At 39.4% G+C, this 72,089-nt stretch overlaps 1 protein-coding gene across 1 annotated transcript; it reads left to right on the forward strand.

Annotated features, from left to right (window-relative positions):
- The first annotated feature begins 14,774 nt into the window (after positions 1-14,774).
- Positions 14,775-51,497, forward strand: tshz2 (teashirt zinc finger homeobox 2). Its single transcript, XM_072367089.1, has 2 exons — positions 14,775-15,272; positions 47,759-51,497. The coding sequence occupies exons 1-2, from the start codon at positions 15,233-15,235 to the stop codon at positions 50,785-50,787; spliced, it is 3,069 nt and encodes a 1,022-aa protein (XP_072223190.1). The 5' UTR covers positions 14,775-15,232; the 3' UTR covers positions 50,788-51,497.
- The last annotated feature ends 20,592 nt before the right edge of the window (positions 51,498-72,089 follow it).

Genomic DNA, 72,089 nt, shown 5'->3' on the forward strand with positions numbered 1-72,089 from the left:
ACTCAAACTAAAGAAAACATCTTGTGTATTCAAGTGTAACTTATCACAAAAAGATCTCTTTCTGTTCTACATACGCTGCAAATTCTCCACATTACAGTGCAACTTTGTTATTGTGTTTACGACCATTATATGATTTTTGTAATGAAATTACGGTATTTTCCGGACCAGTGAGTGCTTTTAATAGCCTTGGCCACCTTTTTTTTCCAATTCAAGGTGTCCTTTAATATAGTATGTATATCCACAGCAGCTGCATTGACTAGAACCAGCACTTTTGAAACGAAAATGCTTATTAGTCAAACAGTCCCCATTGGAATAATGCCACGGTCAGCCAGTGGTGAGGGATAACTCTGCATGGATGACACTCTGGAGCTTATTCTGTAGAGGATCTGCCTTAGTACAGCATGCACAAACATGATATATGGACACACAGGCAGAGAAGCATCATGGGACCTCACAATGAAAGAGCTGTGGATGAGTTACTGTTGCAAGAATATGCTTGCATAGAATATGCTCTTCAAAACAATGACATTGTGTTCTACTTTCTGTTTAATGATCCATTTGCCCCTGCAACCTTGATCAGAATCGGTTGGCAAAAATAAAACCATTATGAATTAAAACAGACTGATAATATTAAAACCTATATCTTTAAAGGATTTTATTAAATCCATGGGAAAAAACACCAACACACATCCGAAACATCCAATATTTTTTTATGCTACGTAATGACTGAAAGACTGGTGGTAAATTAAATGGAAAAATTGAAATCCATCCCTTAATCTTAGGGTCATAGGTATTGGTGTAAACTTGGTGACATGGAGAATACTTGTAACCCTAACACTGAACAAATGTAGCTGGTGAACTAATAGCTAATTCACCTCAGTACCAGCCCAGTAATCCATTTGTGCTGGTTTGTCACTGGGGTGCCTTTTCCAACCATGTTTTCAATTGTATTTTTTTTCTGGACTTCGGTAAAGAAAAAAAACAAACAAAAAAACCCCTCCACAAACCAATTTCACCATCTAAAACCAGGCATGCTGGATTAATTGAGGATTCTAAATTGACCTAAGGATTGAGGGTTGCATGATAGTTCCTCAATGTGTGTGTTAGCTCTTTGATGTGCTGGTGACCTGTACATAGCATATATTGTCTCTCGCCCTATGACAACAGAGATAGTCTCCAGGTCCCTGTGACTCCAAACAGGATAGAGTAGGTATAGAAAATTAATCAGGAATTTTACAGTTTTTTCACAGTCAGCTGTTGATAATGGACACTGACCACTGTTTACTTACATTCCCAAAAAGAAGCAACTCCAAAATTAAAGGGAGCAATGTCTATCTGGTGGCAAAATTACAGATGGTAGTCAACTGAATATCACCTCCTCACTCTCTTATCATGCTTGTAGATGAAATGACGTTGGCCAGTCATAATATAAATGTGAATTGTGTTCTTTAGCATAATTCATGAGCTGTGTTTACTTGCACAGCAAAATTCTGATTATCGACCATATTGTAATAAAAACAATACTGTTATTACAATGTTTGCATAAGTTTCATAAAGGACATTCATGTTACGGAGCATAACCTGATTGATAATGCATTGTGATGTTGTGCCTATCCAAACTGTTAGGTGAGTTCATACCCCTCAAAACATGTAGCATTACTTGGGTTTTTTTCCTCAACCAAAAAGTGTCTTCCTTTTATCTGCAGCCATTCTGATTATCTGATCTGATCAGCACGCATGCTGTGTTCCATTTGAACTCAGTTGTTGGAATTTCCAACCTCCCAGTATGAAAATTCAACCCAGGTTATATCACACAGCACACAATACTGTTAAACTTCCATCGGTGATCACATTGCTACAATGTCTGTATGCCTAAAATATTAGCTTAAATTGCTAATAGTAGCTAGCCTGGTCAGCGCAACAATCAGGTTTTTCTTACTTGCATCTATAGTCAATTCCGATCTGATATCTAAGGCAAATGGAATGCAGAATAACTCTGTTTCGAGAGTATGGGCATGCCTGTTAAAGGATCAGTTTTTGTCAAGACTAGATGTGGCGAAAATTTTGATAGGACATGATAGTGTGATTAAGGTGTATTTATGTCTACATGGTGTATGTAATACATGATACAGAAAATATTGTCCTAGAACTCTGAATATTACCTTATCCAAGTCCAGGCTATCAGAAAATGCTGTTTACATTGCAATGTTTCATGCAGAATAAGGTATTAATTGGTTCATTGGAATATTGCGCTGTATGTTAACACGCCCTATGAAAATCAACATTACTTGTCATTTGTTAAACTTATTCAATTGGTACAAAGTTACACATTAAAGGTCACCCATAAGATAAATTGAGCGGCTTTGATCAACCTTTTGAGTGGATTTACTTATTGTATTGATTGGAGTGGTCCCAACAATATTTTGCTGTTATTAGCGTGGTGCAGAGAGTGGGCCTTAACAGAGTTACATTTTTCTGACTTTCATTGCCAGGGCCCTTCAAGTTCAATACAAAGAGGTTTGTCAAAGCATCATATATTTATGAGGAACATTTGCTGCTATGGGGAAGGGGAAAATCAATGTCCCACCTCTTTTGATAATATATCTATTTTTTTCAGAGTATACTGAAAAAAAATGACTTATCTATCTATCTATCTATCTATCTATCTATCTATCTATCTATCTATCTATCTATCTATCTATCTATCTATCTATCTATCTATCTATCTATCTATCTATCTATCTATCTATCTATCTATCTATCTATCTATCTATCTATCTATCTATTTCTGTTCCACAGCTGCATGTCATCACCAATCACCTCCCCACAGTATATAGTTTCCTGGTTACCATCAAGCATGGTAAAATCCTCACTAACCTTCCATGATCACGCCACAAAATGCTAAGTCTGGTTTTGCCTCATAGTCTTGTTTATTTATTTATTTACAGTTGTGTTAAATCATAGTCTTGGTTTGTTTTTCGTAGTCTTGCTTTGTTTTTTCATAGTTAAGTATTATTGATTATTCGGCTCAGCCGCGCTTTTTGTTCGTGCCTTAATTTTGGAAATAAACCTCAGTTAGCTTTTTATGAAGTCTGCATCTGGGTCCTCCCTTCCTGCACCACGTACTGACTCTATCTATCTATCTATTGTAAACAACTGATAATATTAAACATGGACAAGGTTGTATTCTTTACTGATTTAATTCCTCCTCTCTTCTAAACAGTGCCAGATACCTCGTCTTTAGCCAGTAAACCTTCTCAAAATAAACCCAATCTCATAAATCTACCTCTGAAGGAATCTGATACTTTTAAAAAGTGACAGCGACTGACCTTGAGATTTATTTTTGTCACTCCAGAAACTGTTTCCCTCAGCAACGAGAGATGTGCCTGTCCAGATGGTTTTGTGTGGCATCATCTTGCTAATTGTCAGTGATGCCATCAAAGGGATGAAGCAGACCTGACAACTTAGCTGATGAGCAATAAGAAGAGTATGAGAGAGAAAATTAGAGCTAAAAACTATGTGACAGTTATTTTGTGCAGCCTACCTATGCTTTTAGGCATGTTAAATCATTTGGCTTCTTTTGTTTTCTGCATTTTTTGCTAATGCAAATTTTTCTTATTATTGTTATCATCATTATTATTATTGATATTATTAACACACTGGATAAACATATAATTTACCTGAAAGAAAAAGGCCATACCAGCATGCTTTATTAAATAGACCTCCCTAATTTGATACTTTCTTTTACCAGCCATCACCTGTCAAAGTTCTCTTTAAAGTTAAATAGGCTGCAGCACAGAAGCAAAGAAAAATGTCCCTAGTGACTGTAAAACATGCAAGACAAAACATACGACACAGGGGGTGATCCTGACCTGAGACTGACATGTGCTAAAGTACATTATAGTCATTGCTGGATAAAGGTCACATTGACTCCTGTTATAAATTGGACAGGACAGCTCCAGCATACATGGAGTGTCAAGTGTGAGGAGATCTGAAAGAAAATCCCTCGGATGTTTCAGGACACACACACACGCAGGCGGAAGGATAAAAGTGTCTACGTCCTGCTCTCACTTGTGATTAGTACAGTTAATCATCACGTTAAAGGAGAAGTCCAGGCTAAGTTCATCACGTAATGGAGATGCACAAAGTGAAATGTAGGCATGGATTCTTCTTTCTTGACTGTAAAACCTGCTAGTGCTCATCAAAACAATGCATAAAGGTGAGACAACAGTATTAGTTTTTATAGTTAATGAGTTCATCTGCCATTTCAGATGTTGTGAGGCAAAAAGAAAATATTTACGTATTCATTAGGGGCATGAGAATCTTTTGACTAAGAATACCCTCCTTGGAACGAGCAGACTTTTGCTCTGAGATACAAAGGGAAATGACTTGAAAGGAAATAAGCAAATGAATGCAATGCCTCATTAGACGGGTTTTATTTGACCGTGGCCAATTAGAGAGCATCTGTAATTTAAAACAGTCAACCTAAAAAAAGACTCAATGAAGAACAATCTCTCTCGTGGGACTGAATGTTTTGCCTTGTTTTCATTCAAATTATTTTTCACCAGTGACATTTTCAATTTGAGTAAATATAAATAATACTCAGAGGACACTGAAGTTCAAAAACATGCAGATAGGAAGCCAAAAGTAGGAGTTTGTAAACTGAGATGAAAACGCAGGGTCTGGGGAGTTTCATGGAGGTCAAGGATGCCTGCTGAGGTGTTTGACCTCATTCTCAGCTGGCGGTGCTGACATGTTTTGCCATTGCTTTTTGTGATCAATATCTCTCCCTCTGTCTTAATCAGTGACCTGCTGAGATTTTTGCAGGCTGTTACCTTAACGACATGAAGGTGCACGTTAAAAAACAGAGCTGCAGTCAAGGCAAGACTGACAGCTGGTTTAGCCGTGAATCACACCTGAGTGCAGATTAATGTGGTGCTCCTCACAAACACAGACGGCAATGAAATATTGATGGGACGAAGTACTTTCTGAAGCTTGCACGAGTGATCCGCATCAAAAGATATGAGCAAAACAAGATCACAACTGCTTACTTTGCAGAGGGGGATTCTTGAGATAAAAATACTAACACCTGTATTGCTTATACTGATTGTTAAGCATTGTAAAAAAAAAATGTGTGCAATATGCATAAGCAAATGCTGGCATAATGAGCCATCTGTATGTGTGGTCCCTTCCTTGGAGATGCCAAGATCGGCACCATCTGTGATGCAGCTACCAGCTGTTTTCCTTCTTATTACATGTTTATTAAAAGCTATAGTTGTCCTCTTCAAGCAGAGGAAAAGAGAGCATGGGTGGCAGTGTTGGTTATCTGATTGCCTCCGTCTCCATTAGAAATAGACTTGAGCAACATTCCTGGTACCATAAAAAATACACAGTCAATTTCAAAGGAACAGAGGGAATGCTAATTAAACAGTCCTTCTTTTTCATCAACGAGTTGCAGGAAATTAAGAGAACAAACACAAGATTGACTGGCAGCAAAGCAACAAACATGAAAGAGGATGAATGAATCTAATCCACCAGGACTGGAAATAAATAAATATATGATGTCACTTACCCCACCTTCACTTAGCCCTTTGGGTTTGTATTTCAAAATCCCTCAGCAGGGTTTACGCATCTTTTCTATTTGCATTGTTTTCAATTTTCAAAACCTATTAGCAAGATATCGATCGACCACAATTGAGCATTTATGCACAGCAGGCAACCTACATCCCTCGAGTCAGAATCAGATCACATCTCCCATAATTGAGGGTGACAGAACTGCAGACCACCCTCTGCAACTGTCAACAAATTTCAGGAGCTCAAACTAAGATGCGTCAAGAACGCATCCTACATCGAGTGATGGACACTGAGAAGGAGAACTGGAAATGTCCATCAGTATCCTCTGCCATGTGCTGAACAAGACAGGTCAAGTCTGAATAGACACTGACAAACCCAGAGTGGACACACTGTCGACGCAAACTAAAGCATTACCAAGGGACAAGTGACAGGCTGCTCTGATGCCTTACCTAACTGCAGCACACGCACCCAAGGAGGCAAGAATATTCTGTGGCTGTTCGGACATATGGACAAATAGGACTCTCCCTTAAAAAAGGGCAGTAAAATATCTTCAGAGGTAGTATGTATGTTAATATGTGCGATGAGAATTACAGTGTAATCTAAAACAGCAAATTGATATTTCTGACAGAGTGTCCATTTCTGGGGTTTCTGTGTTCACTCTGCTCAATGCTCAATAAAACAAACAAATGCCCTCTATTTCTCTGCAAACAATTACCTGCCATAGATTGTAACCTTATCGGATCAAGTGAAATGTTTGAAATAAATCATTAAAGGCGCTGACAGCGCATTTATCTTCTCTTTTGCTTTAATGCTCTGTGCACAACACAGTGGACGAAGTCAGTCAAGGATGTGTGGGTTGTTTTCTTTTTTCTTTTTTTTTCGAGTAAGTCGGGCCCCAATGTGCCTCAGTGTGTGTGCCTGTAAGAGCACTGTTGCGTGTGTCAATCCTCCTGTGGAGCCATGTTCTCAAAGCTCTTCATTTTGAAATCAAGCATGAATAATTAAGCCATTTCACAAGGCTGCTTTAACGATATATTACATGAGAGGAAATAGGTCAAGCAGCAACGTAAGAATGATTGTTTGCATGGGTGTTACTAGGCTACAAAAGCTGGTGAACAATACTCTCCTCCATACATGCCCCATATGCTGTTCTTACGGTGCAGAATGATTGACGGATTGAGCCTCAGACTCATTTTACTACAGAAAAAAGGCTTTTCTGATAAGCATGTTACACATGGGTCATAGTGTCACTCCACAGTAGATAATACTTTAAGTTTAACCCTGAAACTTGGATCTTTGTCCATCAGCGTACATGAGGCATGAATAGCAAAGCGTGTTGAGACATATTTGAATGTGTTTAACCACTTTGTTCAAAATATAATGTTGAAAATAAAATGAGTGCAATAAGTTTTAATTTGTAATTGTTGGTAAGAAATGTCTAATGGGCTTAAGATAGAGAACTTAATGTAATGGTAAATGGACTTGTACTTGTATAGCGCTTTTCTAGTCTAACTGACCACTCAAACCACATGCCGCATTCACCCCACTCATACAGCACGTCTTAAGATTCATAACTACATGCTTTCTAAGCATTCACACACATTCATTCCCCCAGTGATACACTGGGGGGGCAACGTGGGGTTCAGTGTCTTGCCCAAGGACGCTTCGACATGTAGCCTGGGGAAGCCAGAGTCGAACCACCGACCTTCCGATTGGTGGGTGACTGCTCTTCCTCCTGAGCTACAGCCGTCCTTTTGATATTAAACGATCTACCGGAAGAAAATCATACAAATATATATATTTTTTTGGGGGGGTTTTGAGTGAACTTCTTTCCATGAGTTCCAGTTCCAGAATGCTTGATGGTGTTTACCAGCTTATTGGCAGCTTTGTGTACCTGCTGTGCTGAGCAGGTTGTGGGTTTATCAGAGTGGGTTTATCTCACTTTAAAATGGTTGCATTTGGTCAAAGGAACCAAAACAAAGAGCTGAAAGATCCCCAACTGCTCCATGAAGCTAATGGAGACTGCAAAATTCAGTTGTTATTTTCTGTATTTTTTTGTCGCTTAAACATGAAAAATCAATCTCTCGCTAGATATTTCATCCCAAAGCCCACAGCAAAAATGTTATATTCTGAGTTTTTGCTGCCAAATACCGTATGTTGTAAAACTGTTCAGTTTGCTGTGTTTGGCAAGATTTGATGACAAGCCTCTGCTTGCTCTTACTATTTCATCTACTTTAGAACACTACCATTCTCTGGGTATTCATTGTAGAATCTGATATGCCTCAAATTGTATATGATTCAGTCTGACACTGACTGCAACAAAATTTTTATTGCAGTCATTTTGTCCAGTGTGATACACAAATAAGCTGCAATAAGCTGCAAGTCTGACCAGGAACTACACTGTGTTCATAGCTGGTTTACACATACATATCAACTTATTCCTATGCTTGTCCATTTTATGATGCCTGAAGCAGTACAGAATCAAAAGTAGTCACCAAAATAATAAAAGGAGTGCAACATATTGACATCTGCACCAAAATGGGCAATGAGCAGCTGCTTCTCAACTACCAACGTTAGTTACAAATGGTGCAGCAAAATCACAACAGTCTGTCTCTCTACAATACATTTTACTATTGTGAAAAGGACTAAGTTTTGACTTATGTGAACAAAGCTCCAATGATCTCTGTCATCTGTTACATTCAGCCCTGAGGACAAACATGCTCATGTCCCACAAAGCTCCTTCACAACAGAGCTTTCAACAACAACAACACTCACGCTATCTTGTTCACCCTCACCTACTTTCAGCTAAACTGTATTTTTTTTTAACAGGATGGGACCATATAGTACTCTTTGGATAACTAGAAATACCCTTTAATTCTTTGTCTAGTCGGACAAATTGTTATGTTGCATGCATACCCCATAACAAGTGAAATTTCATTCAGTCATTCAATCTTTTTCAAAAACATCTAAGTGCCACCATCACAAATCAAAAAACATGCCATTTTTTGCAAAATGTTAAATGTTTTTTTTATGTGATCACTCATTACTCTGAACCTGTCTCATGTATTCCCCAGCCTTTAAATACGTTCTTATTAAGCTTGCATTTTTAAATTGCTGCAACGTAGTTCAGCTCACGGAAATTTTATTTTTAACCATCTGTCAATCACAGAACTGGAAACCATTTTTTTTGTATGTTTTGTTGTTCTTTTTAAATACATCCACTAGTACTACCTTGTAATAGCTCTTTGTTTTTAACTGTTGGAGGTTTTCACACGCTTTACAATTTAAAAAACAAGCAGCTGCTTTTGAATGTAAGCATATGCCGTCGCACTTCTCAGAATATTATAAAACCAAGACTTCAATCATCAACCCTATACTCTACATGAAATCTCATCTTTGAAGTTCAGACAGGCTTCAGTTTCCAAGACCACCCTCCTTTTATCATGAGCAGAGCATTATCATTAGACTCCCTATTGTGGTAAGAGTGTAACTAAATAGTTCAACCACATAATATGAATGAGGCCACAGTTGGGACATTTGAAACTGTCTCAGGTTGAGTACGGATTTCACTCAAACAGATAATTGACCAGTGAGGATCCACAAAAGGCTTAATGGTTTTTCAATATTCTGGGCTCACAGACAGCTACATCTCATAGTGGGAGTAGAACTGTGAAGTCTTTGAGATTCTGCTTGTTTGCATTCACTTTGAACTCACTCTGCTCTTACACATTACTGTCTGTCAGATATTTGCAAGAGTCTGATGCACTGTCTGCAAAATAGTAAGCAATTTGAAAGATTCCCCAGGATAATGTTTTATTGTGTAACTATGTGGACACACCAAAATTACACTAAAAATACTGACCTGAGATAAAGTACCCATGTATAATGCCTGAGTAAATGCTTGCCAGACCACAAGTCTTTGTTAAAAGAAAATGCAACCATTTCATAATTCGTGTTAGAGTAAGATACACTGAAAGATAGTGACACATTTCACATTAAGATTTTCTAGAATACAATTGGAAATGCTTGTGAACTGTGAGAGCCCATCCCCAACCAATTAGATATGTTTGAAATGCTTGAGTGGGAGAAGACAGACATAAATGTCAGAGATGAGCAAAAGAAATAAAATAGCTTAATTGCTGCATTGCCCATCTTTTTTTTTTGCAGTGGCTGAAACTACAGTCAAGGTTCATTTTCAGTGAAGGCAACAAGATACATAAAGACACAAATTAATTTTCCTATGTCAAAAATGTGGCAACAAAAGAGGAACTTTGGGGCCTTACATCAAACTACAAAGACAAATAGGCATCTGTATACTGTAAGGCACTTTACAATACTGTTAAGAAAAGTGCTTTATAAATAATACTCTATTATTCTGATTACTTATTGTATACGTCTTAAAGGTGCTATCGTTAACATGACAGCAAACAATTGTATCTGTACACGTCTGTTCTTGATTACTTGATGCCACTATTCAGTCTCTTTTCAGATCTGGGCTGGACTCTACCAACTCCTGAGGGAAATATGTGGCTCAGCTGCTAAAGGTTTTACTATGTTTTCTGACAAGTTGCTAACTCTGTCTACAGTTTGGTCCTGAACAGAAAGATTGACTTTTTTAAGAGCTCATTTAAGCCTTTTTTAAGCCTTTTTCTAAACTATATGTAACATTAGTAAGATCATAAAAATACAACAAACATAGAGATGTTTGCAATACCTATTAAATGGAAATAATGTTTTTAATCCAGTTAAAATAACTATAAGATGTCTTCTATGTGGTACAAGACATATCTTGAGCAAAAAAGACCATCAATGCTGAGAGTTTTTTGCTTTGAATTTACAATCTAAATTTTAAAAACAAGTTGTGACATTGCATGAAATGTAAATTAAAAACAGAATGCAATGATTTGCAAAACTCCTAAATGATATCGAATCCACTTAAGAACATAAAAAACATCAGATGTTGAAAGGGACACAGTTACTATGTCATGAAAAATGTTCATAAAATGACTACATAAAAAATGTTTGGTTCTAATTTTATCAAAAATACCTCTTTGTTGGCCAGTAAGCAGTGTATTTCTAACATTATTAAAACCAGTAGAAAATAATAGACATTAGCGACCTAATACTTCCACTTGCAAGCAATCTTGTGCAATTTAGATTTTTTTTCTTGAGAATGGTTCTCCAGTTGTACATCTAAATTACCCCAGTGTTAGAAGTGGCCATAGCATATTGTAGAGGAGACAAGGTAGGCAAATGTTATTTGTTGGTGTGTGGCGATATTGCTGGTTCAGAATGATATGTTCATACGATGTGTTCAGCATATTCATGATTAGATCCCCATTAATTGAATGAAGAAAAAGGTCTAGAGTTAAACCTCAAACCAGTTTAATGTCATGTGACATTTTCAAAAACTTTGAAATTAACAGTTCTCAAGAACACACATTAGTTTTTAATAACTGCTGCAGTTGGACTTTAAAGACTCCATAGGGCTGAATAAAACTACAAACTTTATGTCTCTGTTTTATTTGGATATATTTTGGTTATATCTCCACATGTGTGAATTTGATTTTTGTGAATGTTGAAGGTCTGCAAGATTAAAAAGCCTCAATTCCATATCAGTGGGTGTTGTGTCCGGCAGAAAACACTGCTGCAAAACAGGTTTGTAGTCAGGGTTTTCATCTTTTACTTACTCATCACTTCATCACGCTGCAATACATTTCGTTTCGTCATCTAAAAAGCTGTCGGGAACCTTCATACAATGTCAAGCAGTTAGTTTAACATAAATCAAACAACAAATACATTTGCAATTGCATTTTTGAGCAAGAAGTTGACCAGTCGAAGAAAACAGGGCCTTCAAGGAGAAAGGCCATGTCTTTTAGACAGGAACTAAAATGGTCTTTCCCAAACTTGAGATGCTGTAGCAAAGTAAGTATGAGAAGAGTTATGTTCTTCGTATAGTAGAGCATGCCAGCCTGTAGATCCCAAAAATGAAATTATGAGTATGCAAATGAGTGAATTATAGTCTCTTTAAATGTAATCCAGCCTGAAGGCCCATATCCTCAACCATGGTTCCATTACATTGTACATGTGGGAAAACTGGACTGCCAGACACTGACATCAAACATCTTAAATGTCTTCAAAGCAGTTTTATCTCTGATTACAAGACTGACATTCAAGGGTAACCTTAAACTGCATTCCAAAAACAGTCTGTCAACCTGTACGTAGTCCCACATCGAATGTGAAGATGATCAAACTCACTTAAAGTAAAAAAAAAATAGTTTTAGAAACAATAATAGGTTAAAAGTCTGCTGTCAATAGTCACTTTCCAGATCTGCGTTGACAATAAATAAATAAAGGTCTGCTTTTGTTGCTTGTTCAGAAGTGCCATGGGTGACTTCCAAGGAATGTGGACAAACGTTCTGTTTGAGTGCTGCCTGGACATCAGGTTTACATGGATGTAAAATCTCTATCAAGTATTCAGAAAATGTTCACACTGTGATCTGTGTTCTGTGACAGGGAAGCAGCCTCACTTCCTGGTGAGTGTAAGAGTACCACAGGTGGCTCTAAAAAAGCACTAACAAGAGACATATTTGTCACATATGTTACAGTGGCAGAACACATTTAAGTGAAATCTGTTAAAGTTGTATCCTGGAAAATCCTCAAGCAGCCAGGTATGAGAGTTGCAACCACGTGAGTGAGAAAAAGCTCATCAAGACTTTGGGGATGACAGATTGCACCATCTGCAGATGGATCTCATGCATGAACAGTATGCAGAAAGTTTTAGATACAAGTTCTGATGAGAAACTTTTACTTAACACTTTGGTGCATAAAGGTGGGGAGAGGCTGATGTTGCTAGGATATAGCGTAGGCGTGAGCGCCAGTGGAGCGAGGCCATTCCGGGAGAGATAAGGTGAGGCGGTGGTGGGCACTGGTGTAACGGCTGTCACTATGCGCAGTTGCTTTGTGTACACACAGGGTGTTAAGAGCTGTCAGACAGGTAAGACTCAAGCTTGATCCAAGCAGTGATTGATCGCACAGGTTCAGGTGGAGTTCACAGGAGGTCTCTGGTATCATTTGCAAAATGAGTGACAGACATAAAATAGGGTGATGGAATATTATCAGGAAGCCATTTGTAATGCGGGCGAGCATGGATCTCTAAGGGGTGGTGTCTCTCTGAAATGAAGTCATCCATCACTTCAGTTTCATATTTGATTAGCTCATGAGAAGCTTTTAAAGAGAACCAGAAGCTTTAGTCTGCCCAGTGTGACAACCAACATACATGTTGTTGTTTGAAATTTGTTCTATAAAAGTGTAATTTTGAAAGTAGAACATGTTAAAAACATACATTGAGTTCAAAAGTAAGAGATATTTTCTCTGAAAAGTGTGTTAAGTATTGCAGTACAGATACTTCCTGTAAGACCGGAAATAAAATGCTGTATTTATCTTTCTCTATTGTCTCTGTCTGTGCCTCTTTTAGGCAATGAGATTAAATCAGAATTTGAATAAACAATCGATAATGTAATCTTCACAGCCATAATGATCTCCTGCTTTTCTTTCTAAAATGGAAAACTGAATTATTTATTGCAACTTTTTAAGTTTTTGTCAAAGTAAACAGGCAATTTGAAGACATTAACATGGGAATTTTTTTTAACCCTTTTTGTACATTTTACTGATTTATAACATGTAATGTATTCTAGAATGGTGCCAACACTAGTGGTAATCTTTTGCAGTATCTTTGCTCATATTGTGTCTTTGCTTTCTGAAGATCTTTTTTCTGTTAAAACATCTATTTTGGAAAAGAAAATGTTATGTTTGTTTGAATGCTGGATTTCTTCAAGTGAATGTAACACTTTTTCACATCTGTTGTGATGTATAACCATGCCAATTGGTATTTACATGTCTGAGATGCAGATTGACTTTTCTAAAGCCCAAGTAATGTCCAGAAAGAGATCCAAATTTGGACAAATTGAAGAGGAGACGTCTAGAATGAAGGGCAGGAGGAGCACGGAAAAAAAATGAGGAAGAAGTTTACCCCATTTCTTCCCTTGATCATCATGATGAATGTGAGATCACTGCCAAATAAAACAAACCAAATGATGAAGACGAAGTTGGGAATTAAGGAATGCATTATTGCATGTTACACTGAGATATGGCTTTAGGAACATATTAGTTACCCAATCCTGGACATGTTATTGGGAAAGAATGGCTTCGTACCCCAGATACTGAAATGTAACTTTTAAGTTTCAGTCCATGCTGTCTTTTGAGAGAGTTCATCTGCATTAACCCTCTGACACTGCAAGTGACATTACCAGCTCAGCTGTTGCCAGGCTACAAACAAAAAAGCCCAATGCATTCATGGAGAGCTTTATATATATATTTGATGAATCTATATTACAACAACATAACTTCCCTTATGGTATTACGGTAATTAATTATTATTCAGTGGTTGAAAGCAACCAAGTACAGAACATAAGCAAAATCGTTGGTAATTTTCCTGTACATTCCCATTTTATGTTACTGATGAAATGTATGTTTCCTGTATGGAGTCTTAAAATTGAGCTCAAGTAAACAAGAACCCCAAACCAAAGAGATGTGATCTGAAAATTAATATTTGATTGTATAGTTTCCTGAAAGGTTTGCGAAAGTATGCTAAATGTTTTTACTGTAATTATTTCTGATCCTAATTTGTCATTTTAATATATTTGAAGGACCACACGTGATATGTTTCTACAGATTGCTTAAAAGTGAGACAACATATCTGTAATCATGCTCATATAATCTGAAAGAAGTTCCAGGCCTCCGAAATTCAGCGAGTCAACAGTGAAAACTTTATCTCCCTATCCTGATGCTCCAGAAAATGAAAGGACAGATTTTCAACAGTTAACATGTTGGAGTAAGTTGGTTTATCCCTACATAAGGCATTGCATTACATTTTAGGCAAACAAAGCTTGTGGCAGCAGTAGTTCATTCATATCTGTTGAAAATCTTATGAACTTGTCTTTAATCCAGCAAGTAAATCAGAAGTTGTTGGGGGGAACAACAAAAGCTGCCTGAAAAGGCAGCAAGCAGAAAGTGATAGAAAGCAGCGGTCTCCGCTCCTGTGTCTTTTCTCTGGCCTCTGTGCCTTTAATAAACTCATGGTTATCTGGTGTAACAAATGTCTCGCTGCCATCATCAAGTCCAGGCGAGGAGGGAGGAGTTTTTAATGTTCAGTTTGTTCTATGAATCGATGTCTGCTGGCATCGCCTCTCCCCTCTCCTGCACTGTGCGTAATATACCGTACCACTACCAAACGCTTTTTACGCGCATTCCCCGCACATTTTATCCATCAAAAACTGCCCGCGGGACTGACTGACACACGTCGATCAACATATGTGGCGCTGATGGACGAAAACGGATGGTGAAAAGAGACGATTCGCAGCCCGGAGGAGGAAGAAGAAGAAGGTGAAAGAAGAAGCCAGATTGAACATCTGTTTGTCGCTTTGAAAACGATTCCTCATTGGATTCTTTTTAATACAGTGAGAGAGACGTAACAACTCGGACAGGCAAAATAAAGACTCACACACACTCTCGCTGTATGCATGGACTATCGTAGACCGCATTCAGATTTCACCTGGGCACAGTTGTGAACTGCGACTCCAAAAAGAAAGAAAGAAAAATGCCACGGAGGAAACAGCAAGCACCCAAACGGGCTGCGGGTAAGCGACAGAGAACCTTTTTATTACCGGTGTGGCAATTTAGGGTTATTTTAGTTGGGATTCAGTGAATAGTTTGGTTGTAACACGGCGTTTCTGTTTTCAAACTTTTATCCTTTGGGACCCTCGAGGAGATACGAATTAGACCCCGGTGTCCCGAGGAGCTCCATTTGAGCAGATTTTTTTATAGTAGCTTTAGAACAGAGTTATATAACTGTAAACCTACTAAATTATGGATATGGATGCATATAGCCATTGTACTGAATTACAAGAAATTCTGATTTCTCGCGGGACCTGCTAAAGTCCATCAAAGAAATCCAGCGGGGTCCTCATGTCCCAATTTTGGGTGCCATTGCTTGTAAAAGTCTAATTCTAAAACAGCAGAGGGAGAGTTGCAGCATCATTAGCTGCACTTGTGGGGAAATGAATGAGTGAATGACTAATAATGCAAAGAAAAACGAACGGCAACAGAGCTCTGTAGTTCACCCTCAATAATCCTCTGACCTGTCACAAGACATTTATTCTTTCACTGATCAGAAAGTTTCTTTCCTCACAGTTTAAAGAAAAGAAGAAAAAAACTCCCTTGTTGCATTTGATTTGACCCGCATGAAGTGCAGAGAGGGGCTGAAAGATGTGGTTCCGCTGTATCGTAGCAGATGAACTCTGTATGAACTCTTCATAATCTTATGGACAAATGGAGAATGGGTTCCACTCACTCACACACACTTACACACACACACACACACACACACACACTCCAACCATGCTGTTGGCAGAGAAAGGGAGGCACCACTAACACACCTCCACAACACACACATTTTACTTTTCTCAGGACAGTGTAGTCTACGTCCTGCTTGTCTGCAGTCTGCTGTTTGTGTGTTGTACCACTTGAAGCAAAAGATGAATCATATGATCTTAAAGGAGCCCTATATCCATTACAGTGTGTTGGTTTTATAGCTGTTTTGTGAGCGTTTTTTTTTTTTGTCTTGTTAGAGTTTGCTGCTGAATCTGAGCGTTTCTCAACAAAAACCCACTAACTTGATTGTCTGTTTATTGTTCATCTTCCGCTCATGAAATCGCAACCACACAAAGGTAACATGGGCTTAGTTTCTGTCATATTAAATTACAATGTTTCTGAACAACTGAAGAAACTGCAGGATTAAAACTATAGTGATCAAGGTTTTTTCAGCATTTGAGGATGCAATCACTTGGTTGTGGTGTGTTGAGAAGTTATCAGTCTTTATTACGGTTGCGGATGTAGCAACCAGATGGCGATTGTTCTCTGCCAATAATAGCGTCTCTTTATACCCGCTTAAGATACTGAGACCCTTATCTGCCCGGCACACTCTCAGTTTACACACACACATATGCAGGCGCTCATTGCCATACAGTCTCGCAATAAATATTTTTTCCCACATTTCAGCCTACAAAAGCACCCTTTTTCTTAGAAACAATGCCCCCCGTTTTATTCAGAGAACTTTTGAGGAGATGCCTAAGTGATCCCTTTACACGCTCTCAGCTGCCTCGCCTGTACTCTGGTAAATGTGTCAGCACTATAGAGAAATAAGCCTTCCAGAAGAGTTTCTTCATTGTTGAGGTAATTGTCTCCTCTTTGACAGGCACATTCATCAGTGGCTTAATGGTCAATCAAAAGTTGGCAGGCAGAGTGTTTTCATTCTTTCCTATCCACTACATTAGGAATACTTAATCAAAATGTCTCCCGGTAATGGCTGTGAAGAGTTCATGACTGACTGATCCGTTGTCTGTGCCGATAGAAAATTAACAGCTCGGCACTGGAGAGATGTGGGCCTGCAGATAAACAAATTGTGCATTAATATTTCATCTTCAAGACCTGGGATGTGCTATGAAGCGGTGGAATATTCCTGGTCTGTGTTGTCATTTTTCTTGCGTTCTTTTTTTCTTTTTTCCTCCTGTATTTTTGAAGGCTCTTTGCAGCTGTAACTCATTTCACTTGATGACTTTACTGGGGTTACAGAGAGTGACGACAAATTGATTACCTGGCAGAGCAAGAATGGAGGGAAGAGAGGCGCAGGCTGACAGTCATGTTATAATAATATGTTTAATGATGTGTGGAGGGGGAACAAGGAGAGAGGAGTATTGAAATAAGAGCATGGAAGATGCAAAGGAATAGGTTTCATTTTTGTGGCGCTCTTAAAGATGCAGTATCCCTCTTGGTGGAAATTGTGTTTTGCAAGGTGTTGTATTAAAAAAAAAGGAAAGCAATTCCCAGCTCAAGCATTTATTCACCAGATTCTGCATTCAGTTTTCTTACATTTCCTTTAGGAATTGTATTATTAACAGGCACATTTGTTAACATGAGACGCACTAGTAAAGGCCAGTTGTCTCTGATTTACTTCCTCTCCAAACATGCTCTGTATGGTAATTTAAAATGCCAATTACTCACCGGTCCAGAATAGGATGCACTAAACCTTTGCTTTATTACTGAGAAGGCATCACAAAGCCAGAGGCTATCAGGATACAGATTCCTGGATTGAATTTGTGTATCAGGTTTATATATGGTGTAAACATGAAGCCCTATAAGTGCAGGAGATGCATTTTTGAGTGAAGGGAGCCATATGTTATTCGGTGGCCATGGGAGTATTTCTCTCACTGTTTTTTTCCTCTTTTTTTCTTTTTTTACAATAGCTCTGTGCTTCAAACCGTTAGCCCAATTTGCTGTTAACAAGATAAATTGGAGAACAGACAAAGGCATTAAGTGTTGCAGTGCCAGCTAGTGACTGACAGCAGCTTGTGGGAATTGGCTAGCAGAAATTCCTCCTAAGTGGTTTGTTCAGAAAACATCCTACGATCAAGGCAGATGTTGTTTATCCAGTCGAGGTAGAAAAAGGAAGTCGCTTTTGAATGACAAAAACTTTAAGGAAAACGGCAGAAAATGCAAGAGCTTCTAATTATATTTTTTAAAATGCCAGATTAGCTCTGTCTTCATCTTCACTCCATTTTTGTCTAAAGCTTTTGCAACATCATTTATTATTTCTGTGATTTGCTTACATTTATTTGACCACTGTTATGAGCTCAGATCAAATGGAGATTACATTATTACATTTTTAGGTCCACATTTAAAGAAAACAAACTCTCTATATCTGCTTTTTTGTAAGGATGATCACACCGATGTTGATTATTTTTACAGTTTTAATTTTAGCCTTTCTAAACATTAGCACTGCTACCTCACCTTCGATGATTATTTCACACTTTTTCAGGCCTTTGAAAATTTCTGTTGTAAGACAGTCATGTAGCGCTCCAGACAAAAGAAAAAATGCATAAAGACAATCAGGCATATCTTCTTCTTGGCCTTGGAAAATGTGATTGTAGTGATTTGAATAGTTTCAGTATACAGTTTAGTTTTTTTGTAACTTTCAGGACTTTATTCATTTTCTGTAACTCAAATGGGAAAAGCTACATTTCCGAACAATATGGCTTTAAGTGTGTTAGAGCATCACCTTACAACTTTTGTGGCTCATCCTGCGCTGAAAAATGAACAATTGTTATCATTAGTGATCATGTGCATTTTGTCTATTTTGGCATTTTTGAATTCATGTTAGTTTAGTTAGTTCTGTTTCAAAGCTAGCATTTGAAAAAGTGTTCCTATAACTCCCATAGAACACCACAGAGATTTATAAATCTCCTCATCTGCTAGTTTTTTTTCTTTTACAAAGAAAGATTACTGTCAAGTCAGATGGTTTTTAGTGTGATCTCATTGCATTTTATCAGACACGGTAGTTACAGTAGAGAAGTGACAGGTTTAGATAGGTAGTAGTTTATGAAAGCTTTTGTTTGCATGTGAGGCAGACAGGGTGGTGCGCTGTCTAGGTGATAAGAACCAAGACTCCTGTGCCCTCCAGCGCAGTGATCTCGTTCCTTAGTGCTATGCTCTCCTGTGTAGAAAAAAACTGCCTGTTATGATGGGTCTCAAGGCAAGTGCCTGTGCAGCGTTGCACCTCTCTACAGCGACTGCTCATTCACCTTGCCTTCCCTCTGAGACCTGTACTAGTTTCCAGGCAAATGACACAATTTGATATGCCGTTGGGGTGATTCATGTGGATAATGTTTCCATGTGATCATCACTGCAGAAAAGAGACTATTTCATGTTATGCTTTCTTTTCCTTTCTTTTTTTTCCCTCATTAAGTCTGACAATAACTAGAATATTGGGAGAGTTTATTGCAAGGAGGCTAAAACTCATTATTTCTGCCAGACATTCCGAGTACAAAAGAAATTATATTATGGTGTTTTGTCCAGGTCCCTACAGATATAACGATTTACAGAGGAAAACAGGGAGGAGACTTTATAGCTTAGATTGTTCATTTATGTGGATTTAGAGGATAAGAATGCAAGGCAAGCTTAAAGTTTATACAGTAGCTCTGTGGGCCTGCTATCGATTTCACAGAGCAGGTATGGTACGTCCTGGTTTATGGAAAATTCACCGCAACCCATGTGCTTTGCATTATTGTAATGATAAACATTCTTACTATTGTTTATATCTTTGTAATTTATATACTAAGCAGTTTTGTCAACACATAATTTGTGTCCATTTAAAGGCAAGATGATTTAAGAGAAGACATCCATCTTGTAGTAGTTGACCTACATGTGTAGTCAGTCAGAGGGCATACGTGTTGGCCATATGGTTTTGAAGTTCTCAAAAACAATCGCAGCCAGATCAGGTTAACCTAACTGGAGATGCTTTTGAAATAGTTTGCCATATCATGTTTTTTTTTTTTTTTTTAAAAGAGGTTCTTTGCATCTTTAAAAGTCAGTCATCTCTGATTTCAAAGGTGGAGAGCAGCTGAGGCTCCTGTTCTGATTTCATTAGAAAGCAACGTGGCGGAAAATTAAAGCATTTGTACAAAACTGTAAATAGAAAGTTAATGATTTAAAGTTAGAATTCAGTATATATCTCATACCGTAACAATGATGTTGAACGTCGAGTAATGAAAGAGGTGACATTTTCCTTCAATATATGAGCACTCGAAGATAGAGAAAACATTAATCTTAAGTTATCCGCGGTGTACCTGATTTGCTTCTTATCAAACCCTTAATGAGCTTCAATTAAGATTTATTATGCAAATTAACTCTCAGCTGCTACTGACTGCAGGAGCAGGAGCTATGACAATATTGTGCTAATGTCGTGATCTGTAACAATTACAAAGGTAAACTGCCTTCACACTGCATGCTCTGAGTCTCTCGGAGGTCAGTCCACTGGATCTGCAATCAGGTGTTCTGGAGATTTAGAAAATTATTTATTAGGTCCCCTTTGAGGCATATTTTAGAGGAGATAAGCCATATATATAAGCACTGCTTCACCTTATAGCTGGTGTTTTTATATGCTAAATATTACCTAAGCAAATCCAGGAAATGCATGTACTTATTTCAAGAAATACTTGGATTGCTTGAACAAAGGAAGAAGGTGGGTGCAGTAACAGTAGGACCAAACTTTTATGATAACTGCATTAAAAATAAAACTCAGATTATTTGCTGCCAACCAGTCTCAATTTTTTGATCACCATGGTTACCAAAGACGATGAGGTTATGACCAGAGGAAGTGCTGCTGGACACTTTACTCCAGCACTGTATGAAGTTGTGAACCTTGCACCCTTTGGAACTTCATTTAGCACAAGGCTGATGGCGTCCTGACAGCTTTATAGTCTACATGTTTTATGAGTCATCACGCTGCACAATTACATAGAACCTAATTTGATGAATCAAGTCAATGTTCTACGGGCTCCCCCACACCTTGGTGGCCTGTGGTCGTCTGTCTTCCTTCAGGGGTCAAACAGAGGCTTTCACACTTTGTGCAATTCAGTCACACTCAGGTAGTAAAAAAAAGCAAAAAAAAAAAAAAACACATCTCCAACGTGCACCTCTTATTACTGCCTGTCAAGATTGTAGTGATTTGCAATGGGCACCTGTTTGTCTTCAGTAAACACTGAATTGTGAATAAATGAGTTAATCAGCCAGTCAAAGCAAAATAATGCATTTGAAATTACATCATATTTCAGTGCAAAATTATTATATCATTACATTATCATAATAATATTTGAACATGATGTCAGAAAATGAGCTGAAATCATACTAAAAGACATTTTTAATGTTGTCCTATTATTAAATCCATGTAAACACATGGAATGAGCCAGTTTGTAGGACATTGCAAGCTACTCAATACCACCCAACACTCTTAAAATAAGTTGGCCCTAAAAAATAAGAAAGTACCTTTTGTACCTTTAAGGTTACTTTGGTAATATAGTACAATATGGTGAAAGGGCATAGTGACAAGTGACAATTTTTATTTTCATGCAATTGTACACCAATGGAAATGTAGTTTTGATTTTAATATTGCACAGTAGGACTTGTATGCACTGCATGCCATAAGAAAAATAAGAATAAAAAAAACATTAATTTAATTAAAAGAATGTGTCAGACTCTTTGATGAGTGTTTTTTTTCCTTTTCATGGACATCTTACACCTAGCTTTAAACACATGTTGTTCAACAGTGATGTTGTAATGTGCATTAGTGGCACTGATTTAGAATCCCACCACTGTTAGCTGGCTAGTTGTTCTGTTTTGTTGTTAATACTTCTTGCGCTGTTATCTAACGAACTTGTAGCTAACTCCTCTCCAAAGGAACACTGATTTCAGGGGTAGAAAACTCCAGCTTTCTAGTTAGGAGAGCTTTCGAATACTGAATGGCTCATTTGATTATTTTTGTTATTCGCAAACTCGTTTTAATGTCAAATTGAATGTTAAGTGACAGGAATAAAGAGTTAGTTTTTTCCCATAGCAGGGTGTCCAGTGAATTGTGCACTCTATTAAATGCATTACTATTCAGCACCATGACACTCTGAGGTGCAGTTTTGATGAAGCTAAAATATAGACTTGAAGGACGAGTGATATTAGAGCTCCAACTAATAGATTATTTTTATGATCAGGCAAGCTCTGCTTGTGCAGTACTGCATGTTTTATTTTTTCACCTGTTTTGATGCGTTGATGAGTGACACACTGGAATACTGTATTTAAATTTACCAAAAATACTCTAGATTTACATATAAAATGATCCTTTAATTTTCAAATGAATGACTAGTGAAATAACTACAGAATATGATAACTATGCTATCTGCGTTTTTTTTTCTTTAGAAGAGGCAAAAATATCTGAGCGAATTCCCACTTGATAAGTTATCCCGTTGTTTTAGTCAGGTTAGATTTAGATAATGTATATTTCTTTTCTATGAACTGAAAATGCTTAATTAAGATCTCTGACTTTCTCATTGTTGCTGCTCCTAAATTACATCTGAGCCTCTGTACAGCTTTGTGTTAAAACCTTCTCCTTAGAGCTGTGGCTGCCTGTTTGTGTCTCCAGTATGTGCTGAGCTAGTCTGTTGAAACAGCTTAATTGATACTCATTAAACAGCAGTGACAGCTTAGGTGTCCGTGATGAATGTAGAATAATTCTGTTGTACTTACAACTTGATTAAGGAGCAGCACACAACATGTCAGTGTTGTAGCCTATGGCTCAGAGTGTGTGCTCTTAGCAGCTACTTGAAATAATTTTGGTCGTGCTATCTGCAAGTCATCCTAAAGTTAATCTGAAGCAATTGCATGTGCATGAAATAGAAAAACTGATCAGACTCTGCTGTACATTAAAAAGCATTACTGATTCACGTGAGGATGAAAAATAGCTTTGAGTTAGTTTGACTTTGATTTTAATACATTGTGTGGAGAATGCATCACCTTCCAGTAAACTTCATCTAAGAGTGTGAATTATGAGGACTTTTTCTTTGTGTTTACTCAGCCACAGTCTGGCATTTTCAGACAATAATAAAGTCTGTGGATGTCAGGCAGATGAAAAATGTGCATCTTACATTATTTCAGTTAGAAATTAGAGGCATTTGGAATTGGTTCAAAATTGACTGTCTTTGTAATGAGAGCATGACGAATTGTCTAATTTAGAGAAGAAAATGAATGCTGGGAAACCAAAAATATTATTCTGCAGCATTTTACATGCCATGATATTCCATGAAGATGAACTAATTTTACTAAATACCCCATAAAATCTACTCCATAATATTTTTCTAAATCATCATAGCAACGTTGTTCACACAGCGAAGATCAGGTCAGCAGGGCATGTGGTAGATACTCCGCTTATCAAGATGATCTGATTTTGTCCTTTTGTTTTCTTTTCTTTGACGGACTTTTACAAAACCTTACATTAAATTCCTTATCAGTCGCTGATTTAAATGCCTGGGAAGATTCTTGCATCTGCTGACATCCGATTAAACTGACGCTCTGTGCCAGTAACAGAAAGAGCCCTTTTCTCCATTTTGAGAATACATGAAAGAGGGGGAATTTCCACAGAGGTTGGATTTACAACTTTATCCTCACATGATTAATATTACACAGGGAGGTCTTTGTACAGGAAGCAGCATGTCTAATTATGGTCCAACTGTGTCTTGACTAGGAGCAAACACGATGCCAAAGACTGCCAATAGTAACTGCTCTGACACGTCACACACATGGTTCATGTGGGTCTGGGGTGATGTCATCGTCACCCAGATTTCATGATTTTAAGCCCACAACTAATTGAGAAATGGCAGAAGTCAGGCTTTTAGTAAAGTACAAGCAGTACAGCTGGCATCAACTTTCCAGAAACACTGTAGGCACAGGGTTTTTTAGCTTAAATAAAATCCCGTGCTGACATGCTTCTGCTTCCCTTTTTAATCTTTTCAAGGTTACACATTTCTACCAAACACATAATGATGCCCATGACCTCACTGGTGATAACTACAGTATGTCCACATTTGCTATACCGTTAAGAGCAGATGCAGATTCATCACCCTCCCTCCTTTACAAGAATTTCAGGGACTCTGTGTCCTCCCACGTTTGCCTGTTCATCATATATCTCAGCCCAGACATTCAAGAGGTTGCTAGCCAGGCCAGCCATAAGTCATGCTGTCTATCAAGACAGGACCCTGCTTCTCTGCTTGATTTTCAGCTGTTACTTGTAAACCAGAACAGCATTCTTTAGATTAACTGAGTGACAGGGAGGCCTCTGAAAGCAAACTATAATAGTACGATATGTTACAGTCATATTTTATGGCTTCTAGTGTGTGAGGCCAAGTGTGTGTGTGGACAGATCGGCTTAAGGATCTGAAAGGCCTGCATTGCACCTCAGGGAGTGTAGAAAATAATAGTGTTGTGTTACTGCTGTTTTTTATTTGACTGATAATGATAATACAGCCATGTGTACACACACATGGCAGGAAACCTGGAAACAGCACATACCTGGTTGCTGTCACAAGTGGCCCTCAAAATTTTACTCCTCATATGCTTTATTTTTTATTCCTAATGCTTGTTTAAGATATGTCACATCATTCTTTGAAGAATAGGTTTTAGTTTTAAAATAAGTTTAATCCAAGATCGCTTAAGGTGTCAAGGACACAATTCCACCCCTCCCATATCCTGACAAAAATTGAGTCAGCAATTGTCTGTTGTTTTTTCAGTAGTGGTATCTCATGCTAGCCCCCCCAGGCTATTTTAAAGTTGTAGAAAGTGGTCATTTTCTCTGTGTCAGAAGGAGGTCAGTGTTGTTGCAGTCAACAAAGCTATTCAGTGAGAGGCAGAGTCTATTGGGAGATATTTTGTCTGGGGTCGTCGGCTCTCACTGTTTGTCTTCATGCGTCTCCCTCCCTGCACTAAAGTCTAGAATAGCCTGAAACATTTGTGATTACTTCTAGATCTCTAATCTTTTATATAGACCTGACACATCTAAGACCACTGCACTGCCGTGTTTAAACTCTCTTATTGAACTGCCATATACGAATATGGTTTGATATGTTAATTTGCATACCCTTCCTCTCTCTGTATGGCCATTTGTCCTTCTCTTAAATAACTTCTTGTTATATTTAGCTCTCACTCGGTATGAATATCTACCTGTCCTTCCAACTCTCTGTTTCACTCACTATGTCAGAGACTGACAAGTCATCTCTGTGCTGTATTGTGTATTTGGTAACATTCGCCCGGGGCCCTGTCATCCCTAAAATGTAACAGAGGTCATGCACAGATCATTGCTTTAGCCAAAGGCCCTGACTTTAACACAGAATGACCCACACAGGACACAGCGGTGCAGCAGCTGGTCAGTGATGGATCTGAAAATAATGCAAGTAGATATACTCAATCATCACTTTTACAATGGTGGTTTAGAGAACTGGTTGATATGAGAGTGAAATGTGAAATTATCTTATCTGATTTATAAGAATCCCACAAACATCTCAGATCCTGTCTCCTATTCTTGTCAGCTATGCACTGATCTTCTTTTTACCTAAATTGGCACAGAATTGGTAAATCTAAATGAAACCAATAAAAATGATAGCATCGAAGAAATACTAAAACCAGATGAATGGTACTGGTCAAGAAAAATTTTCAACAAACATCAGTAAAAGCCACCATCGGTGAAATATTGCACCCGTTCTGTGCTAATGGCCAATATTTCTGTTAGCTACCGGCGAACAGTCAGTTGACTTTAGAAGTATTTGTTGTTGAAACATTCATCAACATGTTACATGTAGATATTCATACCGAGTGAGAGCTAAATATAACAAGACGTTCTTTAAGAGAAGGACAAATGGTTGGTGTCTTCAGATAGCCAACTATAATTATAGTAACCAACAGTTTTATGTTGTTGTTCAGCAAACAAACTAACAAAAAAGATGTTGCAGTGTATGAAAAGCATAAATGTACATCCACAGCTAAACTACAGCAAAACGTGTTTGTTATTGTATTAAGATTTGCAGTACTTTGTTTTTGACCATAAAGGAAGTTATATATGTATTATATTTTACAAGTCAATCTAATTTTATTAAATGTCTTCACTTAACATAATTTTCAGCAATTTATTAATACTTTGTGATATTGATCTGATATTTGTGACACGCTTCTATACTTATCAAAATGAATTGCATTTTAACTGAATGGGGACACTGAAAAGCCAAAAAAAGAAAAAAAGAAATTGCAGTTGGCTGCCTGGATTCGTGTGAAATTTTGATTCAAAGGGCGTGGTTTAATTGGTCCATGGAATACGATAGGAATTGACTTAAGTGGGCATTGAATAAAAAGTTTTAGACATTTCACCTTTCAAAATTAAAAAGATCACCTGTATGTACCACAAAACTGAAATCTCTGCTGCTCATCTTTTCGTTTGTGACAAATGATTGAATCACTGCAATTGAGGATCTATGTAGGAAGCTCATCTGTTTGCTTTTAGAAATCTGGTAAATCAGTTCATCACTAGACGTCGAGTGATCCTATATCTATGCATGTGTTGTGGTATATTTTCACATCTCGCTCAGGTCAACAAATGCTAATAGCTAAAGTTAAAGAGAACTCCCTTCTTGCTAGGACCCCAGTCATTGTTACCCTGTGGCTTCATCTAAGTCCTAAAAACCTTAATCTTATGCACTTCCGTCTCTTGGAATGTGTTTTTTCTTTTTTCTTTAAAGCTGCTGCTTGTGCTTTCCAGTTGTGAAGCCTGCTATAATCCCTAACCAGGCATCCCCCTCTTCCTCAGTGAATTAGTTCTTGATGTGGGGGATCAGTTGCACCAGACTTTCAGGGGGGCATCCTGACTCTCCAGCCTCGGCGATCATCTTTGGCTGCTGGCTCAGTGTATCTAACCAGTTGTATTTTTCTTAAGCCTTGCCTGCCACATTCTCACACGCTACAGTGAGGCAAGTAGCACTTGCTGGTGTGCAGTAACAGAATTTATCCCGTCATTTTGAGATTTCTGACGGAAGGTGGCACTCTAGTGTGTGTGTGGAGGAATGTCTATGTGCTTTAATATAGCTACATTTGGACTATTTAGTTGAAAATTTAAACTGATGAAGTACATGTACCCTTGAAACGTCACTCTGAGGTGGTAATTTATTGATTATTCCTGGGAGCATGTGAACATGCATCTATGTGTACATTCTTTTGTATTTATATGTCCTTTCAGTTAGCTAGTGTTTCTAATCTTTTTTTTTCCCACTTGTGTTAGTGTTGTGTTTACATGTGTTCCCTACATGCTATGTGGTCACCCTGGCAGCGACCCAACTGAAAAGTTCCAGCACTGTCCAGACACATCCTTTAGGGACCTCATCAGCCCTTGAATTTCCTTCCCCTCACGCCTGAGGGCATCCATATTAATTTCCTCCTCTGATTTAGGGAAAATGATGAAAGGCTGGCTGTTTTCCCATCTCTTATTTCCTGCCAAGGTTGCCTGCATTTCAATGCGGCGTAAATCTGCAAAGACCTGCAAACACGCTGCCATTTGGACATGACCAGCTCCATGTTATTAGTATGATGCCATGTAAAAAAAAAGGGTCAATGGGGAAATACTACAATAACGTTGGATTTTTCTAGTGGATGATTATTTAGTATATTTATTTAGTAGTGTGGTAATCTCTTCAGTGATGATTCTGACTCATTGTTAAAGTACTTCCTGCAAAGTGCTACCGCTTTCCATATGTCTGCTTCTCATAGAATAGATATCTCATCCACTGTCAAGGTATGAGGGCTTGATGATATTAGGGAGCTGCATTGGTTTGAAATAAACCTGTGATTACACTAGTGGGTGGGTATTTACTCTTACCGGAGACGGGAAATGAATGTTAATGAAAATAACAGTCGCGTACAGTAATAACCCAACTCTGTAATTATTGGCATGCTTTGATGATGCCACATATACTCTACACACACACATGTGCCTACTTAACTAAACCTCAGGTAGACTATTAGCTCTGCTAGCAGGATCCTGCCCTCCGCTTTGCACAACCGCTCACAGGGAGGGGACAATTGGACCAATGAAAGAGCGCACACTCTGTTGCCGAGACAACACTAAACACACATGTACACAAAGGAAAGGCCCCACTGTGAGAGAGGATCATCTCCACCTCTGACGGGATAAAGAGCAGTGTCGCTCCACATACTGGAATGCTCTCCTGCCCGACAGGCGTATAGTAAGTGTATACAGTTAGGAAACATCCCACACTGATCATTGTTTATGACATACCATTCATGGAGTTTATACTTCCACCTGGAAGATGAGGTTTGGTTCTGTTTATTTAGCAGTGAAGCACAGAATCACTTATTATATTAAGTTTTGCTTTAAACAAGAGGTGAGAAGCTTTTCCCCTGATAACAGATCACAGAAAGAGAACCAAACAGAGGAATTCCACTGCTTTGCATTATTTATCACTCAACGCTGTGTGGGCAATTTTTCGGTCATTCCAAAATTGAATGCTAAAATCTGAAAACCATCTGAAGTGGTGATATGGAAAACTTTGCATCAGATATTCACTGTCTTGTCTCACGTCATCACTCTGACAGTTCACTCTCAAAGATGCCACTTCATAGTTTTTACCACTGGATTTAAAACGTTCAGAAGATAGTCTCTTTTGTTTGGTTCTGAATCTGGGCCATATGTGATAACAGAATTATCCTTCTGTACTGTAAGCTTGTGGCTACTAATGCAACTGTATGTCATCTGACGTCTGCAAGATGCGAAACAGCTTGTGGCTGCGGGTGTCTTATAGACTTCAGTTTCTTTTATTGTGTGACTTAAACTCTATTCAGAGAATGTGGGCATGTATTACTCTGACCTAAACACACTTTTCTTGCTGGCTTGCGCAGCAAAGTAGTTTGTGTATAGCAGCCTGCGCCTCTTTAATCATGAGTGTAGGTTACGTTTTGGACCCCTATACATTTATGTAATGCAGTTTTTCTGAAAATGAAGGTCGTCAATGTAGCTTGGGACTGGTAGTCAGAGTTGTAACTGTGGTATTAATCTTGCAAAAAACTGTCCTTTTAAAACATTTTTTGTACCTTACTACCTTTTTTAAAGGCTTTTCTTTAAATTAATAAAATGTTGGGCTCTAGAGGTCAAGTTGCATTGGACTGTTATGCAAGGGAACTTCATGTCAGGCCATCTGGAAAATACAGGTTTTAAAGAGGGTGAGTAAAACTTAAGCACTGCTACGGGACACAATTCAGCTAATTGTAAACAGCTGTAGGTGATATCACCCTTCAGACTGTAGACAAAGGGGGCAAAAAGTCCCAGTGTAAAGCTCAGTGTTTAATGGAACACTACAGTCTGCTCTGTCCCACTTAGGAAAATGTAAAGCGTCAGATTTAACAATAAATTATACCAATTTATTCTGTCCTCAAGTAACAAATGTTTTTCTGTGAATAGTCATGCGTTTGCATTGCAATATCCTACAGGCAAAAAAAAGAGAATCCCCTCAGAAAAGCTCATTATCATCAAATGAATGTCAAATTCTGCTAAGTGTTTGCACATGACAAACATCTAACATGGCTAATTGCAGATAAGTGTCAAGATGAAATGTGTTTTGAGTATAAGATGGTGCAAAATGGCGTCGTGTTTTTGTGATGCAGTACAGTGGCGATAAAGCCGAGGTTTTTGGTGGAGGAAGATGTCTTTTATAAAGAGAGATATGTTTGTCTGCATCATCTGTGTTTGTCAGCACTGAGTCGGAGCAGTTGTTAAGACAAGTTAAAGAGCAAAGTTAGTCGTTGCTCATTTGTGTCGCATGGAAAAAGGAAGGCACATACTACTCAGGCTGTTTTACTTTTTTATTTTAGTCTATTATGCATCATGGTCATTAAAAGACTTACATACTTCTCACTTAATCGAGATAATATTCAGGAGATTAGTTGCAACCTCAATTTGTCAGAGGTTTAAGTTGGTATTTGCGGTGACTCGTCTAGTATTTCACATTTTATGTTTTTGTGTGTGCTTGTACTGAAGTTGCAGTTTCCAGTGTTACCGTGTAGTAGTGTGACTGGGCACCATCTTGCGTCCTGAGAAATAGCAGCAGGCTGCTCTGTGGCAGCACACCAGCTGCCTGTAGTGGAGAAAAAGAGGCAGCGGGCTGGCCTGTCTCAGATTTGGGTCTTTGAGTTATTGACCCTCCTTTATAAACCCTTCTGAATGACTTCGGTGTAATTCAGCCTAAAAGTTTGCACTGTCACTGGGATGAGCTAACTGTCTTCACTGAATATATGGGTGCAATTTTCGAAATAGGTTTATGGCAATTCTTGGGAGAGGAGGGTGAGATGGTGATATTACTGACTTTATCACTGCAGCTGAGCAGCACCTCTGTATCTCTCTAGTCCTCCACTGTAGAGCAGTGAAGAATCACAAAGCACAGCCATTGTAAGCATTATTAAAGCAAAAAGAGTCCAGCACCTAAATGAGGACAGGGAGATAATATGTCATTATTACAGTAAGGCTGCATTACTCACTCAAGCTTACGTGTTTTTCTTCTCCCTATTAGGATTTTGAATTTACATTTAGTGGCATCCTCAGTATACAGTATGTTGCATTGTTTGTAAATGACTCTTATGTAGTGGCTAGCTGTAGGTTCTATGCGGTGCTTTTCATCAAATGGGTGATTTAGTCTGGATTTGTATTCATGTGCAGTTTTTTATGTTGCTATTAAGGTCTCACTTTGATGGTTTGCTCCTAAGGTAATATCTAATGAGTAATTTAAGGATGTCAAACTTTTTCAGTCGAATGTATTTAATTTTCAGTTCAATTACCACTTAAAATGAGTGAAACAGAAGCACAGTGAATGCAACTTAATGAGACTTGTTTAACAGCAGGAAAATAATGACTCATTCTGTGTATAAATTGCACCTCTAATCCTATTTACATTTTTTCGGCATTCTTAATATATTTTCTAAGTGTAATATGAACAGCTCATTGTTGAAATCTTGTTCTCCTTCTTTTATTTAATGTGTTGCAGGCAGAATCTGAACCTGTAAGAATCTAATATACTGAGCCCAGTATAGTGAATCACATAAATTGATTTTGACCCAGCCTTTTGAACAAAAGGAACACTGTTGCATTGCCATCCACAGCTGATGCCACTCCCTCTTTGGCTCACACTGAATACTCTCCTTTAATCGTGGGATGGGTGGTTGCTGGCTGGAAAAAAAAGAGGAAGTGCCGTATTTAGTTGGTTATAGAGAGGTGGGCAGAGAGAGGATGGGGTTTCTGTGACTGGCACCGATCAATCACTCTGTGAGGGGAAGTTAATGAAGCCGGCTATGGTTTATTAAAGGGTTGGAAGAGAAAAGATTACAGCAGGCCTCAGCTTCCCAAAAGACCAGGGTAGGAGGATACAGGGCACTGCTAATGGTTAGAGGCTAGAGCTAGCCATAAAGCAATCAAGGTGTTTACTCTTAGCTGCCTTTTATTATGTGATCTGGGTGTGAATTTAAAATTTGTCTTTAGACAGAAGTTAAACATAACACCTCTGAAACATACAAAAAATGTTGCCTGTTGGAATTAAACTTAGACAGTTATGCTGAGGTCAAATATATACAAGATGTAGAAAATGTTCCATTTCACAACTTCTGACCTCTGTGAGTTTGCCATTCTTTTAGCATTTGAAAACACAATCCTGATTTAACGCAAACACTCATCGGATGAAGTCAGTAAAATAACCTTATTCTGAGGAAATATGAGCACACTGAAACCATGGCGCTCTCTCAGATAGTTTGAAAGACAAATGTGTAGCAGGGGAGTGAAAAATGCAAAGCAGATGTTTTTCTCACCGTTTTTAATGGCATTACTGATGCCATTAGAGACCTTTTATAGCTTCTTTTAATCCCCTGGCCTGCCTGAGGAAAGAAACCCCTTGTGGTTCAAAGTAGCCTCTACTTCAGAACAACAATTTGAACCCATTTCCAACTCACTTCCCTAATCTGCCACATGGTTTTACATGGCTTCCTTTGTAATTATTTGGCTCTGAAATCAAAGGTAAAAAGAGGCATTAACATACACCTCTTAGGTAAACATATGTGGCTGATCATGTTGGTCTTCACTGAAAAGTGTCTGTTGTAACAAATAGTATCAAAATACTACAATTCAATCAAACATGTTTTTTTCCCCCTGCTGCATCTTATTTCAGCCATTTGGTAAACATTTTCACACATAGCAATCTCCAATACTGAGATTCATTACTTATCATCATCAAACTTATAGGTTTGCATACAGTGTGATGTATGCTGCCTGCTCCCTGCATCAGACCCAACCGGTAAAACTCGGAGGAGCACTTACAGGAGTCTGGTTAGGGGCTAAAAATGAGGAGGAGATGAACTATATGGCTCCATCCCACAGTCCAGCCGACAGTATATCAACGGAATCGCAGTTGTATGGGTGTGTGTGTGTGTGTATATGTGTGTATGTGTCTGTGCACTTCCCATAAATATCTCCCTCAACCCTCCCCCTCTCACCACCCCAAAGGGGCCTCTCTGATGGTGATGGCGAAAGGATGTCGCTGTCTGGGTGATTGAGTGCTGCTGGTCCTGGCCCTGGGCACATCCCTGCGCTCTGAGCCCAAGTGGGAGGCCTGCCGCTGAGCACTGGCCTGGAGGGACTAGCCTGGAGGCGAGCAGCCACACAACAGCAGGATGTGCTTCTCCTTCTGTCTCCAATGGAGGAGCATCCTACTCAGTATAACGGCTTCCGTCACTATTAACAGAGCAGATGGCAGATAGTATTTGATTTTTTTAATATTTAAATTTTCGAATTGAATCACTCATCTTCATGCTATATACTATATCTGTGTATACTTGCCCTGTTTGAACTTTCACACCATCTCTTGAAGTCATTGTCATCCTCATCACTCAGAAATCTGAAATAATCGAGGAGCAGTAATTAGCCTTACTTGCTGCATTGTAATTGGGGGCAGAAGGAGGTTGCTCAATTTATATTTTTTTCCTCTGTTTGGTAATTGCAGACTTTAATTCATGTTTAATTTTTTTTTCTCCAATTTGCCAAGCTTGTTCCCATAGATGCTGCTGTTATTTTAATGCCGTGGCTCTTGTGCCTTTCATCAGTCATCAGATGTGCCAGCATTTTCAGAGAGGGGAGAGTTCATTCTGGAGGCTCACTGTCCTATTCCCTTTTTGGGTTTCAGTGCCGTCAGCCTCCACCAAGAGATCCTTGACACTGTCCAGGTCCGTCCTACTTGGCAACAGGGAGAGCTACAGAGAAAGGCAGAGTTTATTTCCTGTTCTTGTGAATCATATATCAGTACAATTCCCCTCTGTGCTGTTTGGCAACGGCGGAATGACGGGTGTCATTTATCATACGGACTGAAAGAGGCTGTGGGAAAAGGGATTTGAATTCTTCTGGAAGTGTGTGGACTCTCCTTAGCGGTGAATCATTAAACGGAGGAGTTTTTCAACAGGGATATGAGTAACTCCTTGCTTTGCCACTTTGTTCCACTGTTTCACTGGCTAGTTCAGTCATTAGAAGTCTCAAAAATAAAAAATCACTCTATGAATTGTGAAGGAACATGGCATTTAACTTGTAATTGGGGATTGTGCCCTGCTGAATCTATTAAGTCACTCTTCAGTCTTGTGTTTAATGCAGATCCCTGTGCAGGCTTTGCAGGAATTATATTTAGGCTAATTTGAATTTACAAATCTGATTAGTACTGCAATTGTCAGCTTCTTGTTGTCCTGCAAAGTGATAACATTTTCATCTTCCCAATACAGTTATTTTCCTCTCTTGGTTATGCTGACTGCTATTTAAGATTGGGCTTTATACACAGTTTGTATTCCTTTGGATTTTTCTTTTCACGTGTCAGGGACGGTTACTATATCCCACATTTTGAGCTGGGTGATCAAAGAAAACAACTTTTGATAAGGCTGTCACCAGCTCCTCAGCTGCACTGGCAAAAATAAATGTGTCAAGCTTTAACTTATCCTCTGAAAAACATACTCCTAACCCCTGCTGCTCTAATTGAGTGTAACTTTCAGAAACCTGTGAACACACATGCAAGGCTGTGTAGATCATAAATCAGGCTTCTATAGACAGCCCCACCCTGCCTAGAGCCTCCCCAAAGGAGCTACTGGTTTCCATAAGCTGGCTGGAAATCAACCTTTTCTTTATGGTATTTTTGTACCAACCATCACTGTGTTCTCTTTTTTTTTCATCTGAAAATTAGTTGAAGTCCTCATCAAATGGAACGTGTCTATAAGGTATTGTGTTGGGAAATGGGTCTCAGTGTGTTTAAGCTGTCAGCAACTGTTACCTGTCTCTCATGTGCAGATCACAAAGTTAAATGTGCTGTCAGCAAGTCCTCAGCTAGAAATAGACGTGTTGAGGTTAGCCTGAGAAGCACCGCCACCCCCTGCTGCCCAGTAGACTGTGGATCCATCAAGCAAGTGAACACATATCAAATACAAGCGGGGAGGTGTAATGAAGCACATTTTCAGGTTTTGAGGTGTTGGAATCCGTTATAAAACAAACTGAGACTTTTGTGTCGCATTGTCCATCGATGTCCATCGATATCATATCTGATGTTGACTTTATTCTGTAATATTTATATTGTAGACTATAGCAATATTTGCCACAGAGGTCTAAGCTGCCTTCCATCTTGCAGAGTTATAATTTGATGTTTTCTGAACTCAAGTTCTGAAAGCGTGACCTCTCCCAGAGGCTCAGAGTCCCGGACTAGTATCTTGACATGTAAGCCTGCCACCGCCTGCTAAAGAAGAGTGTAGATGCCCCTGAGGTAAATGAAAACATTTGGTTCTTGCCAGAATTGTTCACATCTCAGCTGGGCCACATGAGCTGGCAGGTGACGCGTGTACTGAGGAGAATTGGAGACCGCAGCAGTAGCCTACTTCTTTTCTTCCGCACAGGCCGTTCAGGCCACAACCTAGAAACATAGATGAATGTGTTCTTGGCTCAGGTGAAACTGACAAAGACAGGTGAAATGCAGCCCCTATTCTTTGTCTTTTCATATTTAGAGATGTGTTTCTTTCACTACTTGGGATACCACAGCAATAATCTGTTTTTAAAGTATTCTTCTTGGCCAGTTATTGGTCACTGTAGGGTCTCAACTTCATAACATCCCCCTGATGGGGTATTTCGGGGTTTAATCAGTGGCAGTGTTTTCCTGATCATGCCTCTTTTCCTTCAGTAATTTTCAGAAAAAGCTTGACATTAGGTTACCATTTCATATATCAACATGTGCAATTAACAGACAATCCACATTTAGGTCCCATGGGGAAGTATGATTGCAATTAAAAGCACAGGGCAAATGTTAATTAAGTTAACTACCTCAAACTGAAAACAGCGTCACTTTTAAATGTTTTCACTTTTATGTTCTCATCCTGGTGCAAATTACAAGGAGATGCAATCAAAACGTTTTTTCTCCTTAAACTTTTTTGCTTGAAATAGAAATGATATTTTACCAATACACACATGTTGTTTACACTTTACTTTGAGCTTTTTGGTGAATAAAAGGATGCTCACCAGTTAACATAAAGCCTTGTGGTGGATAACGCTGTGGTTCACTGGGTTATTAAATCAGAGGGAATAACAGGCCAAGTTCTGGCCATTCTGGTGATTGATGATCCAAGCTTTATTTGCTGAGGCGGTGTGTTTGTTCCTGTGTAATTGTCTACCAGATGGCTTAGCTAACTGTTCTTAAATGCCTTCAGACCTGCAGGGGTCTTGGGTCTTAACATTTTCCCGGCTAATGACATACTGCCTGCAAACATCTCATACTTTTTTCCCCTATAGTTTTCTGATCTGTAATGTTTAGGATCAAAACAGATTTGCAAAGAATTTAGTCCTAATTATTTCCCTTGTACGATTCTGTTTTTACTTTGTTCAAAGTGGATGTTTTTAAGTCACTCCATTTTGGGAAAATGGGCCCACTCAAATTTGAAAGGAGATGAGAGAGAGAGAGAGAGAGAGAGAGAGAGAGAGAAGCAGTATTCCAATCTACCTGTGAGGAGTCAGATTGGAGGAGAAAATGGATCTAGGTGGCAGTGCGAGTCATCAATCACAGCCCCTCAAGGGGAGCTGCAGCTAAAGCTGCTCTGAAGTACTATCTGTCAGCTGCTCCAATCCAGCCGGGGGACCAGAGAGGGACTGTATCGCCACCCATCAGCTCATACCAGCACACAACTGCCATGTAAACATGTGCAGGTGCTCCTGTCAAAATAACCCTCTTCCCTGCTCACAAATGATCAGTTAGCCTTCTTGTTGTGATGATGTGTCCTCCTACTTCATGTTTCTAGGACAGTAATGCACTTTCTGTCAGAGATTTTGGATTGTTAACAGTGGTGGGTGGTTTATTGTAATTTATAAATGAGTGTGCTGTTTCACTCCGCTTTCCTCTGTCCCTCCCATCGCATCCCCGAATGAAGCCACCATGTGCTTCTCCACTCATGTCGGGACACGTCTGTCGATACTTCTCAAGATGGATAGTTATTCTGCATGCTTATTGATTCGGCACAGGCCAGAGATATAAGTATCATTTGTCATTTCTGGAATTATTTGGAGTCCTAGTTAAAACCCAGAATGGGGGGATAGCTGTGCCTTTGGGGGGACTTGGTAGTTGGTGGGGGTGCAGTGACTTGTCTGGGCTTTGATGAATGACTGCATGGGTTTTTGGTTTTTACTGCGAGCGCCGGAGCCCTTTAGCTGCTATTTGCTTTCACCATGGTCCAAGAAAAACAATGCGATGGGTCCAAGGACTGAGCAGCATCGTCCTGTCACAGAGTGAAACGCAGCAAGCAGGGTGGTCCAGGCAGAAGAGTCAGGAGGAGGGTGGGCCTCGGACACTACATGCTGCTTTTCCAAAAAACCCAGCAGGTTCATAGCCGTCCGGCTGCTCTGTGCTCCCAGCTGACAGCTTTGAAACACATGCAATGAATTTGAATATTCAGAATCCACAGCATAATGACAAACAGATTTTACTCTTCAAAGAGCATACAATGAGGAAGCGGAGGGATGTTATGTGGTAACAGTAGCTCTGGCGTGTCCCCTGTGGCTTTGATTATGTCCCGTTTCGGGCATGAGGCCAACAGCAGAGCTGGCTTCATTACTGTATGGATCATCTTTTAAGACCATTTAAGATCAACGAGAGCTATTGTCCACTAATGACATAGACTCCAAGAAGTTCATTATACTCTATTTGATTCATTCAGCTCAACAGTCACTTATTACAAATGTGGAGTCAACAGATTTGTTTCCTTTTTTGTAAATTAAAAGAAATAGTTCCTTTTACAGTTCAGAGGGTGACTTAAAAGTTGAATCAGATTGTTTTGGAGTTGGGCGAAGGAAAAGTGTTTAACAGAGGAGCATGTTTAACAGCAACAAAAGAGCGAGAAGAGAAACCCCAGACACATGAGTGACAAGTAATTATTTCCCTTGTCCATCAAACTGTGTTTTGATGCGAGGATGCGATCAAACATGATATGAACAATTTCAAGCCTTCAAATGAAAATGATTCTCAAATCGTGCGAAGCCTGAGCATGAGCTTTAGTGTTTCGCTGCAGCATGAAATCATTCACAAACATAAACACACTCTTTAACACACACACAGGCGCAATGGACAGAAAGGGATTTTGCTGGACCAATATTATTTCCACAGCTTTTCACTGCTCGATGACCATTGTGCATTCATTTCCATTTCAGCTTGCCAAAATGTATTCTCGCAGCAGGAGAGGGATGGAGGGAGAGAGGGCGACAGCTTTGTGTGCCTTTCAGTTTTTTGTTGGTGAATATCCCCTATACGCTGTGGACTTTCGCAGCCCCCAAACAGGACAGGGCACCGGGCCTGCTTTCAGCTCTTCTCACGCAGACAGATCCAAGAGGCCTGAGAAACACCGCTCACTCTTATAACATGATATATGAGTATGAATTTGTACCAAACAAATGCTCACCGCAGTATGCCATGAAAGACGGTATTTGCATTTTGTAGGGCAGCCTTCTCCATGTTGTTTGCCAGAGCAGAGAGAGGACAGACAGCAGAGCCCTGCTTAATCCCTTTGGAGAACTAGTGCATGAATTGATATATCCTCCTCTTTTCCCCTTGCTAATGTCTTTCCTAGAACTTGAACAAACAGCCTGTGCGTGTAGAACACATAAGACAGATGTTTAGGATTACTTTCACCTCATTGCTCTATTGTGTGCACTTTAAGGGAGCTCAGCTGATGTGGAATGCCACTCATTCAGGCTCTGTGCTCCTACAGGGCTCCTCCTGCTTATCAAAGTGCCATCTGCACTCAAGGCAGAACAACACAATTTTTAAGAGTGGGATGTTGGGGGGGATGGAAAGTCTTGTATGCCTGAATGCTGTACTATTGGTGTTTTTAGTTTATTTATGTATTTATTCTTATAAAAAGCAACCTTTTCTCTTCCAGTTTCTCATCTTAGTTTGGTGTGTGTACAGATGTAGAAACAAATGAGCTAAACCAACACTGATATTGTTGAAGGGTGACATTATCTTTTAGCAGAGCACTTATCTAATCTGGTTGCTGTTGGAAGCTGGAGGATGCGGCTTTGGGACATGGGCTGGGGATGCTGCATCTTTAATTACCATTGATATCGCAATAGAGAAGAGAGGGATGGAGGAGCCGGCGGGGGAGGAGAGGGGAGTCGAGAGAGGGAGAAGACCCGTGTTCACTTTTTAATTAAGGCTCCGTAGTGTAACTCGTCAATGTACATTATTGGAAGAATGAACGTCAATGCCATTGCTTTTTTTCCCCCTCCTTTATCTCTGTCAATGATTCAAAGACATGATTTATGGTTCGTCTCCGTCTTTCAGGATCATCCATCAAGCGCCGGCTCTGCCGCAGCGCCACCCGTTGTAAATCATTCTGAAAGCCTGTCACTCATTTCCATTAACCGTTCCTCTGTCGCTCTGGTCTCCGCCTCCCTCAACCTCCTCCCCTACCTCCACCTCCCCCCACCCTTCTTCCTCTTTCACTCCTGTCTCCTCCCCCTCAGTGCACAACCTACAGCCACGCAGGGTATCAGTTCCGTTCCGCTGCTTCGTCCGCCTACCTTCTTTTCAATAAATTAACCACTTTCTCCCATGCAATGAATAAAAAGGCTTTACACTTGCCTTGCAGTCGGCACCTACTCCTCCTCCATTAGAGCCGAGCACCTTAGAAATGTCATGCTGCTGACTTGTGGGTTAAATGAGGAGAAAATATTTTTGTTGCTCTGACTTTTCCAGTGGCAATATTTGAACAGCTTTGATATGTTTGCAGTCTGTCATTAATGAACATATATTCCACATATGGCACGCTGCCTCTGGTTTTATTATCTTTCCTTTATTGTAGACCTGAATATAATGTACCTTTTATGCATTCATTCTGAAAAGTACTTTTATCAAATTTAACGCTTAATGGAAACAATAGTATGTCGTAATTATTTCATGTTGTAAAAGCATATTTAAGTGGGCAGCCCTGCCATCAAACACTGCTGGTTTTCTGTAAATTCAACCAGCAGTTTAATTCACGCACTCAAACAATGAGTGTAGTCTTTAACTAGTTTTAATAGAAGCAAGTCATATGAACACAAAAAATTGACTCAATGGAGTGACCGTCAATCTCTCACAATGGTTGATGTGCCTTCTCTGGGGAGCCCATTTCACTGGCTGCTTTTTTTTTATTATTATTATAATCAACATCTAGATATCAACACAGCAGAGTACCCACAAACAGCAGAGAGCCTGTTTTGAGGGGAAACTTTCAACTCTTGGATGCCAACACATTTCACTGTTTGGGCAGCCATTGTTCTCAGAACAGGCTGTCAAAGTGACAATGCACACCAGGCAAATTCAGAAGTTTGCACTTTTCAGAAAACAGCGGGCCCTAATCATTTCGTGGAGGACACTTGACAACAAATTTGCCATTAAAATGAATGTGAATAGGAGGGAGCTGGCTGTTTTGAAGCTTTTCTGCCTGTCTAACTGTTGCTTGTCTCGTCCCGCCAAGCTCCAGGTTTGGCTTGCTTGCTTCTCTCCCTTTATGCTTGCCATGAAGCAGCCTTTGGTCCCCCTAGAAACTGACAGTACCATGGTTCAGCTGCAAATTCACTCTGTAGCCTCATTGTATTTAATGAAGGGAAAAAGTGGCAATATACTATTAATGAACTTGGAATGTAAAAAAAGAAGAAGAAAATGCTTCTCTTTGCTTAAAACTGCATATAACTGCTTGTACAATGTGAGCTTTGGCTGGAACCCATCCAGAATCTAATGAAAGATCCATACAGGAACAGAGCGGCTGGGAAGAGTTGGTGAAATGTAGATTGTTTTAATAGAATACACACAGTCTCCTCCAGCTGCACTATCAGATTCATCAAGGCCTGACCTTGATGGAGGGCCCTTGTTGTTTGGGAGAGCCAGTGTTTAGGGTTCATGCAAAGTTTATGATGCAGGGCTTATGTGTACTGTGTATACATGTACTGCTCTCAGGGGAAAACTAAAAGGAACACAGCAGGAAGTGAAGACTCGCCACTGGCTGCTTTTTTGATGCTTTATGCTATTAATTAAAGAACACACAGGGCATTAAAAGTTTAAGACAATTAAATGTTGAATCTTAAACATAATCTAATGATGAATCAAATTCGTGGAATTAAAAACCTCTTTATGTAGTCAGGCTAGTTGGCACGAGAAATAAAAATAAAATAAAATGGCAGCTACACCATCATACCTTTCACTCAGTATCTCATAAAACCAGAACAAAGGCCTTATGTGTTCAAGGCAGTAGTCCTTTAAACGATGGCCCACTTTCCTCCCCGCTGCCACGCAAACATTCCTGACTGACATTCAATCAGGGAAATTTGAACCGAAGCAAGATGGTCTTTTATTAGTACCGCCCTGTTTGCTCGACTGGTCAGCTCCAATATGCGAAGCAGTTTGAGTGGCGTACTGTAAGATGATGGGTTCACTCTCTGATAAGGGTGAATGAGGGGTAAACTGCTATTCTGCAGAAAGGAACCATCAGACCTCATCATGTCGCTCCTGGAGAGCTGTGTCATGGGCTCTTCAGAAACCAAGTGACAGAGCGGCGCAACGCTGCTTTCCTCCCGCTTGTGGAAAACACACTGGAGCTGAAGCCGCCCTGCTTCTGCTCCACCAGCTGGAAATTTATCAGTCATCTGTAAGATTATCTAGAATCTAGCAAATATACACTGAGGCTTTTAAGCCTCTCCAGATGTAACATTATCCTACATGCTCATCACGCTGTTTATGTATACATTTGCCTATTAGCAGAAAAGGACAAATAGGAGACAGTCAGTAGATTGTAATTCAAAGTATAGACATGCTTAAATTGTAATAAGATATATTGTCTTGCTTCACTGCATCTTATACAGACAGTTTGAGATTTTGTAATATTTGTCTTTGGGCATTCTGCATCCTTACAGTATCACATTTTGCCAGTGGTGCTCACAGATGTGCTGTGGTGGAAGAAGTATTTTGATAATTTCCTTCAGCATGAGTAATAATCCTACAACTTAAAAAAAAAGTTATGGATTTGTTTAGACGCCATATTCTTGTTCGCACTGACCGTGCCTTTTTATGCATGGACTCACTAAGCGAATAACTTCCGAATAGAGATTCAGTCTCAAGGATAATATTTCAGTCCATATCTACTCATAACCAAATAACTATCGACTGATAACCAAATGCTAAATATATCTATCCACTGCAGGTAAAATAAAAATGATTTCAATCTTTATTATCAATATAATGAGTCATAAAATCCAATGCACGCAACTTCATAAAATTAACGCACTGCTGAATATATTTGGAAGCATTACATTTTGTTTACTTGAATAAATTGGCCGTAAAAAGGGGGGGTGGAATTGATATCAGTACAATGTAATTTTATTAATTAGAGATCTTTGAGCAGAATGATTTAATTTATCTTTCCACAGTTTCTCTCCATTTCCTTTCTCCAGCTCTTCCCTTCTCCACCAGATTTGATCATTTTTAGCCAAAAATAAACAAGGCAATAGTAGGCAGACGGTACGGGGAGTGCAATACTTAAAGGACAGATTTTGTAGAAGCACAGAAATTCAAACATTAAATTGTTATTCCAGTGTCAGAAGCTAAAGTTCTTGCTTTGCAAAATGACCCCTATCAGTCTTATACTTTATTATTATGTTGCTTGATTATGTCTGTGTCTTGTTGATTAGAATTTAAAAAGAAGAAGCTCTGAAATGTTCTAAAGCTCAGCACCTGAGTAAATGTAATGTAACTACAGATGTAATAAAGGGAGTCAAAACCTTGATAAATAAAACCAAAACAACTTTTTGGGAAACCCACTTGAGGTAAGTGAAATATTGCACAAATTCAAGTTGACCCTGCTCTGTGAAGATGTCTCAGTAAGATTGGTTTCACTTGTGTCTCTCAATATGATGAAAGCATACATAAATACATAAAAATAAAGAGTCTGTGAGATAGAATGAGAATGTTGGACACATAATTATCTCCTCGGGTGCTGATAGGGGACCCTTTGGTGAGATGCAACACCAGGCAACAGCATGTGATATGGCGGCAGTGGCACATTTAAAGTGATGACTTAGGTGCTGGAGTGCAGATTGCAGTGCTCTCCCACCGCTCACTTCCAATTAGGCAGAGGGCCGACTGATGCGTCTCGGAGCAGAAGCTTCTAGTAGGCATCAAAAGCATCGTTCGGTGACATCACAGAGAGAAGGGGCTCCTGGAGGTACACATTGCAGTCTGATGTGGTTCCGTAAATACCATGATTAACATCCACTGAACATGCTACGGCAGACTTTTAGAAATTCCCTAAAAAAATTCCCATAAAAATTCATCCTTTTGTATCACTGCATAAAAATGCTCCATAATGAACCATAGTAAGCGTGCTTAACGTCTGTGTTCAGTGTGTATTCCAGAGTTCTCTGTGTTTTTAGTTAACAGAATGTTGGTTGTGAAAACATTTTTGATTAATTGCCATAATTATTGTGATCATTTTTGCCCAAATGAACAGCCAGATGGCAGGATATGGTGTCATATTTGCGATCCTATCATATTAATCTGGCTCTTGGTCCATCTGAGCACATTGTGCCATTTGTTGTGTTTACAATCTGTCCTCAAGTTGTCCATGTCTTTTTTTTTAGTTGCAAGGTTTTATTTGATTATATTAGACTATTAAATATTTAAATTGAGGGTGTATGAAAGCAAGGCATTTATCTGCATGAATAGCTTGGGTTTAGTGAAGTATGTAATGCGCTTTAAGTAACATCTCCTTCATGCATACAAAAATAACTAAGAGTGTTTCCATCTCTTGGTTTTGTACACTAAGCCTCAAAAAGATCCAACAAAACCACGTTGCAGGGGTTCTTTGTTTCTCTTAAAGCCACGTCACATTATCTGAGCTGTTTTATTTTTTATTTTTACCAGAATGTGTACTGTGTTGCTGTTAATAAGCTAAATACAGCATGATATGGTTTCAGTTGCAGTTTTAACTACACAGTTTTTTTAAATAATGACTTGTGTGGGTTTAATGACTAACTTCTATTTAAAAGCAAGTCAAAAACTATTCCACTCTTTGATATCAATTAACCTCCAGACAAATATCGTCAAAGGGAACAGCCCGAGTGTGATTGTTCTGTCTTTACTCTGCAGTGTCCTTGGGCTCAGGGAGGCTGTTTTCTGACAGGGAACAATGAAGAGAGAGGTGTTTACAGATCTTTACAGATAGCTCCAGGGCTCACAATTAAGTCTTCACCATTTCTCATGTGATTCAGTTCAGAATTAACTTCAGCTGTGTCATCAAGGCTATCATCAGGATGTCTGACAATGTAGCTATTTGATCATGATGTGCACTTCTTACCGAGTTAGTCAGATATCACTGTCAAATATTAAACCTTGTGGCATGTGTTTCTCATTCTAATGATAGCTCACGGAAGAAAACACATCAGGGTGACTTTTTAAAGAATCCTGTTGCAAGCAAAAATAATAAAAAAAAATCTAAACTTTGTGAGGAATTATGTTTTCCACAGCAAGTACTTTTTGACTGACATTTCACACCTATTTATAACAACAGATGAGCGCCATAACTAAGTGTCTCTGAATGTACAGACACAATTAACTGGGTACATAGTTTACATGTGAGAAACACAATTTTACATTCACTGATACAGCCTTGAAAGTATTCACAGATCCTGGCCTGCGTTGTTGGTGTGAGCTCTCTCCCCTCCTTTTCTTCCTCTCTCTTTTTTTCTTTTCATGGCATAAATCCGGTGGATGAAAATGTCATGGAGCAGGTTCATTTTGCAAAGAGGTTTTGATTGCCATGTGCGTGTAATTGATTGTTCCAAGGACAGGGGGAAATCTAGAAATGTCATAACAGTCCTGCTTAGGTTGGTCCCACCGCTAGGCAATCAATGAGAAGTAAAAAGAGATATTGATTTGCGAGCAGCAAAAACTGTAGCTTGAGACAACCAGAGAGCAGTGGGAGAAAGTGGCACAGACGTGCAGACCTGTCACTGGCACCTATGAATTACCCAATCTTCTCTGAAGATAGTGTTACCTCAGATACTCTCAAAGTCCTGCAACGGGTATTGCAGCTGTCCATTAGCTAAGCTGCTCAGACTGCTAACTCTCTGTGGCTTGTCAGATTAATGAAGGAAATGTTGACCTTCCAAAGGATAAATGTTGATGTTCTCACTATTACAAAAGTTTCTGCTGGTATGTTAATGGTAGAAACAGAATACCCCTTTACAGCTGTCACGTACATTTCTAAAAATGATTGACACATTTTGAATAGACTTACAAGGAAGAGGGGAGTTGTAGTCTATGAAGATACCAATGCTTACAGCGGAGATATAAATATGTTATCACGTTAACATCAGTCCAGTTGGTAATGCTAACATATTGCTCTAAGTATCATCTGTAATTTTCTTTGCTGTTAGCTGGATTCTCTGAATGAAGGGGAAAGGTCTTTTGGCTCAGAAACAGGCTGCTGCTTCTGTAAATCCAGGCCTTGCTGCGCCAAGAGTCTGTTCTAACGGATAAAGGTTATAAACACTTCAACTGCCTGATTTATGATGGACACCCCAGGTTTTTTGACCTTTGCATATCTCTGTCTGAAGATATAAATTTGTCATGACACAGATTGGGGGCTTTACAGCAGTTTATGACATGCTAAATCTTAGGCAAGGCATGCCAGCGTCTTGTTTTGTATGGCTGGTCAGGCTAAGAGTTGTCTTACTTGGCTGCATTTTCAAAGCAGCTATTTCCTATTCTCTCATATGGTAAAAACTATTCATGTTAGGGCTGTTTGTTTTTGCTTTGCAAGATGACGCACGCATTCAAGTTCTTTTAATAGTACTGTTTTGTGACACTTCTTGTTTTTTTTTTATTAGGTACCCTTCATGAAGTGATGATCATATGCAAGTTTATTTTGTTTGTTTCTAATTTAATGCCATTGTATTTAAATCACATCTTGTATTAAAGCTAATGCAGCTTATAGTGGCAGCAGCACGGTGGTAGACCAAGAGCTGGCAAAGCACTGTTACAAATGGTGTGAGAAGCGAAATCAGGCATGTGGGTAGGTTGGAGTGATCCCTTCCAGAAGGTTAATTGGTGCCTCTGGTTGTCTGCTACTTAGGGCATCTGATAGAAAGGCACAGAACAGCAGGAAGGGCAGCTGTTAATCTCTGTCAATTCCATCCTCAAATACTATAATAAGGACATTGACATTAATATTGACATACAGTAACTTCATGCAAGTGGCTATTTCCTGGAAGACAGTGCTTTTCTTTGTAAAATGCACAATAATTGTACTCGCAGGTAAAAGTGAGTGGCTTTTACTGGGAATTTTTAAGATGTGTAAAATATTCAGGACATAGGACAACCCCCTCTTTTGATGACTGTTCCAACCAGTCTTTACATTTTAGTGATACCTTTGAAAAGAGATGACATCAAATGAGAGCTTGTCAGAGGCATTGCTGTTCTTCACTGTGAATACTAGATATAAGGCTATAAATAAAACATACGTCTGTGCTCTTGACAACTCTCTTCCTTTACATGAAGGGTGTTTTGGGGCCATTACTGATCTTGGCTGGTCAATCTAAACCTCCCTCTTGCGGTAGAGCAAGATCACAGCAGGTTGAGACTTTTCAGTGTGTGTGTGTGTGTGTGTGTGTGTGTAGGCAAACTCTCGTTCACCAGACTCCATTCTGTGTTTGTTTTGAAAGTCCGAATCTCATCTCCATCTCCATCCATTAGCTGGCAAGCAGTCCATCTCCGGGGCTTCTCTTGAGGCACTTGTGAAATATTGATACAAAAAAGTCTTATTTTCAGAATGCAAAGACGATGAACATATTCCATGGGCTGCCCAGTGTGGGATGCCTGAGTGCTTGGCTGAAGCCATCCCCTCACGGAGTGCTTTCTATTCAGAAGAGAAATATTAACCACACGAAATGCATAAGTGCCTGGGCAGGGTTGTTATGTCCTATTCATATTTAACACAGAGCACATCTGGCATATCTTTCCCAAAATGCACATTTTCCAGCGTGACTGTCGGGTGGAAAATATCTCAGAGATTTGTGACGACTCTGAGAAACTGCATCTATTGCAGGATGTTAAAGATATTAAAATAATAGTTGTGATAATGTTTACATAGTTCAGTGGTTTGCAAGATTTAAAATGTGTAAAAACGTTATTGTCAAAGAGGTTGCTTTTATCCTCTAAGGACTCTGCAGCCACATGGAATTCCAGCTGTGCTGAGTCAGAGCTTCCACTAATTGGATGATGGGAAACGTGTCAATTAAAAATTCTGTTGTTTAATTATCTGTTAATTGAAGCAATAATGTTTGTGCTCTATGAGTTGAGAGAACAAACAGGTGAATAATGAAAGAAGTAATTGCTGTTTATGAGACAGGGAAATATAATGATGTGACAGATTGCCAGTAATATTTTTAAATTTTGTATAATTGTTAGGTTTTAACATTGATAACTGAATCAGGTTTTCCACCATCTTTGCAACATATTTTAATATTTCCTTTAAAATTTCCCTGATGCTGAATTAAATAATTTTCTAACATTGTAATTCTTGCTAAATGTCTTCTGAAGTTGTGTTTTCTCATTCTTTACAATCAGCTCCTTTAAGTTATTTCTAGACTGATGTTGGACATTCAAAAAATCTGAGTTTATGTTCATCCATTCCTCAAATGAAGCTGAAAAGCGATCCAGAACAGAAGGCTTTTATTTTCATTGCAGTTTTGAGGCATCCATAATCACTGCGGAATAGGTCATTTGCAATAACACTTAACAAGCCCCAAAGAAATCAATTTCCTTTTGTCACTCAGTGGCCAATGATTGTTGTAAACATCTCAACTTGAGGCCAGGAAACCCTTGGACACAGCATTAAGTCAATGGCCTGTCGTGAATCAAATGATGCTGTTCCACCAGCAGCAGCCTGTTACTAAAGGCTTTCTGTCCACCTATGCTCTCCAAGCTCCCTGAACACCAAGCATTTCTTAAATGGCTTAATCTTGAAATTATATGGATTGTCTAATTGAAAGTTAAGGTATGAACACATTAAATAGTTGCTATGTATTGTATTTTAATGTAATTGTTTCCTATATCTCTACCATTTGTAGTGTACATGCCTGATGAAGATGCTGCTCTTCAGGATTCCATCACTGAAGAAGATGGAGAGAACGACACTCAAACTGAAGAGGAATGCTCAGAGAAGACCAGCCCCAAGATGTCTGAGGACAGAGAGCTCGACAACAAGAGCACCAACACCTACAGCAACCAGAACTCTCCCATCAGTGTCCTTTCAAATCAAGAGGCAGAGTTGGAATCACACCTGAGCGACAGCAGTGACAGACTCTCAGACTTCAAAACCTCATCCCCACCTGAGAGCCAGAGAGAGGAAGAAAGTCGCAGCTCAAAGCATAAAGAGGAGATGGGCAGTAGCCTGGAGAAAATGAGGGCAGCCTATGCAAACTTTCTCTCAGATTCCTACTGGACAGGGATCGGAATGGACTTGAAAATGGGCAAAAACACCAGCAAAGCCAACTGTGACAGCACCAATGGAAGCACCAAGAGCGAGTTTGACTGGCATCAGGATGCTCTCTCTAAAACCTTGCAGCAGACCCTCTCCCCCAAACCTGCATCCAAACCCAACCTCTTTAGCTCTGTCCACCTATACAGGCAGACCACCAAACCATGTGGCTCAGTGTTCACAGGAGCCAGCCGTTTCCGCTGTAAGGATTGTAGCGCTGCTTATGACACACTAGTGGAGCTGACCGTCCACATGAACAAGACTGGACACTACCAAGACAACAACCACAGCAAACACAGCAACTCTTCTGCCTCATCCTCTAAATCGAGGAAAAGAAATTTGCAAGACATGGAGGGGAAAGAGGATGCACAGAAAGTTTTAAAATGCATGTTCTGTGGCCATTCTTTTGACTCACTGCAGGATCTGAGTGTTCATATGATTAAAACTAAGCATTACCAAAAAGTGCCTTTAAAAGAGCCAATCCCAGTAATCACTCCCAAATTACTGCCACCAGCGAAGAAACGCGCCTTTGAAACAAGACCTTGCTCCCCAGACTCCACAACTGGTGTATCCGGCTACAGTGAGGCACAGCGGGCTGCTGCCATTTCAAATGCTAACAACAATCGCTATGGATATCAGAATGGAGCGAGTTACACTTGGCAGTTTGAGACATGCAAGTCTCAAATTCTCAAATGCATGGAGTGCGGAAGCTCCCATGACACCCTTCAGCAACTCACTACACACATGATGGTTACTGGGCATTTCATCAAAGTCACAAACTCAGCTTCTAAAAAGGGCAAACAGTTAGCGCTTGACCCCCTGGCCGTAGAGAAGATTCAGGGCTTAGCTGAGCATGCTCTCAGTGACACTGAGGGAGAAAAGGTGTCTCCAAAAAATCCCTCCTCTGGGAGCAGTGAGAAGGATAGCCAGGGGGAAGGTACATCTGACAAAATGGAAGAAACTGAAACTAAAGATGACAAGCAAGACAGTGAGGATCAAAAAGCAAGCAATGGGGCTTTTAAGTACCCTTATCTCCGTGAGGAGGATCTTGAGCAAGACTCAGGTGGAGGAGGGGACATTCTTAAATCTTTAGCCAACACAGTGGCCTCTGCCATCAATAAAGCTCAAACAGGGACACCAAGCTGGAGTGCCTACCCGAGCATTCATGCTGCCTATCAGCTCTCTGGCATCATCAAAAGCGCCCCTCTCTCTGCGTCTCCTCCTTCTCAGCTAAAGCAGACATTTAACCACAAGCTGAGGCCGATTGCCCCAAAGGGGAAGCTATACCACGGTGCTGTGGGAGTTGAGACTCCCCAGGGACAGCATCAAAACATGGACATCAAAAAAGAAGAGGTTGGCATTAGCAATGGCAAAGAAAGTCAGAATATTAAGTTTGATCTGGTGGAGAATGATGACAGCGATTGTCAGGATGATTCCTCTTCCTCTTCAAAGCTTGATGCAGACTGTGTGAGTGAAGCGATCAAAGGAAAGTTGAGCCCAGATTTCTCTGACAGAGGCAAGACACCTAGCCCCACTGCCAGCAATGGACGCAACACTACTTCAGAGCCTCTCAGTGACACTCCAGATATACCTGGCATAAACCCTCTTAGTGCACTACAGTCAGTTCTGAACAATCATCTGGGCAAAGCAAATAAGCCCAAAAACTCAAGATTAGATAAACTATCTGCACACTCACAGTCTATTTTTGCTGAGATAAATCATAGCAGCGAAAAACCAGCTTTAATGCTCAGAAGTCCTATAAGAAACAGGCCTGATAACACCTTTCTCTTTGTTAGTGATGACCAGCCTATAGACTTGACGAAATCTAAACACAGCAAGGCAAACTCCTTGTTGCTACAGCCCTCTACCCCAATGCCGCAGAAATATGCCCTGTCTGACATTGCTGATATGGTCAAAGTTCTTCCAAAAGCCACTACACCAAAACCCTCCATACCATCGAGAATTCCGACCATGAAACTGGAGTCAGATGTTCGGCGTTTTGAAGATGTGTCAGCCGAGGTTTACTCTGTCCACAAGCGCAAAGGAAGACAGTCAAACTGGAATCCTCGTCATCTTCTCATCCTGCAAGCTCAGTTTGCCTCCAGCCTCTTCCAGACCTCTGAGGGAAAGTACTTGCTCTCAGACCTCGGCCCTCAGGAACGCATGCACATCTCCAAGTTCACTGGATTGTCCATGACCACCATAAGCCATTGGTTAGCAAATGTAAAATACCAATTGCGGAAAACGGGAGGGACCAAATTTTTGAAGAACATGGACACAGGCCACCCAGTCTTCTACTGCAATGACTGTGCTTCCCAGTTTAGGTCACCAGCCACATTCATTTCCCATCTGGAATCTCATCTCGGGTTCCAAATCAAAGACATGTGCAAAATGCCGGTAGAGCACCAGACGAAGGTGGAGGAGCCAGAGCTATCGAAGGCCCTCAGTGTTAGAGCCAACGAGGCTTTGGTCGCAGAGGAAGACATTGACTCAAAGTTCAAATGTAAGCTTTGTTGTCGGACATTTGCAAGTAATCATGCAGTCAAACTCCATTTGAGTAAAACTCACAGCAAATCCCCTGACAACCATTCACAGTATGTGGAAATGGACAAGGAATAGTTTTTCATATTATCGCCACTTCTTTTTCCTTTTCTTCCTTTTTTATTTTGATACACGGGTCAGATATTTCAACCATTTTTGAATTAGCATTGTGTAGTGTGTATCATTATGACTTTAAAAAAAATCATGGCGTACAACAAAGACACACTGGTTAGAATTTGTGTAAGGAAACACTAAGAGATTCTTTTGCACCCCGCTCAAATGCACCACCAGTAATAAAATGTATTACTGCTTGAAGAAACATAATTGCTGATGTTTGCATGCAATAGCCCTGGCTATGACTACTATTTATTTGTATATGTCAAGTTTCAATTGTATTTCAATGACAAAATAATTAACTAATTGAACTACTTGTGCAACCTCTGAGATGCAGTACACCTGCACAATTGTGCAGCTGTTAAAACAGGTTGCCTGACACGATAACACACACAGACCTGTACAGTGTATTGCTATGTAAAGGTGTTTTGTGTTGCAATGATAGAAGAAGAAAAAAAAAAGAAGCACTTTAATAAATGTTTAATCACAAGTTTAGACGCCAATTCTGTACATGACTCAAAAGCAATTAGACTGTTTGAAAACAATATTTCACATGTACATATATTTTAGGAGAAGAACAGTGAGTTTAATGCAACAATGATTACAAAACAAAAGAGATGATACCTGTGATACCTGCACCTTTTTTTACTTATTCAAATAAAGAGTTAACATTTGATCATGGCTCATATTTTTTGTGTTTGTTTTCCTGCTCATCTTTACAATCAGTGCCATACAGAGAGCAGCTGATGCATTTTCCCAGAGTCAGTCGCTGTAAGTTAAAAATGCTCGCTAAAGGATTTTTTATCAATTTTCCTGCAAAAGAAAGAAAAAATTGTGTACAGGCTTGTGTGAATTCTATAAATTTATAGGAAGTTACTAGTGACAAGCAGATGATGACTGGATATTTGCTTCGATTAAAAAAAGAAAATTTCAAGTAAATTTCTGTTTTCCTCATAATGTTTCAAATGACAGTTTTTCGAGGCAAACATCAGCTGTATATTCAGCACTATGAGAAAAAGTTCCTTCCTGAACCCACCTCACCTGTCACATCTGTTAATGTTTTATATCCGTGGAGAACCTACAGTATATAAGACAAAGGGCACCATCTTCTTCTGTATAGCGCACCATATTCTCTTTTCACCCTATGACTTTAAGACACACTTCAAAGATATATCCCTCTGTCAGATTTTATTGCTTCTCTGTGAACACTGTTGCTGTTGCTGCAAGATACTATCATAACAATTAAACATATTTCCTCCAGCTATATTATTTCATAGCTATTAAAAATAATTGCCTTCTAAATTCATAAACATTTTATGCAATTCATCTCTTTTCAAGCAATCAAGTCCTCAATTACCTCCACCCATCAAATCTCTATTTTATAACAGGCAACTGACATTTGATGGTAAATGGGAAAAAGCACATGGGCACTGTGGTGATTTGAATGCTGTGACACCAACTTGCCCCCTATTGTTGGAAATGAGCAGGCAATCACGTTGTTCATCAGATGACTCCTAATGCAGTTAAAGTATTCAGCTATAATTTCTCCCTGCATTTATAATTACTGTCAAAGACCACACACCTCAGTGAGCAGATTAAAGCTATAAATTATTTAGAGCCTTTCTTCGCCGATGGGTCTCTGATTTGTCTGCAGGGCCATTATGTTTTAGAGGAGCAACTTACTTCAGACTGAAGCAAGCATTGTTCTTAAGCTGCCGCAGAGACATTTGCAGAGAAAATTATGAGAGTGCTGTGGTTTGTTTGTGTTTATTCTATAAATTCAAAGTAGGGACCTGCTTTTTACCAGCTACACCAGATAGTTCACAACAACCAATGGGTCCTATATATTGAAATGATGTCTTTTCAGTGTTTTAACATTACCCATTGCATAATACTGATTTCAAATAATATTTCCGAGTATATTTAGGACACATCTACATTTTGAGGAATCAGCACAACCTAATAAAGGCTAACTAAAGAAAAATGATATCATCAGTATAGGCATAGAGGAAAATTATTAGATCTAACTGTAATTTGCTTAAACAAATCAAAGTCAATGAGGATTTACAAAAATGCTGTGTAACTGTGTAACAATAAAATTGACACACTTCTTATTGTGCAATAGTTTACAGTGTAAATAAGAATATTGTAAGAGGTGCCTGTTATTCAAATAAACAATACTGTCTTAATGTTTTATAGATACTTCAGATTACATGTCATATAATTAAATGAAATAAGCCCATAATTCTTTGGATGCTTTACATTAATTGATTTGGGATGTTTGCATATTAACACCGTTAATTGCACCGTTTATATTAGCTTGTCATGGCTAATTACGGTGTGCACTTAGCTTTCACTGTTCACACACACACACATAAATGTGCATGCAAAATCTAAGTGCCATACTTATCAGTCACAGACAAATGCAGTTTAAATTGAAAAAGTAAACAAATCTTGAGCAGCTCTATTTTAGCACAGGGCAGATTGCACTGTGATAAACCCCAGCTATGGCTGCCCTCAGTGAAAAAATAATTGAAATTAATATAAAAAAATGAAGTATGCAATGGATGTCACATCCTATTCTAACGTGGAGAGGTGAGCCACAACATGGCACCACATCCAGGTAAAACATATGACCAATTATTTCCACTATTAGTATCAATGATTCTGCTAAAATCTTGAATGATATTCTTTCTAAAACCCCATGAGTTTCTCATGTCTGACTCAACATAAGAGCTACATTATTCTCTAGTTAAAGTTACTTTCTAAAAGAATTCTAATAGCTGAGTCGAAAAATGAAATTATGCACATGAGTATACTTGCACTGCAGATGCAGTGAAACCCGACCTCACCATAACTGGCGCCGGCTCGCATATGCGAATCCTTTGTCAATCTGTCATTAAAAATACTATCAAATAATGATAAGTGCACGCTCTGTGCTTGCACTAGCGTGCATCTGGCTGATGCTGATGTGCTGTAATAGGGAAAATGCGCATCAGAATTTGCCTGCTTCAATACACACAAAACATTTATACTGAGCCTGACTTTGCTTTGCCCTGTGCTAGACAAGCATGGATTCACTGCATCATCTGGCCTTTCAAACCGGAGGAGGGGAGGGAGGGGGTTCAAAATGTTCATCACACAGCAGCAGGGTAATGACTAGCTCATGTGTTTAATGAAGGGCTTTAGAACTTATAGCTATAATGACCCACATCCTATCTCCCCTTTCTCCCATTTATTCTCCCGAAAGTCCCCAGGTTATTACGTCCCTCTGAGAAATATCCCAGAAAGAACATTACATCTCTGCGTTTCTATTCATATAGTGCTTATCTGAACATTTTATTGTCCTACATTGCTATTGAAGATATAGTGGCATGGTTTTATTTACAAACACGTTGGAGCAAATATTAGGAATATAAAAGTAGTGAAAAACAATCCATCTAAATGCTGCTTTCTTTGGAGCAAAATCTGCTTTATAATGAATTCTCCCTCCTGAAAATCCGAGCACCACAAGACAAAGAGTTATGCACGTATGTCGGCTCTCTTACATGCATCATATCTTCCAAATAGCCCATAGTCCTCCCTTGTTAATGGTGTTGCTTCAAATATGCTAATTAAGCAAAAATAAGTGATGAATGGAATACATTTGATCAATCAAGTAGGCCTAAGCCCCTGGTGCTGCATATTCATTGTACATCATGAATATGAAACCAAAGCCATTTATCAAATATCAGTTGCGCATTTGTATCTTATTAATCATACATGCTGAAACTTCTGTCTTGTCAAAAAATGCTGAAGGTTGATGAAGCACTTGCAAAAAGGATTAAACTCAGGGAAGCAAGGGTAGTGCTTCAGTTATAATGTATGAGATATTCTGAAACTTCCAGAATCTTAACGCTGGATCATGTTTAGACAACTTTGCGCAATTTTCTGTTTTATCATTTCTCCTCTTTTTTTTGCTTGCTCTTAATCTTCATCACATGTAACAATTGTTAAATGATTTCAGATGTTCCATACTACTGCAATGCTTTGAGGGGTTATTGATTAATATCACGACTTCTGAGTCATTGCCGATAACCCTGACTCTGAGGCCTGTATTTATGTAGCTAAACCATTTTTTTTCATTTACCTTTTATAATTAGTACCAATAAGTGGGTTATAGGTAACATTAAAGAACATTTCATTAAACAATTATTTTAAATTGTTACCCTAAATAAGTGTTTATTGATCTTTCTTTATTTCTTATTGTCTATATCAATAAAGCAGAAGACATCAGATGGAATGAACTAGAATAATTTTTAAAAAGCTGTTGAATATCATGAAGAAACAAATGCTTTCATATGTCTTTAAATCATTACACACATGATACAGCATTATGAACAATTAATCATATGTTATAAATGATAAATTGGGGAAGTTATATTGGGATATATTAAGGGAAACTGTTACCAAATTTGAATCGTTGGATGAACCACAAATTTTCCATTAAAGGAAATGCCTTGAGCTAAAACAAATGATTAACTGGTTGATGATAAAACAAATGAAGAAAAGATTACAAAAAACAAGTTAATACCTTGATTTTATACTGATGCATGAGGTTGTATTAAATAAAAAAATTATGTCAAACCTTCTTTTAACAATGTGTGGAGGCATATAGTGTATTAGAGAACTTACACTTGATTGCCAGCAGTTCATCAGTGCATCCTTCATATTTGTCACCCAGCCTGCCTCAAAGCAGCATGCTAGCTCAAATTGAAGCTGACATCTTCCAAATATGAAAGCAACAAATCACACATTTTTATTGGGCTTAATCTCCAGGCCAGCCCCTTGCAGACGTCAGCACAATCATGGACGCTGCTCTAATTCTTGCCAACTGGCTGCTTGTGCCTCCCCACCATCTCTGAACTCACAGAGAAAACGCAAAATGGCCAGATACCAGAGATACTAGTGACACCTATGCTTATTAGGGGGCTTTGATATTATGGTAAGAACATGTGTAACTCATTTAACAGGCTCTCGGTATGAGTAATCTATGGATGACCTGTTAATAAGTGTTATATCTGGAAACATGCTTGATCATGTTGAATTTTGTGACAGGAGAGGGGGTGTCCATATCTGAATGAATGGATCATTATTAGCAAGGAGCAACTCAAATCTCAAATACTGCATTGCAGTTTGTGTAAATGAAAAGTTTTGGATGTTAACTCCACAAAACCTTTTAATCAGACACCTAACTACTTTATCACTGCATTTTCTTGGCTTAAGAACATCTGTGTTGTCTCACAGGATTGCACAGTGCAGCTGATCAGAACAATTATTTTGCATTAGAGATGTTTTTCAGTTAAGAAATGTAGTGACAAAGTAGATTAACTGTCAGATGGAAGAGTAAAAGTAAGTGAGTGTTCGCTCAAGCAGCTACGAGATTTTGCGGTTTGAGTTGTTTCAGATCGGGAAATTTGCTCTACCAGCACCCCTCCTGAGTAGCTGTTAGCTTGGCTCCCCTGTCAGCACTCCTCCCTAATTCTCTATATTTAAAGCTGACTCCTGTCTACTTCACCTATAACACTATAGCGCTGGTTATGTTTGATGCCAGCAAATTGTGTGTGTGATTTCACCACAGCATTATAACCATTGATACTGTTGTTGAGTTGTGCTGATTCACTGTTCTCATCCGAAACATTAGATGGACACTAAAAATGAATGAATAAATAAATTACCATAAATAACCCCTTTTTCTGTTCAAAAGTAGAAGGTAGATTTTCTAGTGACTCAAGTCAATACATGTTCATTTATTCTTAAACCCAATTTCTTTATTCACTCCACTGTTCCAGATCATTCGTGATTTACTCTTTAGGAACATGAATGTCTGACTACACTCTATTCAAAAAGGATTTGAAGCCTTGGATGAACCGGGATGTCAGTCTCCTGCTGACGGCCCACAACATCGCCTTCAGGTCAAGGGATGCACAGGCCTACAGTACAGCCAGCTAGAGCTGAAGAGGGTCATCAAAAAGGCCAAACACCACTACAAGGGGAAAGTAGAAGAACACTTTTCGAACTCCAACCCCCGACGTATGTGGCAAGGACTCCAGATCATCACAGATTACAGGACCATCAACCCCTCCTCTGATGTCTCCTTCCTCAATGAGCTCAACACCTTCTATGCTCGTTTTGAGAGAGGGAACACAACAACTGCAACCAAGGCAGACATATCTCCAGACCACCAACCACTGACTCTCTCCCCCACCGATGTAGGAGCGGCGCTGAGCAGGATTAAAGTCCAAAAGGCCGTGGGTCCTGATGGCATTCCTGAGCGTGTTCTGGGGAGCTGGCAGGAGTGCTGACGGACATATTCAACCTGTCCCTGGCCCGTGCTGTGGTACCGACCTGCTTCAAAACCACCAATTTCCATACCGCCAGAACAGGAGCACAGAGGATGCAGTCTCCATAGCGCTGCACTCTTGGACAATAAAAACACCTCCGCCAGGATGCTGTTTATAGACTTCAGTTCAGCATTCAACACAGTCATCCCCTCAAAACTCATCACCAAACTCACAGACTTAGGCATCAGTTCCCTCGTGTGCAACTGGTTACTGGACGTCCTGACCGGCCGACCCCAAGGTGTCCGGCTGGATAACTACTGCTCATCTACCATCACCATAAACACCGGTGTACCACAAGGCTGTGTGATGACTCCCTTCCTCTACTCCTTCCTCATCCATCACTGCAAACCTGTCGATGGTTCCAATACTATCATAATTGCAGACAACACCAAGGTGATCGGCCTCATCAAAGACAACAATGAGACCGCCTACAGGGAGGAGGTGGATCGTATGGCTGAGTGGTGCGACACCAACAACCTGCTGCTCAACGCTGAAAAGACCAAGGCGCTCATCGTGGACTTTAGGAGGAACGCTGACCCACACCCACCCATCCACATCAAGGGGACGGTGGTGGAGCGTGTGAACAGCTTCAAGTTCCTGGGTGTCTAAATCTCCAAGGATCTCCCATGGACGACCGGCTGTTCCAAGCTGGTCAAGAAGGCTCACCGGCGCCTCTTCTTTCTGAGGACTCTGAGGAAGACCCACCTGTCCCTAGACATCCTGGTGAACTTTTACCGCTGCACCGTTGAGAGCATCCTGACCAACTGCATCACAGTCTGGTACGGAGCTGCTCTGCCTCGGACCAGAAGGCGCTGCAGAGGGTGGTGAAAGCCGCCCAACGCATCACCGGAGCACCACTTCCAGCTAATGAGGACATCACGGTGTCTGAAACGGGCTGAGAAAATCATCAAAGACTCCAATCACCCAGCACACAGGCTGTTCACCCTCCTGCCCTCTGGGAGGCAATACAGGAGCCTCCGGACTAAGACAACCAGGTACCAGAGCAGCTTCTTCCCCACATCTGTCACACTCCTGAACTCTACCTCTTGACATCTGATGGACTGTATCCCCATACACACACCAATAACACATGGACTACTGTATATACTGTATAGATAATCTACTCCTGTTCATAAATACTCTCCCATAGTATATTCTTTTTTTATAGTCTGTTTATACCCCCTTATATTTATAACCTGTTCATAGTCTGTACATTTATAGCCTGAATGTACTTTTACTTACAGTTATAGCATATTTACAAAAACTTTACTGTACATTTGTAATATATATATATTTATGTTTTTGCTAAAGCACTTCTGGATGGATACAAACTGCATTTCATTACTTTGTACTTGTGACATGTGCAATGACAATAAAGTTGAATTCTATTCTATTCTATTTGACCAATTTAATATCAAAATCTAATTACAGATCCAGGAGGGTTGTGCAACATATGTGAAAAAATAACTGTATATGGTTATTTTGAAACACAACAGAGCGCTCTAAAAATTTGGCAAACTGTTTCAAGTCATTTGAGGCATATTTGTTTAGGGCTGCAGTATCAGTGTGTGAGAAAGGGAAAAGTATGAGAGTGTTGAGCGTTTGAGAGTTAAAAAAATGGAGCATACCAGAGCTCTGCAGCAGGTCTAGTCTCTTCTTTAGATTTGTGATTTGAGGCTACCAAGCATAACACACCAAAACATCTAACCTGTCAGCAGTCAAACTGCATTTTGGTAAGTGTAGGAGTCAGATATTGACAATAATGAAAAGAGGGAATGTCACAGACCAATTTGCATCAGTTTGGTTTTTAAGATATCATTATCTTAAGATTTTACAAGTGTAAACCTAAACCTGTGAAGTTGTCTGTTAACATCACCTAAATTACAACTAAGTTGTGTAATGAAAAAAGCAAAAAAACTACATATCATTGAAGATGCATGATCAATGTTCCAGATATATATCTTGAGCTTGAAAGCGATCAGTAGAAACTCAGTTTAAGAACTAAATATCCTAAAAGGAGCCATTAAGAATTACTGCTGGGAGCAATCAGAAACAGTCACTTTTTGTCAGTTTATAGCCACCAGAAAACAATTTTTTGTGACCCTTTGACAACACACAGTGCCAAGTATGTGTGTAACAAGAGGGCTTTAAATGTTCTCCAAAAATAAAGTGAACTAAAAAGCCAGTGCCAGAAGGAACAAGATAGCAATTGACTATAGTTTTTGGACCAGGCACCATTAGATGTATTGTTGGAGTTATTGCCAGTTTGATGTTGGTTGCAGAGGAGATCCATCTTGTTTTACCCCTCACACTTGCAATGCAGACCTTGCTGATGCAGTTTGGTCACACAGAAATAAGGCAAATAAGAAAGACATCTTAACACAGCATGACATGATGAAGGAATATGATGTCTTAAAATCATGTGTACACACCGTGGTAAGAATCAAGCTTGTCTGCCACTCATTTGGCAACTGTGTGATGAGTTGTCTCACCCCAGGCGTTAGTAAAGACACCAAGGCCTATGTGAAAAGGTCAGATTTTACACTCACTTCATTCACAAGACTGCAAACATTGAATGTTGTTGTTTTTCTGGTGATATATTGGTGCTTTAACAACAGCCTTTCCTTAAATCTAACCAAGTAGTTTTGGTAACTAAATTCAAACCAAACTATGACTGAAATGAAAAGTCACATTTTGATTAAATATTAAAGTAGTCACAGTAGTATTGGCTTGTCACGGTAGTCAATAGTATTGACTACTTAAATTTTGTCAGTGGGAGCTACTGTTTATGCTGATTATTTTCTACAATTTTGTCAATTTGTCAGTTGGCAAGAAGCAAGAAATTAATTGTTAAATGTCTTAGCTACATGCTTTTTGAATCCATACCTTATCAGGGTAGTCAATAGTATTGACTACCCTGATAAGGTATGGATTAATCAGCATAAACAGTAGCTCCCACTGACAAAATTTAAGTTGGCATGAGCAACTTAACCCTATGCTTCAACTTGGTAGGTTTAAATCTCTGCAACAAACTTCTTTAAACCAGTCATTTGGGTTTGTCTCATGACTTGAAGTTTTAAGTTTGCCTTCAGGGCTTTTTGTCTGAAAACGCAACAGCAAAATAAAAGATTAAAAAACAATTGATAGCAAAAATAGTTAATTTAATACTAATTTAAGGTCAAAATGATTGATTTTTTAATTCAAATTGAAAATCCATTAGGGATTATTTAATTATTTGGTTAAATGTTTAAAAGATGCCATTGAATTAACATTGTATTAAAGCTAAATTCTGATGACTGAAATGCTAGCGGTTAATCAGAATTGTCTTACTATGCAGAATTGTATTACTAATTTTTTTAACAGAAGAGAGTTGTGTGAGGGTTTATGGGAGGGTGAGGGCCTCATACACTGTAAATGAACTGTCACACGATCTCAACAAAGGATCATGATAAAATGTTATGTGCAAATCCTTTTAACTTAGTGTTTGCAATGTATAATGCCAAAAAAACATACAGATGTTTCCTTTGTATAGAGAATGCAAGGAAGGGTGAAGCGTAAGTTGAGAAATTGAAATTACTTTGAAGCTGTTCCTGTGAAAAGTAATTACAGTATTGTAATTACATGTGGAGGAAGTAATACAGATGCAGGGCGTCTTTATCAAGTCTCCACCAGATCAGGTTGAAATTGGCATCCTCCTTTCCCCCCGAATGTTCTGTTCAGTTTAAGGTAAGGAGAAATCTACTTGCAGTCTTTCTGTCCTTTTTATTTCTGAAGTGAAGGTGTACATGTCATAATCTGACTGGCTTGGAGGTGTGTTTTGAGTTTCAGGCTGGGTGAGCAGGTTTCCCCGGTTACCTGGGCGGAGTCTGGTGGCTGCTTGCTGTCACACCTGTTGTGCATCTATCATCATGAAGAATCCTTCATCAGGAGCAGCAGGAGCACCAGTCTCCGTCAGATCCTAACTTGGCCAGCTCTCGCCAGAGTATTTATTGACAAAGAAAAGATTTGTGCAATTACCTTGTCTCCTTGTTCCAGCCTTGTTCCTCCTGAGTCTGACGGATCCCCTGGTTTCCCTTCTCATCTCATCAACATTTCTGCTTTACCTGGATCTGTCTCACCACCTGCCTGCTCACCCGCCGCAACTCTGGCAAACACCCTCCAGCCAGTCAGTCGCTACCTCTCCCTCCAGTTGTTTCCACCAGATCACAGTAAGGCAATCTTTTATTTCCCTTTTGGAACATTCGCCCACTTGGATTCTGCTGCTAACCAACCTCTTGGTTGGTCCTGCCACCCGGACCCTTGTGCTTACCCGTTTTCTCCAGTGTTTCCCTGGCCACAGATTCAGCGCTGCTTATCAAAATTCCACTTCTGTCAAAACATTTTTATTTTTATTTTTTCATCCACTGAATGCTGCTGGGTCCTACATTTTGTCTGTCACCCCGTGACAGTACATTATCTTATAATTCTGTGACAACTTTTTGGTAACATCCTTTGTTTTAGTGCAGCAAGTTTTCAAAGAATGAAAGAGTTAACAAACAAAACAAAACCTTGCCATTTTTCTCCACGTACATGAGCTAGTTTAAGTGAAGAAAACTTTGCAGTTTAGTATGATTATAGTCCTGGTTTCTTTTACCTTAATAATTTGTTCTGTTTTTATCTTGTCTCTTTTAGCTGTTTGAATGGACTCTCAACTGCCTTCAGAGAAAAGTGTTGGTTTTGGGATCCAGAATGCAAGACCGACACAAACGTCAACAATAAAGGATAAAATTATTGTTGTATCACTTTAAATGTTGTCTTAGATCAGTGTTTCTCAAGGCATGCATGTTTTTCTGCTCCAGCACACCTGATTCAAATGACTGGGTCGCAGAGCTTAAAGACCTGACCCATTCATTGGAATCGGGTGTGCTGGAGCAGGGAAACATGGGAAAACATGCAGGGCAAGGTACCTTGAGGACCAGGATTGAGAAACACTCTTAGCTTTACAAAATATAGTATTAAAGGCTTTTTTATTTCTTATCATTAAGCTTAGCTCTTTGGAAAGAGCTTTCATTTGTAATATATATATAAAATAATATAATAGGGTGTGTTGTGAAAGCTGTTTTAAGGAAATGATATTTGAGGAAATAATAGCTACGAACTGCTTTTTAGATGATCTATGACAGAATATTGATTCTTAAATCAAATTGACCAAAATGTATCTTACCTGTCTAATCACTGTAAGTGTTGACGGCTTTGCGGTAAGACGTATTGCATCACTTCCTGTTGCTTTGTGTGTGCACTGTGACAGTTCTCGCTCCTCTTGAATTACTAATAATCACCTTATTTCTTCCTATAATTTACACATCTTGCATAGTTAACTCTATCCCATACTTGTTATATTCTAACACTCACTCTTACAGATCTTAAGTCTTTATTTTTCACTTTTTAGCAGTGTGTCGGGTTCTCTAGCTTAGCATGGCTACCAGTTCTCTTCCTCTATCTCCTGCTTTCACCTGCTCCGTGTGTCAGATGTTTAGTTACTCCTCTGCCTCCTTTAGTGATAATAGTACATGTAACAAATGTAGTCTTTTTGGAGGCAAGGTTATCTGAATTGGAAGCTTTGCTCTGCCCTGTTGAAAACCACCCGATAGCGAGCCAGGCCCCTTTAGTCAGTGCGGAGCCACCTAGCGTAGCTAGCTCTGTTAGTCGTCCCCGAGCAGATCCCGAGCAGCCGGGACTTAAGAGTGGCTGGGTGACTGTCAGGAAGAGGAGTCTTAGTCCTAAAGTCAAGATGGTTCACCATCAACTTGTCCACGTTTCAAATAGATTTTCCCCACTCAGCGACACACCCGCTGAGGACCAATCCCTGGTAATTGGCAGCTCTATAGTCAGAAACGTGGCATTAGCGACACCAGCGACCATAGTCAAATGCATTCCAGGGGCCAGAGCGGGCGACATAGAATCCTATTTAAAACTGCTGACTAAGGATAAACGTAAATACGGTAAAATAGTTATTCACGTCGGCGGTAATGACACCCGGTTACGCCAATCGGAGGTCACTAAAATTAATGTTGCATCGGTGTGTAATTTTGCCAAAACAATGTCGGACTCCGTAGTTTCATCCAAAAACATGACAACCCAGGGTTGAGACCAGGATGCAGAGTTGTAGTCTTACACACTTCTCTGCGGCTTCCCACCTGATGCTGCCCCCCCCTCAATCAAAAAACACAAAAGGAGCAAATCCTCTTGTGCAAAAAAAATTTAAAACAAAAACTTTAACTGAACAAAAACATCAAACTATTAAATGTGGTTTGCTGAATATTAGATCTCTCCCTTTGAAGTCTCTGTTAGTGAATGATTTGATTAGTGATCATCATATTGATATATTTTGTCTTACAGAAACCTGGCTGCAGCAGGAGGATCATGTTAGCATTAATGAATCAACTCCCTCTGACTATTTAAATGTTCATGTTCCTAGAACCACAGGTAGAGGAAGAGGAGTGGCAGCTATCTTCAGATCAGGGTTACTAATCAGTCCTAGACCCAAGATTAGTTTTAGCTCTTTTGAATCTCCGATTCTCAGTTTTTCCCACCCAAAGTGGAAATCACAAAAACCTCTTGTGTTTGTTGTTGTGTATCGTCCACCTGGCCCTTATTCTGAGTTTCTGTCTGAATTCTCAGAGTTTTTATCCCAGTTAGTGCTGAGTACAGATAAAGTCATTGTAGTGGGTGACTTTAATATTCATGTAGATGTTGAAAATGACAGCCTAAATATTAACTTTAATTCTATATTAGACTCTATTGGATTTTCTCAAAGTGTTCACAGACCTACTCACTGCCTTAATCATACCCTTGACCTTGTGCTGACTTATGGCATTGAGAATGAACCGTTACCAGTGTTCCCGGCTACCTAAATCTTACTCCAGTAGAACTTGACTCTCTTGTTGACAGCACTACAGCTTCAATGCGTACAACACTGGACAATGTTGCCCCTCTGAAAAGGAAGGTAATCAGTCAGAGGTTGGCTCCTTGGTATAATCCACAGCTGCTTTAAAGCAGACTGCAAGAAAGCTGGAGAGACAGCGGCGTTCCTCTAATTTAGAAGAGTCTCAATTAGTCTGGAAAGATAGTTTAATAACGTATAAGAAAGCACTTTGTAAAGCTAGAACTGCTTATTATTCATTATTGATAGAAGAGAATAAGAATAATCCCAGGTTTCTTTTCAGCGCTGTTGCCAGGCTGACAAAGAGTCCGAGCTCTGTTGAGCCATGTATTCCTTTAACTCTCAGCAGTGATGATTTCATGAGATTCTTTATCAATAAAATTATTTCTATCGGAGAGAAGATTAATGGAATCCTTCCCATTATTATCACTGATGTATCATCAAGTAGAGGAGCTTTAGAAGTATCTTTAGAACCTGATTTGTATTTAGACGGCTTCTGCCCAGTTGATCTTTCTGAGCTAACAACAGCAATAGTCTCTCGAATCGACCTATATCCAATCTCCCTTTTTTGTCTAAAGTTCTTGAAAAAATGCCATTGAATTAACTGTGCTTGTCCTGTTGGATCTCAGTGCTGCATTTGATACGATCGATCACAGCATTCTGTTACAGAGACTTGAACATGTTATTGGGATTAAAGGAACTGCATTAGGCTGGTTTAAGTCATATTAATCTGATAGATTCCAGTTTGTTCTTGTAAATGAAGAATCTTCCTCACACATCGGAGTAAGTCATGGAGTTCCTCAGGGTTCTGTGCTTGGACCAATTATTTTTACTTTATACATGCTTCCATTAGGTAACATTATCAGAGAGCATGGCATAAATTTCCAATGTTATGCTGATGATACTCAGCTGTACTTATCTATGAAACCAGATGAAACCAATAGGTTGGTCAGACTACAATCATTCATGTCTTAAAGACATAAAGACCTGGATGACTCAGAACTGTCTGCTTTTAAATTCAGACAAAACTGAAGTTGTTCTCTTTGGACCTGAGCGCTTCAGGGAGAAATTGTCTAGTTATATAGTTACTCTAGATGGTGATTCCTTGGCTTCTAGTTCTACAGTGAGGAACCTTGGAGTTATTTTTGACCAGAATTTATCATTTGACGCACATATAAAACTGGTTTCTAGGACTGTCTTCTTTCACCTTCGTAATATTGCTAAAATCAGGAACATCCTGTCTCAGGGTGATGCAGAGAAACTAGTTCATGCATTTGTTACTTCAAGATTGGACTACTGTAATTCCTTATTATTGGGCTGTCCCACATATTCTCTGAAAAGCCTCCAGCTGATCCAAAATGCTGCAGCCAGAGTTCTGATGAGAACTAACAGGAGAGATCATGTTTCTCCAGCTTTAGCTTCTCTTCATTGGCTCCCTGTTAAATTCAGAATAGAATTTAAGATTCTTCTCCTCACATATAAAGCTCTTAATGACCGAGCTCCATCATATCTTAAAGATCTCATTGTAAGATATTTCCCTAACAGAGCACTTTGCTCCCAAACTGCAGGTTTACTTGTTGTTCCCAGAGTTTCTAAAAGTAGAATGGGAGGTAGAGACTTCAGTTATCAGGCCCCTCTCTTGTGGAATAAGCTGCCAGTAAATGTCCGGGAAGCAGACACCCTTTCCCCTTTTAAGATTAGGCTTAAAACTTTCCTTTTTGATAAAGCCTATAGTTAGGGATGGCTCAGGTAATCCTGAAACATCCCATAGTTAAGCTGCTATAGGCTTAGACTGCTGGGGGACCTCATCTGTCACACCTTTCCTCACTTTGCTCTCTTTTTCCCCCTGTTTAATTTCTCAAATGATTTTATGTACATGTGACATTATTGTGGTTATTAACTTGTGTTTCCCCGTTCCAACAGATATCCTTTGAATGGCGTTATGGTGTTTTTCCCCCCTCTTTTCCCTCTTTTCTGTCTTCTCAAACCCCAGCTGGTCGAGGTGGATGGCCACCCTTCCTGGTTCTGGTTCTGCCAGAGGTTTCTTCCTGGTTCTGGTTCTGCCAGAGGTTTCTTCCTGTTAAAGGGAGTCGTTCCTTTCCACAGTCCCTCAGGCTCAGGACGGGAGATTGGACTGAAGACAAGTTTCGGTGCAATCTGTTGGTTTCCTTAGCTAGGATATTCTTTTTTGAATCGGCTCTATAAGAATTAATTGGATTATGATTTCAATGAATTGAATTCCAATTGGCTTGAATTGGACTACATTACTTAAGTGCCTTGAGATGATAATTGTTGTAATCTGGCGCTATATAAATAAAATTGAATTGAACTATTTTTATTTTAGATGACAGCTGGATAAATATTGATACAAAGTCAGTTGTGGTTGATTAATCATTTATTCAACCTCAATCAAAAAGGTTGAATTAACCAATTTGGTTATCAGACATCAATATAGATTCAATATTTATAGCTGAAGTTTCAATTTTGATTCAGATAGATCTAAAGGCCATGCTTGGAATAGGTGGTAACTGAGTACAAGACCTCACTCGGATGACTGCAGTTTGAGACCTGTGTGAAGCCTAAGTCTTTTTTTACACTAGTTAAAACAATGATAATAGTAATTATAAAACTAAAGCTTTTTTTTTTTTTTATTAAATGCGAACACCTGCTAACATCTGGCTTTTGAGTGTGTGCGAAGTATTTAATCTGCATTTAAGTCCCACAGCACATGACTCAGCAGTGGTCCTGGAAATTTACTGTTTTTTTTCCTCTGATTAGCATTGAAGGGAGCACAACATATGGGTGCTAATTTTCACTGGGGGTGATGTGTGGGCACAGCTCACTTTTTACAATTTACTGACCATAACGCATCACACTGAGGCTGAAAATCTGATAGCCAGTATTCACAGACAAATAACACATGAGATTGATTGATTTTTATGTCTACAACACAGGTGGTAGCTCACTCTCAGTCCTGCTGTGTGGGCTGACTTCTGTGGTCCAGTCTAACATAATAAACTAGCCTATTATTTCAGAAAATGTGTAGCACAGTCTCTATACAGTGCAATGGCCTTTATGTTGAAGTAGCTTAAAGCCTTATCCCCTCAGAGGTAGTGGTAGCTACTAGAAGCTCCTCTAGTTCTGTGAGTGCAATGCAGCCTTCTGAGCACTGAGTTTGAATATATTGCTATAGGCTATACGAAAGGAACTGTCTTGTTGTTCAAGACTTTCATCAGATGTTGTGCACAGGGACTGTAAATCATAAATGGTCAGCACTTATGTTGTGCCTTTTTAACCTTGTTTAGGTTCTTTAAAGCCTTTGTCATACACCCATTCACGCAGACCCTAATAAAGTACTTCATACATATGAACTTTTTATACACTATGCAGCTCTTTTTCTTGCCACAGTCACAAAGATGAACATATCAGGGACAACATGGCGGTCATTGTCACCCCCAGGGACACTTTGACATTTGAATGCTGATGATCAAATCAACTGGCTGAAAGATGACCTCTTCACCCTCTGAGCCACAACCAATTGAACAGTTGTGTGATACATTGTTCTTAAAAAATTTAAACGATGAATGGCGGTAGTTATTTATCTATTGTAACTTTTGAAGTATTGATTCAAACAGTTTTTACATATGTGTGTAAAGTTCAAGATTAATGCAACAAAAAAAGGCATGCTGGTTAGATTCTAGTCAAACTGATGAAATTTATGAAACTCACAGCTCTATTTTCAGATTTTCAGAATCACACATATGAGCCCAAAAGGAGCAGTTAGTTTTCTCATTTGAGTGTTAAACGCGAAACATTAGACATGACTGATCTCACTGTGACAACACTTTGAAATGGATCTCACCAATACTCCCTGGCAATCAGAATCACACTGATTGTTCAGAGGGGAAATTACTTTTCTAAGCAATATGGCACTTTTGTTGTCGAATGCCACATATGGAGGTTTCATTACTATAACTTTGAATCTTTAAAATACACTTTTAGAGGGATTTTTTTCCATTATAGAATTTGTTCATTTCATGGACATTCATTTACAAACTGTTTGGTAACATCACACAGTTAGGTGTGAGATTAAAAAAAAAAAGGGTTTGACTGTGAGCACTGAGCAAAGACATCCTGACTGTAAACAAACATCTGGAATTTCAAAATAACTGAATTTGGACCCCTCGGATTCTGTCGGGGGGGATTATCTCCCTTTTTGGCTCTGTTGTAGCCAGCAGTCAACGAGAGCACATGCATTATTTCTTACTGCCTCCAAAAATTTGTTTGCATTTCCCGACTCCCTCTGTGTGTTCTGTTTTTTCATAAGAACTAAGCAGTGTTCACACCTTCCTATTGTTAGATAATTTCCTGACTTGCAACCTTGTTGACCCTAAAGCCGGAAACACGTGTTTGGCTGCAGTGTAATTACAGCTACTACTACCACATAGAAAACAATGGTCTTTTTGATTGACAAACAATTTTACATCTGCTGCTTTGTACATACACTGTAACAATATTGACCTAATTTCAATCTTAAGCAGATGTAACATGATTATAGTAGTAGTGACAGTTAGATAGTAAAACACTGGTATATGTAACATGCCTGACAGATCTGCATGATTTTAACAAGTGAATGTTCTCATTTTCCCTTGTCTATCAGTCAGTGTAAGTGGATCGTGGCCAAGAGGGGGATGGGTTGATGGATGGATGAAGAGTTGGGGGGTGGGGGTCCACCTCTTGCCCTCCTCTGCAGTCATCTGTTGCCCCACAGCAGGCCAGGGGTTGTTGGTGTTTTGCTCACTTGTAATCCGTCTCACTGTCTGGCTGCCGGCTCTCAGGGCACCTGCCACTCAGTTTGACATGAATAAGCATTGACGCCAACAGATTTAAGCTATTTTTCTCAGTCTGTAAACAAAGCCTGGTTCATGGGCCTCAAGCAAAGAAAAAATTGAAATACCTCCACCTCCTGTCCAAAAACTCCTGGTTGTTGTCCAATGACCCAATAGAGGACAACGGTGTCTGCATAGGCACCTTTTTGTGATATAACAGCAATTTAATACGGAGTGGCAATAATATTATGTTAATGTGACATGAGATCCTGCTGAAACGTACTTTTATAGCCACAAATTCTCATAGAACATGTGGGATTCTGCCAGTAAATCTCCCATCAATCTGACAAACCCATGGAGTTCATGCAAAAGAAACATACGTTGTCTTTTTCCCCTTTTTATTAGATGAGCCTTCAGTCATTTAACAAACTGCAGGTGGAGTTGTTCTAGTTAGTTGTTCTCCAAGTGAAGCCAAAAGTTTTTTCCTGGATATCACAAGATTTAAATTAAAGGTGCTCTGCGAGAACAGGATCTCGCTGTCTACTTTGCGTGAGTCATGCAATCTAGTTAGAGGTAAGCCCACTGTAGCATAGATCTCACTTGTGTGAGAGCAGTGCCACAAACACAGCAGATAGGAGGAAGTGGAGTTGTATGCCAGCAGACAGATGTTTATAACTTCGAACAAATGTTTGAGATATTCTGAGATTTCTAACTTTGTCTCTGAGTGTTATATCATAAATGTAAATGTTGCCTATATCATTGCACAGACAGACTTTTTCACACATGCCTTTCAAGCTGGGACTGGTGTGCCTTTGTTGCGCATTGGTGTTATGTATTAAAGTGCAGATGTGCAGATGTTCCAAGTTGATCCCCGCTGATTAATGCCTCTGAACCAGCAAGGCAGGTAATAACAGAGGTAAATCAGGCCCACATGGGTGTGTGCTTACAAACATCAAACATCGCAGACCTACATTGATGTGGGGCTACGCCTGAGCAAATTTCAGGAAAGGAACAGTGGCGGCTTAACAAGGACAACTTTTTTTGCACCAATAAGCCACAACCGATATGTGAAAAGGGCTATTCCCATGAAGGGAAGGGAATTTTGTGAGATGTTATGCCTATCAAGATCAAAATCAAGATTTGATTGGATCAGAGCAGAAGCCTACTCTGCTTTCAAATAGTGTGGCTCATCATCTGGTTTTAATGGACTTTTTAATCAGAATTTCAAACTTTTTTTCTGTTGTCCTCTTTATACAAAACAGCAGCTTTGTTTTGAATTTAGCTGTAGTAAAAAACAATATATGTGAGCAGAGTGAATAGCAGAAGAGAAAGCAGATGTTAGAGCTGGAACCAAGCAGAATGTAAATGTCATGTGCCGACATTATTAATATGCTAATTAGCACATGACATCATTAAGCAATATTTTGCAACTCTTTTTAAACAGGATTTAGCTACATTGTATAAGAATTAGTTGGCAACACTAGACAGATCTATGCCCCATAAACGCGATGAATCTAAGTACCATAAACATACACCCTGTAAAATGTAGACAGCATCTAGTAAGATACATTTATTTAGAAAATGTTACATAATTTAAATCCAGTTGTTATTCACACTCATCTTGAGTAAGTCCCAAATACTTTGGGACAAAACCAGTTGAATATATTAGAGTTGAATAAGTTCAGGGACTTGTTTGTTAAATCAATGTGAAAAAGATTAACATGTGAAAATGGTCGTGGTGTGGATGAAGAGATCAGTGCACAATAGTCCAGGCTACTATTTCCGGACTCACCTAAAAACCAGGTGTTACACAACTCTTTCTGCTTAGATTATCCAAGTTATCCAAAACATGGCTTGCTTGTTGTTCTGATAATATATTAGCAGTCTTAAGAAGCTTATTTGAAAGAAGAATCTGAAGCTGTTGTGAACCATTGCCACAGATTCATGAAAGTTAGAGAATTTAAGAAGAGGCTATCACCTCCAAGTGTGAATGGCCTGCATTGTGATGATCAGCTCACGAGACTGCAAGATTAATGTTTTGAACAGTGAAAGCTAACATATCAAACACACTGCAGCCATCTACAGCTAAACACGTCTGTGGCAGAATAGATCTTTTACAGACACCTGAATTTTTATTCATTTCTATGTGGAACATGCATTGAATATTGGGGAAATTAAACTGATCTAATGATGCAGATGTAAGTGGCAGAAATATTATGAGGTGCAAAGGCAGCTGCCACTGTGGCCGAGATTCAGACATGCACATGTACCGTCTTAAAAACCCAGCCACTGTGCAGACAGGGAAATCAATACAGCATTTTGCTATCTATCTCTATCTTACAACTTAAAAGAGAAGGATTATATGTCATAGAGTGAGCCCAGGCAGACTTCAGCGTAGATCTATCATTGTAGAGTCACAGGCCTTTTCCTGTGCAAATCATGTGTCACATGGTCAGCAAGTTCATTCTCCGGCCATGGAATACATTTAGGCCTTGGATACAGACTTCAATTTTTCACTTTTGATTGAATGCTTCCCTGTAGTGCTGGACCTGTAAGTAGATTATTTTCTAACATGACACTTTCATTGTTCATTTGGTCATTGACGCCTGTATCAGATCAAACACAATGCAACACGAAAAATAGCTTAATGCTCTGAAACAAGTGAGTGATACATTTTAATTACTCTACTTCTCTTAGGAGTGCAACTGTCACAGCTGCTGAGGTTTTAACATGACAAATCCTTGACAGCAAGACAAGGAAGGCAAATGACACACCTGTGGCAAAGTTGTGAACAAACTGAATTTCTCCCATCTGAGCAGTCAGTCCTGCTAATGCCAGAGCCTTCAGAGCCACTGCAGCATCCCCATAAACCAAAAGCTCAACCGGAGCTGAGACAGTGAATGATCGGATTTCATCGTTTACAGGACCCTCATCTTTGTGGATGTCTCGGAACCATCTCTCATGTGGAACGTAATGCTGACCGTGCGAGGTGGATAAAGTGAAAAGCAGTCACAGAAAATATGAACTGCCACGCTCTGCAACACATTCTCTCAAGCACAGATAAAGGGCTCTGCAGGAGAGGCTCTGTGGTTAAAGTCTTTGATGAAAAAGGAACTCTTGATATTAATCTAA

This window comes from Leuresthes tenuis, unplaced genomic scaffold (assembly GCF_036924035.1).
Source record: "Leuresthes tenuis unplaced genomic scaffold, fLeuTen1.0.hap1 SCAF_16, whole genome shotgun sequence".
Lineage (NCBI taxonomy): Eukaryota > Metazoa > Chordata > Actinopteri > Atheriniformes > Atherinopsidae > Leuresthes > Leuresthes tenuis.

Bases quoted from the DNA above. Each gene is read 5' to 3' on its own strand.
- tshz2 (XM_072367089.1), top strand. From the start codon at position 15,233: ATGCCACGGAGGAAACAGCAAGCACCCAAACGGGCTGCGG. The intron at 15,273-47,758 runs GTAAGCGACAGA...TACCATTTGTAG, and splicing joins AGCACCCAAACGGGCTGCGG to TGTACATGCCTGATGAAGAT.